Source organism: Macaca mulatta, chromosome 7 (assembly GCF_049350105.2).
Source record: "Macaca mulatta isolate MMU2019108-1 chromosome 7, T2T-MMU8v2.0, whole genome shotgun sequence".
Lineage (NCBI taxonomy): Eukaryota > Metazoa > Chordata > Mammalia > Primates > Cercopithecidae > Macaca > Macaca mulatta.
This window is the reverse complement of record NC_133412.1, coordinates 174,779,216-174,849,976: the sequence shown is the minus strand read 5'-3', so window position 1 is coordinate 174,849,976 and position 70,761 is coordinate 174,779,216. Positions and strand designations below refer to the sequence as shown.

At 48.2% G+C, this 70,761-nt stretch overlaps 1 protein-coding gene and 2 long non-coding RNA genes across 3 annotated transcripts; 1 reads left to right on the top strand and 2 right to left on the bottom strand.

Annotated features, from left to right (window-relative positions):
- Positions 1-16,798: 16,798 nt before the first annotated feature.
- LOC144330399 (uncharacterized) lies at positions 16,799-42,963 on the bottom strand. The gene is made up of 3 exons (XM_077941727.1): positions 42,598-42,963; positions 19,239-19,304; positions 16,799-18,184 (listed from the first exon to the last, which is right to left on the bottom strand). The coding sequence occupies exons 1-3, from the start codon at positions 42,849-42,851 to the stop codon at positions 18,085-18,087; spliced, it is 420 nt and encodes a 139-aa protein (XP_077797853.1). The 5' UTR covers positions 42,852-42,963; the 3' UTR covers positions 16,799-18,084.
- LOC106999573 (uncharacterized) lies at positions 19,404-39,869 on the top strand. Its single transcript, XR_013396554.1, has 12 exons — positions 19,404-19,583; positions 20,403-20,489; positions 20,636-20,770; positions 21,246-21,391; positions 21,738-21,849; positions 27,190-27,286; positions 29,054-29,142; positions 29,331-29,662; positions 31,430-31,576; positions 32,270-34,694; positions 35,630-35,942; positions 39,346-39,869. It is a non-coding gene; the product is annotated as an uncharacterized LOC106999573 (long non-coding RNA).
- A 12,611-nt stretch (positions 42,964-55,574) lies between the features above and the next one.
- LOC144329683 (uncharacterized) lies at positions 55,575-57,771 on the bottom strand. The gene is made up of 2 exons (XR_013395298.1): positions 57,590-57,771; positions 55,575-55,908 (listed from the first exon to the last, which is right to left on the bottom strand). It is a non-coding gene; the product is annotated as an uncharacterized LOC144329683 (long non-coding RNA).
- Between the last annotated feature and the right edge of the window lie 12,990 nt (positions 57,772-70,761).

Below are 70,761 nucleotides of genomic sequence, written 5' to 3'. Positions count from 1 at the left end.
AGACACTGTTGCCGTATTGGTTAGATCACAGGGCTGGCCGCCGTAACAGAGATCCAGGTGCCACACTGAGCATAACCAGGAAGGGGCTCTTCTTTCTTCCGACATGAGTCGTGTAGGGCTGAAGCGGCAGCTCCTTGGAGTTTGGGGCTCAGGATCCTTTTATCACAGCACTGCTGCCCTGGTACACCTCCCACCTTGTAGCTTGAGAAGGAAGAAGGCTCTGTCTGCCTTCAGACCCAGTGCAGCCAGCAGAAAAGGGAGAAGAGAGCTTGGGATGTGTGGCTCTTTCCTTAAGGGGCTGTGTGTGCCACATCCCATCCCATCCACAGTCACCTCGAACTTCAAGGGAGGCTGGGGACATCACCTTATGGATGGCTCTGGGCCTTCTTAAAATGTCATGGGTCCTGTTACTAAAGAAGGACGGGCCAGATGGATATGGGGGGAATGGCTAACAATCATGCCCACCCCGTTGGGCCCCCTGCCCCGATATACACACGGACCCTTCCTTTGGGCTCTGAAGACACTCAGCTCCTTCACATGGGGCTGGGCTTGCAGTCCCCTCCCTGTGTCCAGCTCTGAGTCCAGGATCTGTGGGGGACATGCAGTCCCCTCATCCTGGCTGGAGGCAGCGCCTTGGGAGCAGGGAGCGACAAACTCCAAATATAAAAGGCAGTGGTCTGCATTCCCTCCTCATAGATGACGCAGGGACAGGAGCAGCAGGACTGCTACAGAAACAGGCCGTGGAAGAGAGAGGAAGGGCCAAGGCCACAGTCATTGTCCATGGCCATGAGTGTACCCAGCTGGGCAGGGGTCAGCAGCTCAACCTCCATCACGCATTTCTGGCTTTTGCGGGCTTGGGGAGTCCAGGGATGTTTTAAGTGGGGGGAAGTCAAAAAAAAAAAACACAAAAAACCCCACGCTTTTGAAAGCCACACTTGTGGTTTATTTGGCAATAGAATGTCCTCTAAAATGTCATAGGCTCCTGGTCTATTTGCACCTGGTCAGTTCTGTGTTGCACATGGCCTCACCTAAAGATCTTGTCTAGAGATGGATTTTTATGCTTAAAAAGTCTGTTTTTTAAAATTTCTAAGCCTCTGTTCTTGGCCCATCTTCTTCTTGCTCATTTAATGGTAACTCCCGGGTAGCGAGCTGAACCAGTAGGCTTGGGTGGGAGGACAACAGCACCTTCTAGAGATGATGGCCCCTGGGCCGGCTGCCCTTGCCCGGCTAAAAGCTGTGCGTGGGAGGCGCTTAGACGATGAAGCCTGCCTCTTGTCTCCTGCAGAGCCATCTTTGTAGCTCTCCTGTATCGCTTCCGAAAAGAAGCAGTGGCAGCCAACACACACCTACATTCTGAGTTCTCAAAACCAGTTCCAGAGTTCCAGGGCTGTCAGGATGTGGTCTGACTTCCAAGCGCCACAGGGAACGTTTCTATGAAAGGATTTCCACAGTGCAACAAGGGTCAACAACCGTCCCTCACAAAATCTGCGTCCTGGACTACTGAGGCCCTGGTCTATGGAGTCCACATCATGGAGTTTTGGTTGGGTTGAAGCAAAACCTGTAATAGCCAAGAAAGGAGCTTGGCTGCGGAGCAAAGACTCCCCCAGCCAGGGGCTCACACATGATGGAAGTGTATTTCTTTCTCATGTAACAGTAGAAACACAAGGAGTTCAGGATGATGCGGCAACACCAAGACCATGGGAGCCTGGAAGCCATCTAGCCTGCTGCGCTGCTCTCCTCAGCAAGGAACTTTGAACTCATGGCGTAAGACGGCTACTGCATCTCCCTCCATCCCATGCATGTTCCAGCCAGGGCGACACTGAGAAAAGGAAGTGGAGGGAACGCCCCTGCCCCTTCCTTTTAGGTCTAGGGCCTGGAATGTGTACATGCTGGCCCACTTATACCCCATGGTGAGGAGGGATCTAGGGCTCAAAGAAGTCCGGCCTCTCGAGTGTGAGTGTATGTGTGTGCATGTGCATGGCCTTCAGGAGCGTGTGGGGCTATCTGCACACTAAATGTCCTGCTCCAGCCCAAGGCCACATGGCTTCAGAGGGGTGGAACTGGGCTCCAGCCCAGGTCTGCTGGCTCCTCTGTCCCCCTGCCCAGTTTTTTTCTTTTTTCACCAGGCAGCTCCTGGGAAAGAGGCAGGTCTGCGGAGGGAAGTGAGGGCTTCATTCTAACTGTGAAATGACCGCGTTCAGAATTGGGAACCCAGAGCTGGGAACGAGCTGCTGACCTGCTCCAGGCATTTGTGGCCATTAGCCTTGAGGGCCAGGACACCTGCATCAGAGCAGCTGGGCCTGACCCTGGGAGTCAAGCCTCCCTGGGTGAGACTGACAAGCCCCTCTGGCCATCCCTGTGGGGTCCCCGAGCCTTCGCTTTCCTGCCCTGTCTTGCTCTGATGTTCACAGCTGTGTGGGCCTCAGTGGTTTTACCCATAACGCAGAATGAAACATTTTGTCTCGGTAATGACAAGCTTGCTTTGGGAAATCAAGATGGGATCATGGAGGTGAACAGGTGTGAGTTGGAAGGTGCTCACCAGGCTTGTGTGCTGTGCTCGGCTGAACCAGGGCCCACGGATCTTGCATGGAAAGATGATCTTGGATCCTCTGATGGGCCCAGTGTTGCCACAAAGGTCCTCATAGGGAAAGAGAGAGGCAAGGGGGCCACAGAGAGCAGGAGACGTGCCTGTAGATGTGCAGAGGTGGCAGTGATGTGCTCTGAAGATGGAGGAAGAGGCCATGAGCCAAGGAGTGCAACACCTCTAGAGCTGGAGAAGGCAAGGAGATGGATTCTGCCCTAGCACCTCCAGAAACAACCAGTCCAGCTCACACTGATTTTCGCCCACTGAGGCAATCCCAGTCTCCTCACTTCCAGAACTAGGAGATCTTAAATATATGTTGTTTTAAGCAACCAAGTTTGTAGTGATTTGTTATGACAGCGGCAGGAGACTCCTGTGTGCGGGGTGGAGTGGGAGGTGAGCAGGCTGAGATGGAGATGGTATGAGGGCCGAGGTGGGAAGGAAACCCACGACGAGAGGCCCAGGAGGGCGCAGGCTCTTTGCTGGATGGTAAGTAGCCTCTCAGACCAGTGTGTGGACACACAGGGAGGGGCTGGAGGATGAGGCTGGCCAGCAAGGCTGGGGCATGCTGATGGGGCCTGGAACGCCCTGTTGAGGGCCTTGGACTTAATTTGGAAGGCCTGGGAGCCCCTGAGAGTTACTGAGCAAGACAGACCTAATAGGAGGGCGGTGTTCAGGCCCATGGGGGTGGCCTCGAGGCCTGAAAATGACAAGGCCTCTGAAAGCAACAGGGAAACACAGCTTTGCGCATCGTCAGTGCTTGCGGCCACAGCACTGTGCAAAGTTCTCCTTGGGTCACGGTGCCTGTCGAGATGTGCCGGTGTGTGCAAGGCTGTGGAATGAACCTTGGGTCAGCAAGCCCAGGGCGCCAAGCAGCAAGGGGGAAACCAAAGGCAAAGAAATGAAACTTTTATTAACAAAATGCTTTCCGAGACATGCCACAAGTCTTCGTCCAGTTCTCTCTGGTTTTTATTGGGTCAGAGGTGCAAGACTCTTTGAAAAACTGACTTGGGAACGGTTGCTGGGAATTTTTAAGCGTGGCTCAGCCAAGATGCACAATAAAAAGAAATGTGTGACCGTGAAAGAGACACATTCAAAATTGCATGTTTTTCGTCTTCAGTGTTCACGGAAACACGCCCATTAGCGGGGGTGGGAGGGTGGGGGTGGGGAGGCACGGGGGGGATACAGCAAAGGGCTCTTGGGAAGAGGATTTCTGAATGCTGCAAAGACGCCACCCTGGAAAGCCATGTGTAGACATGAGCTTCCAACTGCCCCACTGATAGTTTCAGATCCTGCAGGGAAGAGAGAGAGAGAAAAAAATCGGAATTTTGCCAGGATGGTATTTGAATAAACAGTGTGGACAGCTGCTCCTCCCTGCCGGAGCCAAAGAAATTCTGTTGTTGTCCATGAAGAAAATGTATTTGACGAGGCACCCGTTAAGTAGGAGCTGAGCCACCCTTGCTAGAGGACTCCAGGGGCCTTTGAACTTCACCTTGAGCACTCTCCTTTCAGCTGACGGCTCTCCCTCTGCAGTCTGAGGAGCCGGACGGCTTCGGCCTCCCACCCCCTGTATTTGGGGTTCTTTATTTCTCCTTCTCAGAGAAAGTGCTAATTGTTCATGGAAGTGACAAGCGGTTCCCCTTGGAGCCGCTGCCTGGCTGGTATCCTAGGTGAGGATGTGTGAGGTGGGAGGGTCTGATGGCCCCTGAATGTGGGGGTAGGGGGTGGCCGATGGGAAGATGCAAGACACACAGCCCCAGAGCCCTGGGGAGGGGCCACTTGGAAGACTGGGGTCTCTGGTCTGGGTCACAAAGGTCAGAGCTGCACAAAGGGTCCCTAAATGATGAACAATCAGATTACTTCCTTTGGAGTGATCCGAAGTGTGAGAGCCTAGTTTCTACGTCGGCACAGTGCCTGGGGATTAATTAGTTTAATTGGTCCCTGCGTTAGGCCAAATAGTCAGTGTCAAAAGAGAAAAGCAAAAGATACTTTCCCATTTGGGAAGACAAAAACTGCCCCTGCTAATGGCTGAGGGTGGTAATGACAACAAAAAGGCTTTCTGGAGTTGACTCGAATGGCCTGGGAAGGCGGCTGGACCCTGTCACGAACCCCCGCCGCATACCAAGCAGAAGCGTGGAGCCCGCTGGGAAGGACGGCTGGGCTCGAGGAAGCCCCTGCTGGGAGTGGGTCCTGGCCACGGCTCTGCAGAAGCATCTCGGGCCAGTAGACTTCTGTTATCAGGCGGTTATGCCCTTCCCTGTCATGAACACCCCCAACCTCATCTGCAGGAAGCAGCAAGCAGGCCCGGGGGGTCAGCCTGTCCTGGCTGGACAGGCCTGGGGCTCACCCTGAGCTCGTATTTGCTTCCGTTACTTGTTGTGGGGCTGGGGCCTGATGGGCTGTCGTTAAGATGCAGGGGGACAAGTCCAGCGCGATGGAGGAGGGGCCAGACTCCACAGGGGAAGGTCTGGCCTGCTGCAGGACCCTGGCTAGTCACATGGAGGCTCGGGGGTGCGCCCACCGTCTGATGTGTACATCGGTGCCGCTCACCCCTGCAGCCTCTGCGTGCTGTTGTTATGCTGATGCTCTTGGAAGCTCTTTGTCACAGGTCAAGGGCGGCATGCGTGGGGGACGGTGTGCAGTCCCAGCAGAGCTGTGACTAGTGACTGAATCGCAGGGAGGCCTGAGGAGTGGTCCCAGTGCATTTTCCGAATTAAGGAGGGTTGACAATGTAGGATTAGAGAAAGTGTTTGGAGAACAAAACACATAATTACTTTAAAAACCAAACTGGTGGAAAATATTTATCTTTGCTGCTTTACAAACAGTGGCCTCTGGCCAGATGAAGTGGGGCCAGGTACACAGTGACTTTGGCCCATGGAGCTCAGAGGGTAAAAGAGAAAGGCGGTTCCTTCTGCAAAACCACTTTGGAGGGTCATGGACCAGGACCTGTCTTTTGGTTTGTTTTTGTTGTTATCGGTTTGTTTGCCTTTTACCTTTTTCTTTAACACACACACACACACATACACACACACACAATTGTGGTAAAATATACATAACAGTTACTATTTTAATCTTTTTTATTTTTGAGACAGGGATTCACTCTGTTAACCAGGCTGGAGTGCAGTGGTGTGATCACGGCTCACTGCAGCCTCAGCCTCCTGAGCTCAATTGATCCTTCGACCTCAACTTCCCAAATAGCTGAGACTACAGGTGTGTACCACCATGCCCAGCTAAATTTTTAAATTTTTTGTAGAGATGGGGTTTCACTGTGTTGCCCAGGACAGTCTTGAACTGGGCTCAAGCAACTCTCCTGCCTTGGCCTCTCAAAGCGCTAGAATTACAAGCATGAGCCGCTGCGCCCAGCCCCATTGTAACATTTTAAGTGTGGCATTGAGTACCCTCACATTGTTGTACAATCATCATCACCACCACCTGATTCCAGAACTTTTTTCTTTTTTTTTTTAGAGACAGAGTCTCCCTCTGTTGACCAGGCTGGAGTGCAGTGGCGTGATCTCAGCTCACTCCAAGCTCCGCCTCCCGGGTTCACGCCATTCTCCTGCCTCAGCCTCCCAAGTAGCTGGGACTATAGGCTCCCGCCACCATGCCCGGCTAATTTTTGTGTTTTTTTAGTAGAGACAGGTTTTCACCATGTTCGCCAGGATGGTCTCGATCTCCTGACCTCGTGATATGCCTGCCTTGGCCTCTCAAAGTGCTGGGATTACAGGCGTGAGCCACCGCGCCCGAACTGACTCCAGAACTTTTTATCTTACCAAACGGAAGCTCCACCCATCAAACAACAATTCTTATTTCCTGTTCCCCACCTGGCTCCATGAATTTGACCCCTCCAGGTACCTCGTGTAAGTGGGATCTACAGGATTTGTCTATTTGTGTCTGGCTTATTTCACTCAGCACAAAGTCCTCAGGGTTCATCCATGTTGTAGCAAGTGTCAGAATTCCCTTGTTTTTAAAGGTTGAGTAGTATTCCGGGAGGCCTTCGGTTTTATTCTGTGGGGTGATTGCGGTGGAGAATTCCGAGAGCAAGGGGTTGGCTCTGACCCAGCGCCCCTCCCCGCAGCCTGCCCTGCTGGGAGCGTGATGGAGTGACTGCGATCAGCTCTGTGGGAGGAGTGAGGAGCACGTCTATTTCAGCAGCTGGAAACAGAATTCCTCAGGGCCAGAACGAGGGTGAAGAGAGTGAGGCACTTGCCTTGGGTCCAAAACTAAACCCAGTGATCTAGAAAAATCATAGGTTACTGCAATATCTAAGAACTGAAATCCAGAATGACCAAAATATCACAATTTTAAATAAAGACAGAATCAGCCTCAGTGGTTTCGCCCCCTTGGTCTCAGGCTCCAATATGGCTTGGCATGGCACTGATCTTGTCTTTATCTAAAATTTCAATTTTTTTCATCATGGGTGTTTTGCATTACTTTTGTATTAAAGTGGTAAGACGTACACAACATAAAATTCAGTTTTGACGATTTTTAGGTGTGCATTAAGAATGCTTGCAATGTGTGCAATCATCCCCACTATCCATTTCCAGAACTTTTTCCATCTTCCCAAACTGAAACTCGACCAACTGCCCACTACCACCTCCCCTACCAGCCCCTGGTAACCTCTGCTTTACTTTCTATCTCTATGAATTTCACTATTCTAGGTCCCTCATGTAAATGGAATCGTACAGCATTTGTCGTTTTTGGAGTGGCTTATTTCATGGAACATAATTTCCTCAAGTTTTATCCGTGTGGCAGTGCATGTCATTATTTCATTTCCTTTTAGGGCTGAATAATGCTCCACTGTGTGAAGAAACCACATTTTGTTGATTGGGTTTGTTTCCACGTTTTGAGTCTTATGAATAACGCTGCTGTGACGAACATGAGTGTGCAAGTATTCCTTTGAGTCACTGATGTTTTCTTTTGGGCATTGGGATTTGCTGTATTACAAGGTAATTCTAGGTTTGCTTTTTTTTTGGAGTCTCGTTCGGTTGCCCAGGCTGGAGTGCAGTGGTGTGAGCTTGGCTCATTGCAACCTCTACCTCCAAGGTTCAAGTAATTTTCCTGCCTCAGCCTCCCAAGTAGCTGGGATTACAGGCATGTGCCACCATGCCTGGCTAATTTTTGTATTTTTAGTAGAGACAGCGTTTCACCATGCAACTTTTTGATGAACCACCACACTGATATCCACAGTGCTTGCAGCATTTTGCTTTCTCATCTGTAATGGACAAGGGATCCCGTGTCTCCACATCCTGGCCAGCCCTCATTCTCTGTGTGGATTCACTAATTTATGGCAGCCATCAGGAATGAGTATGAGGTGGTATCTCGGTTTGGTTTTGATTTGCATTTCCCTAAAGACTAATGATATTGAAGATCTTTTCATGGGCTTATTGGCCATGTGTATAACATTTTTGGAGAAGTGTCTGTTCAGGTCCTTCACCCATTTTTGAATCAAGTTGCTAATTTTTTGTTGTTGAGTTACATTTGTGTCACTGAAATAAAATGTTTAAATTTGTGTTTGTTTTAGAGCAGTTTTAGGTTCATAGCAAAATTGAGAGGAAGGGACAGATTTCCCACAGACGCCCACCCCCACACCTGAACAGTCTCCCCCATACCAACACCCCAGCAGGAGTGATGCGTTTGTTGCGCTCAGTGAGCCGGCACTGACACAGCGTGATCACCTGGAGCCCAGGGTTCACCGCAGGGCCCACTCTTGCTGTTGTACCTTCCATGGGTTTGGACAAATGTGTCCTGGCAGGTATCCACCATTTTCACATGACTTTTGATTTTTAAAAATATTGGTTAAAATGTGACATCTTCATCACTGAGACTTTTTATCAGCACCATCTTAAATGTTGTGTTTCCCCGCCCTGCTCTTCCTGGGGAGGAACATGCTGGGGGAACCGCTCCAGACGGGAAGGTGAACCCCTCAGCATGGGGTCCTGGAGGGGCAGGGTGGGGGCTGGGAAGGTCAGGGCTGCGGGGTCCTCAGGGCTGCCCTTCCTGCAGTCTTCAGCGCAGACTATGCTGCAGCGTGGGCCTTCTGAGGGGCTTCTCAAGGAAAGGAAGGAAAGGATTTGAGTTCCACATTGGGGCCAAAGCCTGGGAGATGCAGAGGAACCACTGCGAATGGGGCACTGAGGCTGCTGAGGATGTCCAGGGGACCTTGGGAGCTTCTCAGGGAGGCTGGGGTGTGGGCCGAGATCCTCCGAGGAGGGAGGGGTGGCAGCGAGGGGGCCCCGCCCCTGCCTTCCAGCCCTGGGTGGCTGCAGCATCCTGGGCCAGTGGGTCTTCATGAGAGTCCTTAGCCCCAAGCTCCGACGGCTCCTCCTTCCCTTCCTGTTCAGGGCAGCAGGTGGCTCACCCACCGTGTGGCAATGTCTGGAGGAGGTGGGTGCTGTCCTACTCTCCATGGAGCTGGGAATCACAGGCCCCTGCAGGAATCCAGTGCCATTAACACAGAGCTCTCACCAGCCGCTGGCAAGGCCCAGTTTGCTCAGGCCCTCAGCATTTTAAGAGGTGGGGTTGTTGGGTCATTCATAATACATCAGTTGCCCTTACGCTCAAAGAAAGAAGTGCCTTTTCCCAGTGGCCCAGCTGCGACGCACACGGCTTCCTAAGGCACACGAGGGCGTGTGTTAACTGTTAAGCCCGTTTATTAGAGCTGCGGAAACAGGCATTTACATTGGTTGCCAGCTGTCCGTCCAACATCTGTGATGATGCTGCACCTCCAGGGAGAAAAGCAAGGCGAGATCGCACATGGTGTGCCTAAGTTGGGAGATTTCCCTCACTCCTCATCCTGTGACTAGATTGTGTCCGTGTCACCTAATGGGAGAAGCCTGCTGTAAGGCTTTTTCTCTCTCCTGGAAGGACCTCAGCTCCACCTCCACTGGAAGGCCCTAATCATTGCATGATTGGATTAAAGTGTTGATTGGTGCATTCTCCCCGAGCCGGTGGCAAAGCTCGCTCTCAAGTGTCTGTGTAGATCTGTCAGGGTGCTCAGCTGCAGGGGATAGGAGACTCCACGCAACTTCGGGCAAGCAACACTAACATTAGAGAACAATGTGTTGAGCCAGGCATGGTGGCTCATGCCTGTAATCCCAGCACTTTGGGAGGCTGAGGTGGGAGGATCGCTTGAACTCAGGGGTGCGGGACCAGCCTGGGCAACATAGCGAGACCTCACCTCTACAAAAAAAAAAAGAAGAAGAAAAAAAAAAAGAAAGGAAAAAAAAGAGCAATATGTTGACCACAAACACTGACCAACTGACCATCACATTTCAGACTTGATAGATCCACAACTCCCTGTGCCCTTCTGTAAGATTCTCACTCCTTTTTGCTGCTCAGATCTTCCTTCTGGAGTCACTTTCTTTCTTCCTGAAATGCATCCATTTCAAAAGTCCTTTTGTGAGAGTTGTTGGTGGGACAGTCTCTCCTTTTGTGTTTATCTAAAAAGATCTTTGTGTTTCTCCTTGAAATATAGTTTCACCAGGTATATGTCTAGATTGACTATTGTTTTCTTAGGCACCTTGAGGATGTCCTCCCACAGTTGTCCAGTGACTCACTGTGTAGTCTGTTCACTTTTCTCCCTGCAAATCCATCCCCGCCCCCAAACTAGTCTCCTTTCTTCTCCAAGCCCCACTCTCCCCAGTCTTCATGCTTAGCAGTAACCTTGCTTCTGGCTTCACTGACAGAATAGAATTATTCAGAAGGGATCTTCTGCAGATGCCACCTCCCTGAATCCTGCACCAGGTGCTGCAAGTGACAAACCCCTTTCCTAAGGTAGGCCCTCACCTTGTGGGCTGGATCCAGGCCCCTCCCACCTGCCCGGTGGCGTTCCGCAGCCCATCTTCCTCTGGTTCCCATACTTTCCCTCAATTTCCCTCATTCCCGTCAGCCTTCAGACCTGCTGTTGGGTTAAGTTTGGGTTCCCCAGAAACAGATTCTGAGACAGGATTCCAATGGAAGTGGTCTATTTGGGGGTGCAGGGAAGGGAAGTATCTTGGGTGGGGTTCAACTTGGAGTTGTGTGTACTTGCTGAGGAGAGACAGCAGCAGGACTGGGCAGTGGGAGGAGTTCAACAGCGGTGCAGCTGCAACCAGAACCTTAGTGGAGCCCACAGAGATCCCTGGACCTGGGGTGGCCGTGCCAAGGTGTCCTGAACTGAGGCCAGGGGGCAGGCGTTTGCATCCACCTGGATCAGTCATTGGATATTCCCACTTTCCATGCTAGCTACCATCCCAATTTTTCTCCTCTTTGTAGAGAACAACTTCATTAAGGAGTTGTCTGTAGTTTCTGTCTCCCATTCCTTTTCCCCCTTTTTCTTCACCCCAGAGTCAGGTTCTTGGGACCACCATACTGTCAGACCCAGCGGTTGTCTACCATGCCCTGTTCTTCTTGACCTACAATGCTGCTGCACTGTATCCTTCTTTCTCACACGCACTGTTCACTCTGCTTCAGGACTCAAAGCCCTCCTGGTCCTCGGCCCTTGACTGCTCCTTTTGTCTCCTTTGAGGAGCCCTCTTCCATGCCCCAGCCTCTCAGTATTAGATTTGGTTCTTTCTCTTTATCCTACACTCACCCCAAATTTGTGTCTCCAACCTACACTCACCCCAAATTTGTGTCTCCAACCTACACTCACCCCAAATTTGTGTCTCCAACCCTAAACTCTGCACAAACTCAGGACTCGTATATTTAAAGTCCCAGCTTGACATTTCCACGTGTGTGTGCCTCGTAGACATTTAAGCTCATGTCTCCAAACAATTTCCCAATAACCCCAGATGTGTTTCATCCACAGACTGCGGCATCTCAATGGATGGCAATGAGATTCTTCTAGTTGCTCAGACCCAAACTTTGTATCATATTGACTTTTTTCTTATTTTCTTTTCTTTTCTGTTTTTTTTTTTTTTTTTTTTTTTTTTTTGAGATGGAGTCTTGCTCTGTTGCCCAGGCTGGAGTGCAGTGGCGTGATCCCAGCTCAATGCAAGCTCCGCCTCCCGGGTTCACGTCATTCTCCTGCCTCAGCCTCCTGAGTAGCTGGGACTACAGGTGCCCGCCACCATGCCTGGCTAATTTTTTGTGTTTTTACTAGAGACGGGGTTTCACCATGTTAGCCAGGATGGTCTCAATCTCCTGACCTCGTGATTCACCTGCCTCAGCCTCCCAAAGTGTCCTGTTTCCTTACATCCAGTCTATCAGGGATTTCTGTAAGCTCTACATTCAAAATTTATCCAGGATTCAACCATTCATTTTCTGGATGGCTGCGATGCGATAAGCCCTTAGGAAGTCTCCGTGCTTCCGCCCTTGTACTCCCACTGTCTGTTCTCAGTTCAGAAGCCAGAGTGTTGCTTTTCAATTGTCAGTCAGATCATGTCACTCTGCTGCTCAAAACCCTGTGTCGGGACAGACGTCTGCTCCCAACCATGATGAATGAGCAACAGGGGCTGCATGACCTTCCTCTTTACATTGGGCAAGAGAGACAAGCAACTGCATTCCCAGGAGATGAGTGGGAAATAGGAGGCAGCCCTGTCTTTGCCTGGCTTTCTGTTTGGAGGTTTCCACACTGCTGTGTGGGGGTCAGGGTGGGGGTGGGAAGCTAAGCAGAGCACTGAGGCTTCTCCAGGGGGTCACCAAAAACCAGGGGTCATACTTACAAAAAGGAAAGATCTATGCAAAAAAGAGCTGCAGAGTAGGAGCAAAGGGGTCCTCTTGAATCTTTGCTGATACCATAATAATAATAATAACAAATAAATACATAAAAAATAAAGCCTGAGTCAGGTGAAACTCACCAGGTCACACAAAGAGTAATTCACTGGAGCTGGATTGAACTGTTCGTTCATAAAGTCCACCTGAAGACAGGATCGTTCAAGTTCTCAGTTGCAGTTGCAGTTCAGAATTCCTTCTTGCTCATCACCGGGCGTTCGGTAGACACCTTAGAAGAGCCACACTTTAGTAGTGGGCCTAAGCTATCTCTAGAGCACAGGATACTCTAGACCTGTCCTATAAAGCTAAAAACAAGCCTAGAAAGTGTGTAAGTGAACTGGAAGTAACTAAACTACCAAGCAGGACAAACCCCAAAGCTCCTTAAAAGAGGATGGCAAAATCCAGACATTCAACAATGAAACATTCATGACATTCAGCATCTGATCAAATCTACATGCCAAAAAGCCAGAAAATGTGAACCGTAGCCAGGGCATAAGACTGTCAATAGAAACAGACCAAAGGATGATAGAAATAATGGAAATGCCAGGCAACAATGTTAAACAATTATTATAACTATGTTCAAATACTTAAATGAAGAGATAACCATAGTGAGAAAAGAAATGGAAGGTATAAAAAGAAACTACATGGAAGTGGTAGAGCTACGTCTAAAATGCAAATTTCACTGGATTAGCTTGACAGGTGATTCAAAGACTAGTGAACTTGAAGACATAATTCTAGAAGTGATCTAAGACAAAGCACACGGAGAAAAAAGGCTGGAAAACAATAAACAGATTCTCAGCGACTGTGGTGCAATAGTAAGTCATCTAAGGTATGGAAAATTGAAGTCTTCCAAAGTGAGGAGAGGACACAAAATGTTTTAAGATATAATGGATGAAAAATTTCCAAATTTGAAGAAAACCATAAATCTATAAATCCAAGAAGTGCAATGAAGACCAAGCAGGATAAATACAAAGAAAACCACAGCAAGCCACATCATAATCAGTTTTCTGAAACCAGTGTTAAGGAGAAAATCCTAGAAGCAGCCAGAGAAAAATGAGACATGTAACATACACAGGAACATGGGGAAAATGATAGCAGTGTTTTTTTTGGAAACAATGTAAGCCAGAAGTCAATGGGGTAACATTTCAAAAGAAGCACAAGAAAGAAGCTATTAATCTAGAATTCTGTATCCTACAAAAATATCTTCTAAAAATGAAGGCAAAATAAACATTTTAAGGCATCATCAGACTTGTACCACAAGAAATGTTAAGGAAAGTTCTTTAAGCATAAAGAAAACAATACCAGGTAGAAACCTGGCTCTATGAAAAGGAATGAAGACTGTGAGAATGGCAATTATGTAGATAAACGTAAGAAAGATTTTTAAACAAGTAAAAGCCCACTTAAAGAATGGTTATTTGTAGGCAGTGTGGTGGCTCATACCTGTTATCCTAACGCTTTGGGAGGCTGAGCTGGGCAGATTGCTTGAGCCCGGGAGTTCCAGACCAGCCTGGGCAACATGGCAAAACCCCATCTCTACAAAAATACAAAAAATAAAATAAAATAAAATAAAAAATACCAGAGCATGGTGGTGTTCGTGCCTGTAGTTTCAGCCACTTAGGAGGTTGAGGTGGGAGTATTATCTGAGCCTGGGAAGGTCAAGGCTGCAATGAGCCGTGATCATGCCGCTGCACTCCAGCCTGGGCGACAGAGTGAGATCCTGTCTCCAAAAAAAAAAAAAAAAAAAAAACAAAAAAGAAAAAAAAGATTGGTCATTGGTATTAGTAATGATATTTGTGGTAGTGGCATTCTGGTGGTTCATAAACATTCTAAAAACTTGATTAAATATTTTAAAATTACAGATGTGATGCATGTTCATTTTATTCTGAACCCTTCCAACCTATTACCTGAAGGAAACAATGTTTTACATATATATACACATATATATGGAATATAAAATATATGGAATATAAATTGGTGTTTTACATTAACTATTTACATTATTCTGCTACATGCATTTAAAAACATCTATTAAAAGACTTTTTTCTCACTTTTTAATGTCTTTAAAAGACAATTGACTGTTTTAAACAAAATGTCAACTATGTACTTTGTTTTGGGCTTACAACATATTAAAAAGTAATATCTATGACAACAATAACATGAAGGATGGGAGGGGTAAGGTTGAAGTATACTGTAGCAGGAATCTGACATCATACATGAAGTGATAATATAATATCAATTGAAGGTAGATTGTGATAAATTAAATATGTATATTTTAAATAATGGGGCAAACACTGAACATTAGAACAAAGAGATAGTTTTCTATATACTAGTGAGGAAATAAAATCCTAAAATCATACTCAACCCTAAAGAAGCAAGGAAAAAAGAGAAAAAGTAACAGAGAGCAGATAGGATAAACAAAAAACAAATAGCTAGATGATAAACTTAAATCCAATGATACTGATTAATTGTATTAAGTGTAAAAGTCAAAACTCTCCAATAAAAGGCAGAGATTGTGACACTGGATAAAAAAACAAGGTTCACTTTTGTGTTGTCTATAAGAAACTCATTTTAAATACGCATAAATAAATTGTATGTCTATATGCTAGCAAAGAACAGTTGGTGATTGAAATAAAAAATAACACCATATGATAAACAAACCATATACTCAAAAACCAAAGAGATCATGGATACTGAAAGGACACAGGAACCAATTTGAAAGAGCTCCCAACGGGCAAAGCCACAACTTGAGCAACAAAATAAACAATAATAATATTGGATTATAACCAAAATAATAAAATATTTTCCTCAGGTTATTTTACATACACACACACACATATATACATAATAAATACATACTTTTAATATTTTATATTATATAAAATAATGTGCAATATATAATATTAAATTATAAGTATCAACATTAAATAAATAGTATATTACTTATAGCAGCTCACACTGATCTGAATAAATAATAGAAGAAGTAAATAAATGGGAGAAAAGGAACAAAACCTCGTTAAAGAAGAATTCTTACTAACAAATGTAGAAGAAATGAGGTAAATAGAAAAATCATCATTGAAATTCCACAGCAATAATTGCTGGAGGCAAGTTACACCAATGGATGCTAAAATTAGTGGGCAAAAGTTTAAGAAACAGGACATTTGCACAGTCTCAAAGTATCTTTCCCAAGAGTTACTAATTACAAAAAGAAAAGTAGTAACTGCACAGTGAAGGAATAGGACAGATACTATCTTTACCAAGTTACCAAGGCTCACATCACTAGTAATAAACAAAGTAACTGTCTAATCTGATGCACTTAGAAGGGCACAAAACTCCAGTAGTATTCTTGATAATGTGTGACCAGGAATAGTTGTGAGAAACGCCGTGGCTCAAGCCTGTAATCCCAGCACTTTGGGAGGCCGAGACTGGCGGATCACGAGGTCAGGAGATCGAGACCATCCTGGCTAACCCAGTGAAACCCCGTCTCTACTAAAAAATACAAAAAAAAAAACTAGCCGGGCGAGGTGGTGGGCGCCTGTAGTCCCAGCTACTTGGGAGGCTGAGGCAGGAGAATGGCGTGAACCCGGGAGGCGGAGCTTGCAGTGAGCTGAGATCCAGCCACTGCACTCCAGCCTGGGCGACAGAGCGAGACTCCGTCTCAAAAAAAAAAAAAAAAAAAAAAGAAAATATCAAATCAAACCCAATTGAGAAACGCTCTACAAAATATCTGACAGAGCATCAAGCCATGAAAACATCTTCAAGTCATGAAAGAGAGGAATACTGAAGAACTGTCACAGATGTAGAAGACGACGGAGACACGCCAACTAAATACAATGTAGGATCCTGGATGGGATCCTGGAAGTGAAAAATAACATGAGTGGAAAACTGGTAGAATCCAGATAAAGTCTGTAGTTGAGTTAATAGTATTGTACCAATGTTAATTTCTTAGTTTTTGTGATTAGATTGTGATTATGTAGAATGTTAGCATGAAGGCAAGCTGGGTGAAGAATACACAGGGAGTCTCTGTACTATTGATGTGAGTCTTCCGGTATTTTAACATTACCTCCAAATAGAAAGATCTTTAAAAACGATACTCCTTACAATAGCATAAAAGGTATGAAATGTCTAGAGATAAATCTCACAAATATGTGCAAGACATGTACACTAAAAACTACAAAATATTGCTGAGGGAAACGAAAGAAAGTATAAATAAGTGAAGAGATATACCAAGTTCATGAATCTGAAGTCTCAATATTGTTAAATGTCTAGTCAGCCCTCAGTGATCTAAGATTCAACTTAATCTCAACTAAAGTTACATCTGTCTTTTTTGTAGAAATGGACAAGTTGATCGTAAAACTTATATAGAAATATAGTGAGCATAGAACAGTCAAAGCAATTAAAAAAAAGTGAGGGGGACTTACAGTATTCAATTTCAAAACCCATTATAAAACTATAATAATTAAGGTAGTGTGGTAGTGTAAGAACAGCTCAATGGAACAGAATAAAGAGTCTGGAAAAATACATATAGTATAATAAGTCTTTATATGATGTATGTATTTTCAATTTTCTTTTGAAAGAAGGGCCAAGCTAAATTATTGGGAAAAGGGAAGACTTTAAAACAAATGGTGCTGGAATAATTAGCTATTCATCCATAAAGATATAAACTTCAACCCTACCTTAGACAATACAGAAAAATTAACTTAAGATGGACCACAGGCCTAAACAAAGTCAAAACTGTAAAACTTCTAGACACTTTGTTACCTTGAGGAAGACAAAGGTTTCTTAACAGAGAACAACAATCCTACCAGCATAAAAGTTAAAACAGACAAAAATGGACATGATCAAAATAAACAATGTCTGCATTTGAAAAGACCTGTTGAGAAAATGAAAAGACAAGTCACAGACAGGGAGAAAATATTTGCAATACATACATCTGATAAAGAGTTATATCCAGAATATATTTAAAATTCTTACAACCCAATAATATAACACATGCAACAATTAAAGAGTTGGACAAAAGGTTTGGACAGACACTTCGTAAATGAAGGTACACAAATGGCCGGGATGCCCTGGCTGCTTCTCTTCCTGAGAGACACTCTCCCATGTCTTGGTCTCATCAACTCCTTCCTCTCCTTCAATTCCCCTCGCAAATTTTACCTTCTCAATGAAGCCTCTCTTGAAATTGCTTTCAGGTGTAATATTAAAAGTTGATATGTAGTAGCTGTGCATACTTTGGGAGTACCTGTGATATTTGGATACCTGTATACAATGTGTAATGATCAAATCAGAGTAATTGGAACATCCTTCATGTCAAATATTTATCTTTTCTTTGTGTTGGGAACATTCCAGTTCTTCTTATCTAGCTATCTTGAAATGTACAATAACTTGTTAGCTATAGTCTCCACACTAGACTATTGAATACTAGAACTTACTCCTTCCATCTAACTGTATTTTGTAGCCATTGGCCAACTTCTCTCCCTCCCTCCTGCTCTTCCCAGCTCTAGTAACTACCATTCCACTCTCCATGAAATCCACTTTTTTTAGCTCTCACATGTGAGTGAGAACATGTGATGTCATACAGCCTAAGTTCCGTTGCAGTAACGAAGGCGCCCTCTTACTGGCTAAACCCAACATAGGCTTTATTTCTTGCTTTTACGGCTCCTGCAAAGTTTGCTGGGGACCTGAGTAACTCTCCAGGGGAATGCCTCCACTGGAGCAGCGTGGGTCCAGGTTACCATTTTCAGGCTCGGCCTCCACACGTGCCACAGGAGAGAGATGGCACTGCCGAGTCTGGTGGTGTCAATGGCTGTAGTCTAGGAGCGAGTCACATCTCTTCCTCTCAGAGCCCTTTGGCCAGAGCTGGTCCCAAGCCCAGGCTGATTGCTGGGGTCAGAGACTGTGTTCCTCTGTCGCCTGGAGGAAGAAGAGCATTTAATATGGGTAAGTGGTAGAAGTCTCCACTCGCAGCAGGTGGATTTTCTCAAGTTGCCCCTTCCCTGGCGTTAGAACCTCTGAGGTTCTGGTTTGGTGCAAGGATGGCAATTCTGCCGTCCCACCTTCTTTCTGCCCCTGGATGGCCACTGAACGCTACTGGGACTGCTTGACGCCTGAGGTGGCTTCATGCCAGCAATGACTTAATACTCTCACTCTTGGCTTTCCCCTGCCTTTGGCCTCTGGGGAACTCCTTTCCTTTCTTGTAAGCTCAGTTGCATGTGGCAAGTGATGTTTAGTGTGTTTTATACAGCACCCTGGGCACTTAGTTTTGGGAGGTATTCGTATTCACACTTTATAGAGGAGGAAAGAAAGCAGAAAGCTTCAGTGCCTTGCCCGAGCCACACATCAGGGATGTCCTGGAGCCGTGCTTCTCAGCCAAGCTCTCCTCTTGGGAGGCATGGTAGTCTCCTTCCTACAGAGAGGGGAAGGATGGGGTCTGGCATGGAACTTTGGGGCAGGCTTCCCAGAGGAGGTAGCCTTTGACCTGGGCCAGAAGGACAGACAGTGGGTCAATGGGAGGACATGGCGGAGGATGGAGCCTGGGCAAGGGCCTGGGGGTGTGAAAAGGCGGAGACACATGTTAGATGCTCAATCAATGTTTGCTGAATAAACGAATAAATACATAGCCAGGGAGAGGAACGGGAGGATGAATAACGCTGTTGGTAAAGCATGAGTCAGTTTCTTGCAATGGCTTGTGTTTGACCTGCCGTTTTTCTACCTGCTCTTGCCTAATTTCCTCAGCTAAACAAACTGGGAAGAATTTGTGGGAATGCCAGAGAATGAGTCTCTCTTCCAGTCTTAGCAATTGCAGTTACCTAAAATTACAAGCCTGTCTGATCTCATTAGCAAAATAAGACTCAGCAAGGACCCAAGGTGGAAGTTCAGTCCTGACAAGGAGACGCTGAGGTCTTTTCAGGGCTCCAGCTCCCCGCTCCCCACTCCCGGAGCCCCCCGCCCCTGCGCCCTGACTAACATCTCAAATCTCTGGCAGCTGGAGGCCTGTCGAGTTAGCTCCCGCAGGTCTGGTCCATCAGCACGCCTGGGGAGGAAGAGAAAGCAAACAGGGAAATTCCGAGTTCAGCCTGGACTTCAGTCAAACCCCCTTTCCTTCATAAACACCCTCCCTTGTGCTTATTACAATGAGGGAACTGGAGCCAGTGGCCCGGAGCAGAGATTAGATGATCCAGAAAGGGCCACCGAGGCATCTGTCGATGGGAAAGCCAGCGGAGTGTGTCTCAGCCAGTAAGTGATGGCTCTACACAGCACTTAGAGGAACGTTTAGGGGCCTCAGACACTATTTAAGGACTTTGAGTTTCAGGTAATGAGAGAACCACAGACATTTAAGCTCGCAGAATAAAATCAAGAGGTCGTATTTGTAGAGTAAAGCGGAGGCTCTCTTGGGATCGTTTTAGAAGACAGAAACATGTTGCCTGCTCTGATGGCTAGGGTGTTTCGCAAGAGTAGTGCTGCTTTATTGATCGCCTCCTGGGGGCCAGGCTGGAATTAATGCTTTTACACCCATTAGCTTAAGCAATCCTCATAAAAGCCCTGCAGAGCAGGTATCATTATCCCTGTTTTGCAGATGAGGGATTGAAGATGAGGTGGTTAAGTAACTTGCCCCAGGTCACTTAACTGGTAAGTGTGGCCTGGACCAGCCTGTCCATTAAGCTCTGGGGGCCCAGGGCAAGGATGTCTGTCTCGACCTGATACCTTTAGGGGTCCAAGAACATCTCTCTAACTTTGCTTAAACCAGAAGAAAAATGTGGAAGCATTTGAAGGTTTATTAAATTGTTTTTATTTTTAAATTTTATTTATTTATTTTTTCATACTTAGGGACATTCACTACCATTTCTCCCCTAGCTTTGATTTTAGGTTCAAAGGTACATGTGCAGGTTTGTTACATGGGTAAATTGCATGTTGCTGGGGTTTGGTGTACAGATAATTTTGTCACCCAAGTCATCCGAATAATACCTGAGAGGTAGTTTTTCATCCTCAGCTTCTCCCCTCCTCCACCCTCAAGTAGGTCCCAGGGTCCCCTGTTCCCTCCTTTGTGTCCATGTGTGCTCAATGTTTAGGTCACACTTATAAGTGAGAACATGCAGTATTTGATTTTCTGTTCCTGCATTAATTCGCATAGGATAACGGCCTCCAGCTCCATCCGTGTTGCTGCCAAGGACGTGACGTCGTTCTGTTTCATGGCTGCGTCGTATTGCATGGTGTATAGGTACCACATTTTCTTTATCCAGTCCACCACTGATGCGCATCAATGTTGATTCCATGTCTTTGCTATTGTTGCATAGTGCTGCAAGGACATGTGCCTGTCTTTATGGTAGAAGGATTTGTATTCCTTAAATATGTTTTTAAATACAGGTATTTTTATGGTGGGAGAGGCCCATGAAAATCGCAGTGCCCTCTGGGGAAATCTCATAGAGCCACTGGTTACTTCCCAAGCTCAGGCGCTCGGAAAGGCCCAGGAAAGCTCCTCAAAGGCATGGCGACGACGAGGTAAATAACCACAGGGGTGCGGGTGCTTCTGGCTCCTCTGACGTCCTGCACAGTCATCACAAGCACCATCAGATGAGGTGCCCTGGACAGTGTTTCCTTTTCACAGCCCTGGGGGATGGAAGTCATGCCTGTGTCTGTACCCAGACCTGGGGGATGGAAGTTATGCCTGTGCTGTACTCAGCCCGCCCCACGTCAGCACTGCTGCCCAGTACAAGCCCCCGTCAGGGTTTGCAGACCAGGTTCAGTGTGTTCCTTCATTCCAGCCTGTCTGAGGGAGGCTGTGGCCTGTGGCCAGGACAGGAGGGACCGAGGTGTCCCTGTGAAGAGCAGGTTGTCCAGAGGTCCAGTTAGTGGCCTTGGAGAACACTGACAGCAGCACAGCCTCAGCCTCACTCCCTGGTATGCAACGTGGTGGCTTCTCTAAGGAGGATGGGGGAGTTTTCTTAGGCCAAACATCCAGGGTGCCGTCCTGCAGGTGCCCACTTTGACACCTCACCTTCACTTTGTGGCTCAAGACAAATGGCCTGGGGAAAGATGGTGTTGAAGTGGAGGCAGCAACCACAGGCAGCTGGTCCATGGGACTCGTCTGTACAGGGAACCGAGACGGGGCTGCAACTGGAGGTGAGCAGTGGGGTGTGGGGCCAGGCGGGTTTCTGAAGACCGGGAATACTCACTCCAGCAATGGGGACACTCTGCCTTCTCTTTTGCCCACTCAGTCCCATTTGTTATTTTGTTTTGTTTTTACAAACTTTTTATTTTGGAACAATTTTAGATTTATAGAAAAGTTACAAAGATAGTACAGAGAGTTCCCGTTCGCCCCCCACCCGGTCTTCCCTTTGTGAACTGCGCACATTACTGTGGTACATTTGCCAGCACTCAGAAGCTGACATTGGGCCATTGTTAACTCAACTCCAGACTTTATTTGGATTTCGCTAGTTTTCCCATTAATGTCCTCTCTCTGTTCCAGGACCCATGCCAGGGGACCTCATTGCATTTAGTTGTCACGTCTCCCCCGGCTCCTCTGGTCTGTGTCACGTTGTTTTTGATACCTGCTCGGGGCCAAGACTAGGACCAGAGAGGTGAGTGAAGAGAGCTCTGGTGGCTCCGGGCCAGGGGTTGGGCAGACAGGGCGCCCTTCCGTGGTGCTGGAGAGCTGGCAGGACAAATGGCCTGGGCTCGCAGGGATGGCCGGCAAAGGCAGGCGCAGGGGGCTTTGGAATTGCTTTAAAAGGGGGAGGGGGTTCTGATTGAAAAGCCAGCCTGAATAATAACATCCAGCACTGTATTTTGATGGGATAATTGTTTTATATTTATAAAGATTCTTAATTATCTCCAGCAAATGCATTTAGCTCACTTGGTAATTGAATTAAGGAAAATGTCTTTTCAAGCATTGTAAGTCATTGCTGTAATAAAAAAAGAAGGAAGAATGACTTTAAAGTACCTCCCTACATGACCTAGACAAACTTGTTATTACTGAAAGCTGAGTAATCCCATTAAGGCCTCAGTTCGTTCTAACAGAACAGGCGCTCTGGAGACGCCACACGAAAATTGCAAGAGATGGGGGAAGCTTCCTTTCTTTGGGAAGCCTCTGCCGACCCCACTTCGAGCGGATCCTGCCCTCCTGGTGCCCTGGACATACTTTTATTTTTGTGCTTATCACACTGACCTGTGACAGCCTCCTGGTCAGCTTCAACTCCCCTTTATCCCCCACATGTCCTGAGAGCTCAGATGGACGGCATTTGCCCACTTCAGTATCTCCCAGCACAGTCAATAAAGGAGCACGTGAAATGCTTCCCAACCTGCGTGATTACCCCTCCTGCCACAGCAGGGAACAGTCCTTCATAAATTCTGTGTCTTTGGAGGAACGTTTTCTGGTACACTGCAGCAGCTGTGGCTTGCAATGTCTAAGTTACCAGGACGTCGGTGAGGAGGGCCCTGACCAGGGCGGAGTAGGGGGGACCTGCGGCATTCGGGAGCATGACGCCTTGGTGCTGGAGTCTCCAGGCTTGCCAGGCAGCTCTGGGGCTGGGGGTGGGGCTGGGAGGAGCCCAGACAGATAGGCCCTGAGCTTTGAAGAAAAATCAATATTCACCAGGGAGTTGATGGTATCGTAAAAGTCTCGAGTTGCACTGCCATTTCCTGGCCCCTGAGTGGCCCAAGGTGAGCGCTGCTGAGGAGGGAGCTGCCCTGCCTGCCCCTCCCCTGCACTGCCTGTCTGAGGTCCCAGAAGGAGCAGGAGAAACCCAGCAGGCATCTTAGGTGGTAGAGCCACTGGAGTGAGCCACAGCAGCGAGGCGAGGACGGTGGCTCCCTCTTTCTTTCGGAGGTGCATACATTCAAAAAAATAACTACTCAATGCCTGCTATACCCAGGCCTGGGGCCATGCTCTGGTGATGCGGCCAGGAGCCCAGCAGACAGCATGCTGCCTCCATGGAGTCTACAGTCCTGCGTAGAGATCAATGTTGAACGGGGAAATGAGACAGGAAACTGGCTAAGTAGAGGCTGATAAGTGTCATCCAGCAAAGCAATGAACAGGCAGGTGGAGGCTCAGGAGGGCTGGTAGGGCTGCTGTTGGGTGGGGCTGTGGGCACTCAGTGGAGCAGGAGCCTGGGCAGTGGGGGGGCCGGCTCCTGACACAGCCACTCCCCGACCACTCTTGGCTTCTCTGCTTCCTTCCTTCTCTCTCTGCCTCCTTCCCACACCCATGCCCAGGTGCTCCTGTAGCTGTGGCATGCATAGGGACACTGAGGTGCCCTATTGCCAAGTGGCCCATCGCCTTCATTTCATAGTCCAGATGCTCTGACAGTGACCCCAGGTGACCACCCATGTATCGCCTGTCCTGGTGGGGGCCGCCCTGTGCCATGCAGCATGCACAACACGGCACAGCATGGCTCATGGCTGCCCAGCACCAGGGGCCGAGGGGGTGATGAGCATAGCAGTGAGCATTCCATGTGGCCATCACGCCTGGGATTGAGTCCTGCTCGCCTCTATCAGGGGATGTCTTTAGGCAAGTCTCTTAACATGCGTGTGCCTCAGTTTTGTCACCTGTAGCCCAATGCCTCAGGGTGCCAAGGGGATCACACGCATGAAGCCCTGGCAGGGTGTGCCAGGCACGTGTGCACATGCCCCCTGGAGGGGATGCATCAGCGAGGGCGGAACTCTGCCGTTCCAGCCTCCTGAGGGTCCTGTGGGTCCTGAGGGTCCTGACGCCTCACAGGCCGGGAGGCAAAGGGGTTTGTAACTTACATAACCGCAGAGAGAGGCAAGGTTGCTGCCCACAATGGTGCTTTCACGGGGCAGCTCTGGGACAGCATCCTCACCCGACTATATGGAATTCCACATCCTTTCCGAATCTTGGTGTTACACAATAGTCACTGAGATATCATGTACCCCATTAATGTTGAGACTTTTATGTATTTACAATTCAGCTTAAATTTTTACCCAGAGAAGTTTTCAAAATGTAACATGTGTTAGTCACTGCGTGAATTGCGAAACCAAGGAAATATCTCCAAAGTGCTGGCCTTGACAATGTAATCTGGCAAGGCTTGGGGAGGAATAAAAATAACACTTCTCAGCATCGCCGTCTCCGAGGGCAGGAGTGATCTGGAGCCCTCCTCAAGCCCACAGGTGGTTGGGCAGCACGTGCGAGGCTGGGTGGCCACCCTGGGGTCTTCTCCCCCCTTCTCTGGCCCCTCCCCGAGGCCAGGACAAGTCCTGCCTGCCCTCAAGTGGGGCGGTTGAGCCCAGGTTGGGGTGGTGGTGAGACAGGGAGACTGGGGAACTGGGCACCCTGATGGGGGTTCTGGGTCTGACGCTCACCAGCCTGGAGGTCCGGGGCATTTCCCTAACCTCAATGTCCACGGAAAGGTTCAGGGGCCATGCCCCGGGTGGCCACAGCAACGGGAAGCTTCCTGGCTGCCTCAAAGGGCTGTTCTGTGGGGGAACCTGGTCCAGGATGATGGAGGGGAGGCAGCAACTGGACTTTTCCCCTTGCAGCTGTAAGGATAGCTTGATTTTTCTAAACACAACAACCCTGTGTCTCCCCACTGAGTTACAAGCCTGCAGGTGGCTTGATGAACATGTGGTTTCTGGATGTGACATGAAAGTTAGCATTTGCACGCTCTTTGTCTGGTTTCCCTGGGTTTGTTTTTCTTGCTCTTACAGTCCTGAACTATTCCCAATCATGTTTATGTTGAGGCAGAAGACATGGCTGTGGAGTGTCGGTGCACCAGGGTCTGCCGGGCCCCCGCCTCCCCATCCTTCCAAGAGGCACCAGCTGCAAGGCACGTGCACGTGCCCTCCCGACACCCCAGTCCCCGAAGAGCCTGCTCCTATCACTCCAGGCAGGCACTTTTGCTGGGATTCCAAGGCAGCTGAGCGTAGAGCCCACTGTAGAGGCATCGGCCCCCCCCAGGCCTCTAGGAAACCTGCTCTTCTCCTCCCTCCACAGGCATCTGCTCACAGCGCCAGCGGTGCCTCATGCTCCACCTGGAGCGCTACTGTCTGTCGGGGACATGGGCTCCCAGGAGGCTGCATGTGAATGATTTCCGACCTTCAGAACAACCAGGAAGTAGGGACTGGGATTGTTCCCATTCTGCAGATGAAAAGACTGAGGCTTGGGATAACATTGCTTGCCCAAGGTCACATGGGCAGTACAAGACAAAGCTAGGGTTGCAAATGGTCACGCTTCCTACGCTTCCTATTTTAATGTTCCTTTTCTGCCAGCTCCTCCTCTGAGTGCTGGCTTTCCCTGCTTACCAAGCCCCCAGCTCCTCACTGCAGTGCCAGAGCACCCAAGAGCCTCCTCTGGCAATGCCCATGGCCCACAGCACACTCCCTTTGGCTCTATCAGGCCTCCCTTTTGGCGTAAGTGCCACCCACTCGCTCCTCTCCTGCTTTCTGGCATCGTTATTTAATTGTCCAACCCTGGTCTGCCCAGTTAGATTGTAAACTCCGAGAGGACGAGGAGTCCGCACCGGCTGCCCCCGGGCCTGGCCTGGGGCTGCCACGTGGCTGAATCTCAGCCACACTTGCTGTAGAATGATTTGTTGTTATTCTCTGAGGCTGGGTTTCCACGTGTCTGGGCACAGGAGGACAGAGTCCCCCTCCCCGTCCAGGTCCTTGGCTGGCCAGCATTTCAAATGATATTGTTTCATATTAAATTATTTTAAATTCCATGGACCCTGGTTTCACAATCAAATAATTCGATCTTGTTTACAAATGGAATTTTTACTTTTTGACGGTTTCTTGCTTTGCTGGGCTGGACGGTCAGTGAATGCGTGTCCTCCCATGCCCTCCAGTCCATCTCTGTTGCCTTCCCTGGGATGCCGTGGAGGCCGGGAACCATCCCCAGGAGCAGGGACGTGGTCGGGGGGGTGGGGTCAAGCAGCTCCGTGCAGGCAGGCAGCTCACTGTGCTCAGGGCCTGGAGGCCGGGGTGTTCTCTGCTTCCCCTCTTCCAGCTCTGGCCGTGAGAAAACCCACAAATAACAGAATTGGAAGGGACCTTTGACACCCGTGATTCCAACATCCCTTTTTACAGGTTAGGAAACTGAGGCACAAGGTCCTGGTTCCTGGGGTCGGGCCTCGGACCCAGCACTGGGTCTTTGCACAGCCTCCTCAGGGCTGATCCACACTTTGTTCTCTTCTCCCCCAACCCCACCACATCCAGTCAGGTGCCACTCACTGCTTTCACTTACTGAGACAGAGAGAGGGAAAAGTGTGACCTCTGACCTCTAGGAGCTAGGAACTCGGGTTGGGAGGGGCTGCGGATGAGGAGACAGAGGAGGCACAATGAGGTGAATCCTACGGGATTGGGAGGAGCTTGGAAGGCAGTTCAGAAAGGCCACGCAGGAGGCAGGGCGGGACGGCGGGATGGCAGGCCAGGCGCATCCAGCAGCATTTGCAAAGCTGCAGACGTGGCCAAGTTCAGTAGCTGTGGCCGGACCCCATTTGTGGCGGTTGATGAGAATCTTGTGACTATTTTAACCAATGTGTTAAACTTCACTCTCTCCCTGTGCGTCTCCTTGTCACCTTGGAGAGTGTTATTAGTCAAGGTTCTCCAGAGAAACAGAACCACAGAATGTACACACACACATGCACGTGCGTGCACACACACATATGCACACACATCACACACACACAAAGAGGGATTTATTGTAAAGAACTGGCTTGTGGAATAACTGAATTGATAAGTCCCAAGATTTTCAGTCAGCAAGCTGGAGACCTGGAAGAGGCTGCTGGGGACTAGATATGTCCCCCCAAAATTCATATGGTAAACCCCAGCTTCCAATGTGCTGGTCTTAGGAGGTGGGGTGTTTTGAAGGTAATTAGGTCAGGAGGGTGGAGCTCTGATTAATGAAATTAGTGCCCTTATAAGAAGAGACAGGACAGCTCTCTCTCTGATCTCTGACACCTTAGGACATAGAGACAGGAAGGCCAGCAGGAAGTAGGCCCTCACCAAAACCAAACTGGCAGCACCGTGATGCTGGACTTCCAGCCTCCTGAACGATGGGCAGTAAGTATTTGATGCTTAAGCCACACCAATAAATATTTGATAGCAGCCCGAGCTTAGACAGAGCTGACGTTTCAGTTCAAATCCAAAGGCAGGAAAAAGCTAGATATTCAGCTCAAAGGCTGGCAGGCAAGAGGAATTCTGTCTTACTCAGTGTACAGGATCCCCTTTGTCCTACACAGGCTGTCCACTGATTGGATGAGGTCCACCCATATTAGGGAGGGGAAGCTGCTTTACCTGGCCCACTGATTCCAATGTGAGTCTCGTCCCCAAACCCCTCACAGAAACACCCGGAGTGATGTCTGGTCAAATATCTGGGTGCTGTGGCCCCGCCAAGTTGATGCTGAAATTAACCCTTGCAGAGGCCACTTCTTTATCATGGGACATATGCTTGGAGCCACTCTTCTGGAACTTTCTCTAAGCGAGTGATGGTATGGGGCAGATGAGTGTCATTGCTCTGTGGTCACTTGATGGGTGACCTGGGTTGGTCCCATCAACCTCCTCACTGGGCTTGGCTCAGAATGGCATCAGGCTGTTTTCACAAGTCGACCGGCTCTCCAGGGTCAGGACCAAACCTGCTGAGGAGATCGCAGATGGCCCTGACTCCATGCGCCGCCCCCAAAGGACCCTAGGGCAGGCATCTGAGCCAGTCCCAGGCTGTAGAGGTTGACTCAGGAAAGCACCAGGAAAAGTTGGTTGTTAACATCCCAGTCCAATTTTTTTGATTGGGCCTAAAGGCAGGGACTTCCTTCTATAAAATCTGGGAGCTGAGTGCAGGGCAGGCCTGACAAGGTGCGAGGAGCTGGCTGTGGACTTCAGCTCTCCCTGGGTGTCCAGGAGCTGCCCTGGGCCCTGGTGGCTCCTCCTCATCCCCACCTCTCTGCTGCACCACTATGGCCTCAAGGCCTGCACTGCCTCACAAAGCTGTCCCCAGGCCAGGCTCCTACGAGCACGCCGGGCATCAGAACTCTGGCTGGTGGACCCACAGAGGCCCGGGGTAATAGCAATGAGAAGAACAGGCCACCACCACCCAGCCTGCGGGATGGCCAGGGACACTCATCCAGGGCCATGGGAGTGTGAATCAGTCGAGTACAATATGCATAAGCAGTGTGGCCAGAACCAGAGCTTCGAGGTATCTGACTCCCGGTGTCCTGCTACCATCCCAGCACTGTTGGTTAATGGCGAAAGATGGGGCACTGGGGGTGGGAGGTCTGTGTCTACGCTTGGTGGCACCTAAGAAAGAGCAGCGTTTGTCTGTAAGGATTGAGATGGACAGGTCTCTAAAATAAACACGGCAAAGAACGCAAGAGGCTGAACCCAAAGTATGATCCATTTGGGGGTTAAAAAAATAGATGGTATAGGCTGCGTGGTAGCTCACGCCTGTAATCTCAGCACTTTGGGAGGCTGAGTTTTGTCAGATCACCTGAGGTTGGGAGTTCCAGACCAGCCTGACCAATATGATGAAACCCTGTCTTTACTAAAAATACAAAAATTAGCCGGGCATGGTGGCGCGTGCCTGTAATCCCAGCGACTCAGGAGGCCGAGGCGGGAGAATCGCTTGAACCCAGGAGGCGGAGGTTCATGCCATGATCTGCAGTGAGCCGAGATCATGCCACTGCACTCCAGCCTGGGTGACAGAGGGAGACCCTGTCTAAAAAAAAATAATAATAATAATAGATGGTGTAGATGCTTTTGGAAGAATATGCAGTCACTGCTCACCACAGCATGGAACATGTAGACGGGGGTTACCGCCTGGTGAGTCTCTTCCAGGTCCCTGAATGCAGCTAACTAAGCGAGTCCTGAGTTCCCCAGGAGGCAGGCATTCCCATCCTACTCGCTTGGCAGATGAAGACACTGAGGTACTGGGAGAACTTGCCCAGGCGATACAGGTGGTATGTGGTGGTTGGGGGATGTGAACTTGAGCTGCTGACCAACTCTGCTGCATGTGCTGATGACTCGGGCTCCTCTGGGAGAGGGGCAGGGGCCGAGGTGGGGTGATTTAGTTTTTGTTTTTGGCCTTTCTGAGTCCTCTGTGCTTTCTTCACAGGTGCATGGATGACTTACTTTGAGAAAATGTCGACAGGGTGCTCTGCAGAGAGGCATGGGCTTTTGTGCCTTTATCATGCTTTTCTGAATTAAAAGAAAAACACAGTCATGTGATTTTAGAAACGGAACCCATGGAAGAGAAAATACTGGGTCTGTGGAAAGTCAGCTGAGGAAACAGCCAGAATGCTGGCAAAGAGGGAAAGATGCCCGGGCTTGGTGGTGGCACCTTGGAGCCTGCTTACGGAGCCAGCTCTAGCTCCAGTGATGCTGAAAGCGGAATGCTGGGCATGCAAGAACCGTGAGCCGTGTCCAGTCCACTTCCTCGTTACACAGGTGGGGAGACTGAGGCTGGGGGAGGGGCTCTCCCCTGCACAAGTGTCACCCAGGGTCCCGCCTGCACCCGAGCCATACCTCTGTGCCCTCCACCCAGGCCCCACTCAGCTGCCCCCAACTGTAATCTGGAAAAGATGAGAGTGGACCAATTATTTCTGTACCATGGTTGCATGATTATCAAGATCAAAAACGCCCGAGGAACTATATTTAGTACAGGACAGAATTCAAAGACTACCTGGTAACAGGAACGTCTGCCTGCAAGGCCAGGCACCCACACGACCCCTCGCTTTGTCTCTTTCTGTCTTGGAACCCAGGCCGTACTTGAGCTCCCATCTGCTACCCCACACCCCACTGGCTGTTGCAAGAGTGATGTTGCCATTGGTGACCGCAGGTCTCCCAGCAGCCTGGTGCCGAGAGGCCACTTCAGGCTCTAACGGGGGCCCGGGTTTCCACGGGAGACGGCAGAGCCACGGTGTGGCAGGCGTCCAGCTCTCCCCCTGATCAATTCTGTGACTTGTCAGAAGACCCCCTACCCGTGGGCCTCGGTTTCCTCATCTGTGAAACAATGGGAGTGACTTGGAGGGTCTCCGCCAGTCTCAGTCTAAGCCCTTAAGACAGAGGCAGACACTGTCGGCCTGTGAGCCCCTGGCTTTGCTCTTGCTTCAGGTCAGACAAAGAAAGGACTGGTGGTCTCTGGGCATCCTGAGCCTGTCTCCATGGAAACCAGCTCGCCCACCCCCTCTCTGGCAAGTGTCCTAATGGGTGCCATGGGAAACTGTGGGCTCCAGCCCCAGGCCGCCAACTGGTTGGCGGCCTTGCATTTGAGATCCCTGGCCCAGAGTAATGGAGGGGACCTCATCTTATAGAATATACAGCGAGGGTGTGGAGAGGCTGTGGGGGAAGCACAGCCTGGTCAGCAGGCACTGGGTATCCTGGCTTGAGCTCAGGGCACCTTTGTCCCAGGGCAGGACCCTCACGTCTCGGGCTGCTCCATCCCCATTGGGGTCTCCCTTCATTCTTGATGAATGTCCACTCACAGAGGGGGCCCCATGCCTCTCCAAAGACCCCCACCCTCCAGTCCTTGTGTCCCTGAGGTTGGCCTCCTGGTGGCCACCTCATGGGGAAGGCCCTGGACACAGGGGCCCCGGCCTAATGCAGCATGGCTTCATCTTAACTAGTTATGTCTGCAAAGACCCTGTCTCCAAACAAGGTCATATTTTGGGCTTCTGAGTAGAAGGTGATTTGGGGGACACTCATCAACCCAGCGCAACGCTCCCTCTCACCATGCTCTTTCAAGAGAAGGCTCTTGGACACCTGGAGGCCACCAGTCCTTTCTCCCTCTGACCTGAAACAAGAGCTAGCAGGGGCTAGCAGGCCGACTGCATCTGCTGCCTTTTTAGATACTGGCCCCAGCCGCAATGCCCAGGACTGAGTCATGGAGATTCCCTCAGAAATGGTGCAGCCCAGTCTGTCCACAGAGCGAGGGGGGGACAAGCCTGGTGGCCCCGGCTTCAGTGCAGGCCATCCTTTCCACCTGTTGTCTCCTCTTGGTCTCACAGGGGACCCAGTTCCTATCCTCTGCCCTGAAGCATGGCTACGACCCTCATGGGCCACAAGCTTGACACCCTCAGGCGGCCAGACTGTACCCCAGATCTGGGGCTGGTAGCAGCATGGGTGTGGTCAACTGGCACGCAGTTGTTACCCGGACACCCTCCCATCAGCACTTTTTTGGGGGGTGAGTGACAGAAACTCAACTTGGGCTTACAGGTGAATTTACTGGTTCCTGTGATCACAGAGTTCAAGGTTTAGCTGGACCCGGTGCCTCCAAGGACGTCACCAAGTCTGTCTGTCCGTCTGAGTTCAGCGTCCTCCAGGTCTTCGCTCTCCAGCAGGCCTTCTCCTCAAAGTGGCCAGGTGACAGCTCTGTGGTTCATTCTACCAGTTTTATCAATCTCCACTCCTCATTTTGCTCAAATTCAGCTGTGAGTAAACTCCCAAGCAGATCGCAGTGTCCAAAGGGAGGGCCCTGGTCTCATGTGCAGCCGGCAACTCTATGGGTTCAACTCCACCCAAACTATGTAGACCACAGCAGGGAAGGAAAGCCAGGGATGCCAGGATGGCCAACACCACTGCAGAAGCCTATGGATCCTGTGCAAAAGATCTCCAGTAAAAGGAGGGCTTTGGGGCCCAGTGTGTTGGCACACACCTGTAATCCTAGCACTTTGGGAGGCCAAGGCGGGTGGATCACCTGAGGTCAAAAGTTCTCGACCAGCCTGACCAACATGGGGAAACCCCGTCTCTATTAAAAACAAAAAAATTAGCCAGGAGTGGTGGCGCATGCCTGTTATCTGAGCTACTTGGGAGGCTGAGACAGGAGGACCGCTTGTACCCAGGAGGCAGAGGTTGCAGTGAGCTGAGATTACACCATTGCACTCCAGCCTGGGCAATAAGAGCAAAACTCTGTCTCAAAAAAAAAAAAAAAAAAAAAAGGGAGCTTTGGTCTACAGAAAGTCAGACACCATCACAGCATCACAGGGACAGGCACACAGGCTGCAGGTTCCCGTTACATCCAGGACTCCATCCTTCTTCTCTCCATCGTCCCCACAGGCTTTTCCCACAGGCCTTTGGTTTCCTCTGGATGTCGGCGTGCCCCTGTACCAGCACTGCCCTGGATGTCGGCGTGCCCCTATACCAGCACTACCCTAGATGTCGGCGTGCCCCTGTACCAGCACTGCCCTGGATGTCGGCGTGCCCCTGTACCAGCACTGCCCTGGATGTCGGCGTGCCCCTGTACCAGCACTGCCCTGGATGTCGGCGTGCCCCTGTACCAGCACTGCCCTGGATGTCGGCGTGCCCCTGTACCAGCACTGCCCTGGATGTCGGCGTGCCCCTGTACCAGCACCGCCCCGACTTGTCACTCCAGGGACAGTGTGTCCACCCCTGGCCTAGCTCGTCAGAAACCTTTGTCTTCATGTCATCGTGTCCACTCATGATGTCCAAGGTCCTTCTGTCTTTAGAGAGCATGGGGAGGAGGGGCATTGTGCCAGGCTGATGCGTGTCCCCCAAATCCACTTCACTCAGAAGCTCAAAATATGACCTTATTTGGAGACAGGGTCTTTGCAGATGTAATTAGTTAAGGTGAAGTCATACTGCATTAAGGTGGGCCCAGGGACTGGCAATCTTATAAAAAGAGGAGCAGACACAGAGACAGATGCAGAGGGAGGGCGGCCATGGAAAGACAAAAGCAGAGAGCAGATGATGCAGCCACAAGCCATCGGATGTCCAGGGCCACTGGGAGCTGAGGAGGTGAGGAAGGACGCCCCCAGGAGCCTACAGAGGGAGCACGACCGTGTCTGACAACTTCAGACTTCTGGCCTCCAGATCATCACGGCAGTACATTTCTGCTGTTTTAAGCCACTCATTTTGTGGGCCTCTGCTGCAGGAGCTCAAGTAAACTCATTCAGGTATTCAGGATGGTTGCGCTGGGTCAGGAGACGGGCCACACACGGTCTCTGGGCTGAAGGAGTGGGCACCAGAAACGCGTCCTCAGTTGACCACATCTTGGCACTCAGCTTTGGTGACTCCCCCTGGTGTTGCTGATGTCCCACCCTGGCCTCTAGGGTATTCAGAGTCCTGCACCCCAACCCTGCTCCCTTCCTGCCCTGACCTCATCTCACCTCTGCAGTAGCAAGACTTTTCTGTGGCCTGAACCTAGATCCTCTGCCACCTCTTCATTCTTCTCCTTCAGTGTGGGCTCACCAAGAGCCATGAGAGTCCCCAGGGCTGCAAGGGCACACAGAAAACCCACAGCTTCATACACTGAGCTATCACTCCTCATCGACAGGACCTCAAGCCTCCAGTCCCAGCTCAGTCTAATTCAATCTCTGTATCTTTGCTCAAACTCTTGCAAGGAAATCTGACCGCCTTGGCCTGGCTGGGGCATCCAGCGCTATATCTGGGGTGTGGCCTGAGACCCTTCCTTCCTTGGTAGGACTCAGCCAGGGTTAAGGAAAGGGCAGATTCCTTGGAGAAGCATGAGGAGGTAGTGCTTCTGAGGACACTCATGTATGTGAATGCCCAGTGCAGACGTATGGAAATGATGTCATCTACATTTAGCCCCATCCCTCTAGGGTGGGTGTCATCAGATTCCCATCCCAGTTTGCAGCTGGAGCCTCGAGGCTTGGATTAAGTGCTCACCAATGCTGGTAGAGAAGACTGTCGCTTCCCACCACTCTCAGCACTTGTCAACTTGCGAGGTCTCATGGCAAGTAAGTCCTGGCCACCCTGGTCGCCTCATAGAGGAAGTGGCTTGGGCCAGATGCCCTCCTCTGAGGTGAATCTTGAGCTGGAGCTTCGGTGTGCACCTGGAGCACGTGGCTGGGGTGTTCAGCAAACCCTGGGCAGGGAGGACAGGCCGGCCAGGCCTCAGGCCCCGGCATCTGCCTCTGTAGCGCATTCATCCACTTTGGGGGTCTTTGTGTCCCTAAAAGAGTCTGAATATGAATCCACACTCAAGCAAAATCACGAAGGAGATCAAAGCAGCTGCAATGACACCGGAGGAGGCTCATTCTCATGGGAAACCTCAGAGTAAGAGACATCGGGGAGGCGCTGGCTACAGGGTCATGACAGAGGTGAGAGGTTGAGGGTAATGGACAGAAAGCAGCATGCACCCAAGTCCAGGTGGCAGGGAAAACAGAGAGCAAGGAGGAAGCAAGACTGTGAGCAAAACAGGCCAAGAGAGGCCAGTCAGTCACAGATGCCAGGCTCCAGCCCAACCTGCCCAGACCCTGCGTCTCAGAGGGCACCTGCCCTCCTCCATGCACCCAACCTGCCCTGTCCCATCTGTGTAGGGCCCCGTCTGTCTCCCCTGCAAAGTCAGGTGGTCCTCACTGGAAGGTAGGAACTGGGCTTCACCATCTGGACTGTGCAAGACCTGCCTGGCCATGAGAGGAGAACAAAGAGTTTTCTAGAAGGCTGGCTTGCTCACACAAGTAAAGAACTGCCCAGCAGAAGTAATGCTTAGGCAAAGCAGGTGGGTACTGGTGGTGGTCACAGATGCTGGGGTGAGCCACAGGCCTGAGCCATCCATTGTGGGGGTCTGGAAGCCAGTGTGGCTCCCACACACAGAGGTAGACAGTTCCTGGAGAACACCAGAGTCTAGGCCCCAGGGGCTGGGCGAACCTCAGAGGGCGTCCCACGCCAGCTTAAAGGCAGCTTGGAATGTGGCAATTGATCAGTGGGTGCTGGGCAGCTCGCACCCCTGTGCAGACAGCCTTCTCCATGGGCCAACAAGTGTGTCACATGCATGCAGATGCGTGTGCATAGGGCCATGGGGGCCCAGGAGCCTTCCTACTGGAGTTCAAAGATGTGGGCTGAAGGACGTTTGGAGAGCATCCCCTGCCTGTGCTTCTGTTTTACCTCCGGGCCCCAAGCCTCCGCTGGGTGGTGGGTGGGCGCTGCTCCCAGCCTCCCATGCAAGGGGCCCCAGAGGGAGGAAAATGGCAGGCTGGGACAGAGGCACCACGTGAGAGCAGCTTTGTGATAAAGCTGCCAGATACACAAAGCAACAAATAAAAAGGAAAAAGGGAACGGGACTCAGCACAATTCACAAGTCACAAGGGGATTGGCTCCAAGGAGCAGGTCCGTGGCTCAGCGGGTCCACTGGGGCTCTCTGGGCAGAGGGGCCTGGTGTTTCAGGTCCCTTCCAGAACCTTCACCCTGAGTGGCAATGACATTCCGTAGCCTTGAGGGGCAGGGACTCAGAGCTTGGTACCCTGGGGCTCTGGGGTGGAGGATGAGGATGATCCAGAATGGGAAGGCAGAAATAGCCCCCCATTCCTTTCTACTAGTTCTCATGCCTCCAGCCCCTTGCTGCAGCCACACTGGCCTCAGTTACACTGGTTCGTTCCTGCTCCTCACCTGTACAGGGCCAGTTCCTGAACTGTGGGGGGGCCTTTGTATATACAGGCACCAGAACATTCCTCCAGAGCTTCACTGGAGCCCTCCTCTTCAGCATGACGGTTCCCGGCCACCTGATCCAGAGCTGGCGGCTCCCAGGCATAGCCCATCCCTGCTGCGGCCCTGCACTACCCCAGTCCTCACCTGCACGCAGGGGACTGTTCACATGCTGACCGTCTGTCCATCTCCTGTAAGGACGTCGGCTCCTTCCATGTCTGCTGGGCTGAGGATCCCTCACAGCCTCCCTGACCTCAGAGCCATGAAAGACTTGCAAGGCTTGAAGCAAACTCTGAACGGACCCTTCACAGATAAATTCTACCAGGTGCATGTTTCAAAAAATTTTATTATCTAACCCAAGAGTAAGTTAGCAATCGATTTCCTAATCTTTATTGACTGGCGGTGTGCAGGCTAGTGTGATTAAAGGTGTGAGAAAGACTTGCCAAATAAAATGCATGAACAGCTTTCATGAGCTTAGCTCCAATGTGCAGAGTGATAGGGTCAGGGAAGTGTGCGTATGTGTGCATGAGTGTGTGAGATCAGGGTAGTGTGTGTGTGTGTGTGTGTGTGTGAGACATCAGGGCAGTGTGTGTGTGTGAGATCAGGGCAGTGTGTGTGTGTCTGTGTGTGTGTGACATCAGGGCAGTGTGTGTGTGAGAGATCAGGGCAGTGTGTGTGTGCGCATGAGTGTGTGAGATCAGGGTAGTGTGTGTATGTGTGTGTGTGACATCAGGGCAGTGTTTGTGTGTTTGTGTGACATCAGGGCAGTGTTTGTGTGAGATTAGGGCAGTGTTTGTGTGTTTGTGTGAGATCAGGGCTGTGTGTGTGTGTGCGCATGACTGTGTGAGAGCAGGGTAGTGTGTGTATGTATATGTGTGTGTGTGTGACATCAGGGCAGTGTGTGTTTGTGTGAGATCAGGACAGTGTGTGTGTGCATGAGTGTGTGAGATCAGGGAAGTGTGTGTGTCAGGTCACCACAGTGTACGTGGGGGTGTGCGCGTGCACAGGGAGCACAGGGGCAGCCATTCCAAGTACACCCTCTACTTGGGTAAATCTGGGAGTAATGATCGCTCCAGCAGTGAGAGCTGGCGAGGGTGGTGCAGGAAGACTGGGGCCTGCCCCGCGAGGGAAGCATTAAAAAAACAGTCAAAGGAAAATGAACTCAGCTCTCCCGGGGTGGAGGAGGTGGAGGTGGAGGTGGGCGGCCAGGGAACAAATCTGGTTGCTGCGAGGCTGTCAGAAAGGGCCCTAGTGCCCTGCCAGGAGGAAAGACTCTGGGCCATGAGCATGATGGTCTTTGAAGGCCAGGAGAGCCAGTCTGCCCCTGCTGTGCCACTAACTGTGCGACTCGCGGTCACATGATGATACCTCCTGGGCCCCATATACTTTATCTGCAAATGGGGAGAAGCACAGCCTCCATGTCCACAGTGCTGTTGAGGTTGGATTGGGGCTGACTGGCAATCAGGCACGTGTCTATAAACGCCGGCGAGCCAGGCAGAGCCCAGGCCTAAGAGTCCACCAGGGCGGCTGGTCTTAATCCGTACTGCATGGATCTGTGAGTCCCCAAATCTGCAGTGGGGATTGAGGAGGAGCTGGCCCAAGGAGAAGACTGGAGTGGAATTGGAAGGGGGAGGAGGATTTTACTGGAGGGCTATTGGGGGGGTGGGGGGGCAGACATCCTGGGCCCCAGGGAGGCACAGGAGCAAAAGTGACAGGTGATTGTCAGGTGCTAGCCTGGGCAGACACATTGAGTCAAGACCTGATCTGGTACATGATCTCACTGAATCCTCTGTAAGACCCTAGCAGGGAGCTGTCCTCCTCGTTCTAAGAGGAAGAAGCAGAGGCTCCGGCTCAGGAGGGGAGGTGGCCTCTCAATGTCACAGTAGGAAATGGTGGCCAGAATTCCAGCAGGAGGTTCTGACTCCAGGGCTGGAAGTAGGGGCAGGAGATGCAGCAGGAAGGAACTGTGGGTCTCCCTCCACCCGGGCTTACCCCACACAAGCTCAGCTCTACAGAGTGGTCTGCAAACTCCACGCTGCAGGCAGCCCTTTAGGATCATGGGATCGTTTCGGGGGTGGCAGCCATTATTTGGAAAAAAGAAATAGGATGAACAGATATCAGCATTCATGATGTCTAGTAAGATAACCGTTCTTTCGCAAAAATTGTGTTTCGGTTATCTAGGTATAGTTAATTACTTATTTTATACATAGTTGTCCCGCTTGCTGTGGGCTGAGATGCACCATGTATTTCTTACCCCAGCCACGGTCAGCAAGCTTTGAAAGCCACTGCTTTCAGCCTTTCTTGGTTCTGCAGGGGCCTCCGGGCCTTTGTTCTCTGAACAAGAACGCCAGTGCTGGGCACAGGACAGGAGCCAGGACCTGCTGGAGGATTTCCGCAACATGTCCCTTCCCACACATCAACGCAGCTGGCTAGGCAAGGCACCATCTCATGGGGTCCTAGAACTTGGGGTGTCAATGTTTGGCTGCAGCATGGGGGGTGCTAAACAGGGAGTTCCAAGGCCCTAATGCTGGGCTCACACGGGCCAAGCTTTCCTTTCCTTATACATTGCATAGGGTTCCTCATCTGCAAGCTGGGGTACTCCTGAGGCCTCCAGAGCCAGGCCCCAAAGCAGCTCCACCAGGCTGGCCTGCTCTGACAAGCCCTGAACGCAGTGTGTTCATGGGCAATGGGCAGAGAGGGAGCCTCTCCCACCGCTGGGCCAGTGTCGCCGACAGGGGCGAGTGTCTTGGGGAGTAAGGGATATCAGGGTGGCAGGAGGGCACGGGCCAGGAAATTCTAGAGGTAGGGCTGGGAGGCCACTGGGGAAGGAGGCCGAGCTGCCTCCTGCATGCAGCAGGTGGATGCAGGAAGGCTTTCAGTGATCAGGTTTGTGTTTCAATCAGGTAACTCTGGAGGGGGTGTGGCCAGGTTTCTGTTTGTCTGGCATTCTTCAAAGAGAGCTGCTCCGACCAGAGATTCTGGTGTGGGTGAGAACCGCAGCAGGTGCATTTCCAGGTGTGGCCTTCTTACCTGCCCCAGGTGATCTGCTTCTCCTTCTCCCCTGGGCATTTGTTTCTAGTGTTTATCTCGTATCACAAATTCATCCTTCCTGGGAATGGGCTTTTACTCTGGGCAACACTAGACAACACAAAACCTTCAGTTGTAATAAACAAGCACAAAGCAAACTGGCATTCCAATGTGAAGCCATGTCTCCTCCTGACCTGGCTGGCTTTCCTGTTCGCCGTACTGGCCAGCCCAGGTACCCCCAAAGGGACCTTTGTTTTCCCAGAAAAACAACAGAACAGAAACAGCAACAACCCACCCCCCCCAACACACACACAAACCCAACGCCCACCCGTAATCAGGACTGAGGTTGAACGTCCTATTGCCGGGCTCTGTAAGAGGTCAGCAAATCTATCTTCTCCAGGTGGTGACTCGATGTGACAGGTAAGCTCAGGGACATCTCAGATCCCAAGTTTTGGTCCACACTGTGGTCTTTTGTTTTGTTTTTATGAAAAATGACTGGTGGGCCCCCAACAATGCTGCTGAGTAGGCCACTGGGGAGATTTTAAAGGAGAGAAAACAGAAAATGTACCTTTCATGTCATCAAGCTGGGACTACAACATGGACACAGAGGGTATCAGGATGGGAACTGCCCAGGCTCTGGCATGCCCCAGCGTCTCCTGTGCTCCCACTGCACAATTGACCCACCTGCCTTCCTCTTACAGCATGATTATACACATCGAAACCCTCAGGGGTCAGCGCTAAGTGTCTGCATAGACGTACCCAAACACCCGGGGCCTGGCATTCCAATAAACTCTCTGGAAAGAGCAGCATCTCCTCTTCACACAGTGAAACTAACTGCACCTCTTCTCCTCCTGGATGTGCAAGCGTCCACAAACAGGTATTTTCCCCATTTCCTGTTCGGTTCAAAGGTTATTCCTAAAAAGCAGTCATTGACCTGTTTTTGATTTTTTGACTGAGAAATGTATTGACTATGAACGCACAAAATATTTGCTGCACTGTATGCTCCTCTCTTACTGACACAAGATCACTGGAAAAGCCATCTCAGAAAAAAAAGGAAGATTTCAGGAGGAGCTGGAGTGAAACAAACCCAAGGTCGTTCAGCTCATTACATGTTAGTTAAATGTTACAGTTTCATATATTAAAAAAAAAAACCCAGATATTCCCTTAAAAAATTAGTCTTTTCCTGTGTGTATTTTATCTCAAATAAAAAAGGATTCTAATTTTATCTGTGTTCATAAGCTGATAAAAAAATGGTTAGGCTGGGGTTGTTTACTTTTTCGTAAGATTCTCTGAGCAGCAGAAGGAAAGAAAACCAACCCAAGTCCAGCATTTTCTGAGCACACTGAAACAGCCAGGTCCCTTCAACCCATCTGGAAAGAAATTAATTAGTTCTCTGTGTTAGTTTAATATGAAATTATTTTATTTTCACTGTTTTTTTCTTTCTTTCTTTCTTTCTTTTTCTTTTTCTTTCTGGCTATGAGGAAGGGGAAAAAAAAAACGGTGTGAAGGACCGGCTATGGTTCCTTACCGCCCATTTTCTCTCCAGGCTTTTCTTGGTTCCCAGCTTTTGCTTTTTAAATTTTTCCCTGTCTTTTTGGTTGAAAATGTACAAAATGTGTATTTTAAATATCAAAAAATTATACATTTTGAACATGACAAAATCTTAGATCCACAATACGTTTTTACAAAAATATTATTTTAAAAATACCGTCTGCTTTCCCTCTACTTGAATTAAAATGTCATGTTCATTTCTTATCTTCTGATCTGCTCAATCTGACATTTGTTAGATGTGAAAAAGTTCTGCAGACTGTTTCAGAGAATATTTGAAAAATGTGAACAACCGACATGTAAAATGTCCGCGGGAGCACGCTTGCGGAGTTCACATTCATTTTTCAGACGCTGGGGTGCTGGGAGCGGCGAGCGTCCTTCCTGGGCACCGCGGGGCGGCCGTCCCGGACCGGGTCCCCTTCCTCCTCGGGGCGCCGACGGCCTCTCCTGGCCCGGCTGAGGCCGGCTCGGCCCCGCGCGGCCTTCCGGTTTGCTAGCATTTTCCTTCTGGGACGCGCACGGAGGCTGTGGAGAGACCCGGCCCGGGCCCGAGGGCGTGGGCGGCCCTAGCGCGGGTCGGGCCGCGGGTCCCACCTGCCACCGCCGGCCCCGCGTGCCCCGGAGACGCTGCCGCCGCCCGAGCGCGCGGCCCGGGCCACCTGATGGAACGTGCAGAGCTCACTCCTCCACCTGGCGCCCATTTGGCTTTTTATTATCTGCCTCCCCCATCCTAACTGGTTCCAGATTTGCAACCTCAGAGGCGCAGACACCCGGCTGGGCCACGCTATCGATCCCCCAGAGACCCCGAAGCAATTACAGCCACTGCATCGCAGCAGCCCGGCGCCCTTGGGGGCTGCTTCAGACGGCGGGCCCCCGCGGAGCTCATTCCAGGGGCTCAGGCCCTCCCGGGTGAGAGCACCGTCGCAGGCGGGGAGTCGGGCGCCGGCGCTGGCCCTTCAGAGCTGGGACCCGCTGCCCGTGCACCCGGCCCGGCCTTCGCCGAGCGGAGCGGACAGCCTCCACCAGGTCAGGCCGGCTTGGAGAAGGTCCCCGGGGCCCTAGGGCGCAGGGCACGAGCCCGCGGGCGACCTCGGAAGCTGGCGCGGCGAGCAGCGCAGCGCAGACACTCGCTCTCAGGCCCCGCGCCCCGGGCGGCCAAGACTCAGAGCCCTCCCGGGCGGGCGGGACCACCCACGCCGTCGCAGACGTGGGAACCGGGCAGTCGCTGAGGTCGCGGGGGGCGCCGCGGGTCGCAGGCTCTGCGTAGCCGCAACACAGCACCAGGGTCCAACAGTCCTGAGTCACTGTCTGTGGAAGTGAGACCCCAAACGCGACCTGCTTCGGGCCCTCCAGACCCCCAACGCCTGGCACCCCCGGCTTGCCCCCGTGGCTGGGCCCCGCCAGCGCCGGGCACCGGAGGGGGAGGGCCCCGAGGGCCCAGGGCGCAGTTCCAAAGGCCAGAAAATGGAAACTGTGCGAAAAGAATCCCCAAATCCGGCCGGGCCCAAAGCCCACCGGCTTACATAAAGCCCCGGGAGCCCGCCGGCCCGCCCGCCTGGGGGTGAACAATCGGCGGGCACCTGGCCAGGCCGTCCGGGGCTGGCACCGTCGCAGACCCCCGACCACAAGCCTGGCGTGACCCTGGGGAGGGGGCAGGGGTCTCGGCCTCTTCCCACTCCCTGCTCGGAGAAACGTTTAACTGGCCTTTAATCACATTAGCAGCCGGCCCCAATTAGGGCCGCGGGAGGGGGAGGCCGGAGAAAAGCGCCGGCCTGGCAGTGTCACTGGAGGATAAAGATCCTTTCATGCCCTCGGCCTGGTCATGAGCAATGCGGTGGGCCGCCACCCCCGGCCTTTGATGGCCTCGCCGACGCCGCCCTGGCTTTGCCCTCTCCACCCCTCGGCGGGCATCGCGGGGCCACCTCCCAGCCCGCCCGCGGGACAGAGGCCTGGAGGCCTGGCCCAGACATGCGCGTGTGCACCTGGGGCTCCCGCAGAGCTCGAGGGGCGGCTGGGGGCTCGCGGAGGGCAACGCCTAGCCTCCGGCTCGGACCTGGTAAGGCCACTGCCCACGGACGGAGTGGCTCAGAGGGAGGGTGACCCGCCGCCAAGGTGCCCGCGCAGGTACCCTGGGCCCTCCTGAGCCCCCCCGAGCGGGGAGAGACGGCCCTGAGCTGGGCTCCATCCTCCTGAGCCCGGGGTGAGGCCCAACCTGTGCCCGGGCCAGGCCCGTGCTTCCCTCCCGGGCTCTGGGCCCGTCGGGGACACCGGGCCAGGGCATCGGGGCCGGACTCGGGCCTCCCCGTCGGTCGTCGGTCCGCGCGGCGGAGAACCGGCCCGTGCGCCCTGTCGAAGGGTCGCCTGGCGCCCAGGCTCCCGGTCACAGCTCCCCGCGCCACGCTTACCTTGCTGGCCCGCGGGGGCTGCGCTCGCCTCGCCCCGAGGGTTGGTGCCGGGGCGCGCTCTGGACGGGCTGGGGTCGCGCGAGGACAGCGGCCGCCGGCGCCGCCGGAATGCTGATGCCGCAGGCGGCCGCGACGCCCGGTGGCCGCCCGGGACCCCCCGCCCCACGGCGGCAGCTGCAGCCCGGAGCCGCGTGACCCCGGGCCCGACCTCCCCGCGCTCGGCTGTTTGTGCGCACACAAAAGAGAACACTCATATTTTTCTTTTCCCGGCACAGACTTCACACCCGCCCGGTCTCCCCTCCCCCGTAACTCCCCGCCTCACACACGCTCCGCTGAGAACCTCTTTTTCTCTGCGCACCCACTGTGCCTCGCCTTTCTCTCCTCTTTAATTCCATAGTTGTATTCGAGGATGTCAGCATAGCTTAGAAAGTTTCATAGAAAGTCAGAAAGCAATTAGAGAGGCTCTTTTATTGGAGTCTCGTTGGTGCCATGGAATCTTTTAAAGGAGAGCCTGAAGGACCGAACACAATCCCATTAAGCCGCCAAAACTCCCACAGTCTTCAATAGGGGTGCTCAATACTTCGACAGACTTTCGCTGGCTCATTGGGAACCACGGGGTTTCAGTTCCTAGTTCCGCAGCGGACTCACAACGGCGCGGCCTTGAACCCCTCGTTTCTTCCTTTCTCATCGGAATTTCCATTGGTGAAATGGCTTCCAGGGCCGGAGCGAACATTAATTAATGTCTGCAGAGCGTTCCGAGTCTCTGTTTGACCAGCGCTATGAAAACTTGAAGCGCTTTAATACAGTAACACCACGTCCTGACTGTTTATTTGAAATTTAAAAAAAAAAATTTCCAGTCAGTTTCTAGAAATGCGAGCTCGATTTTTAAACAAACTTTTACCTCTCTGTGCTTTAAAATCGATCGACTAACATTTGGAAAATGGGTCAAAGAAATTATGCTTTGCTGGGAAAAAGATCACGTATGACCAACGTTTCAGCTTAATTGAGTTTTAGTGCCAAATTATAACTCACTGAATAACTGGACTTGGGCGAAGGGGGGTGGCGAAGGCAGAGAGGGCAGGACAGCCAATTCTAATGGAAATACAGCTATCCTGGGCTGGGGTGGTGTGGCTACCATCAGAACAAGGGCTGCAGCCGCCACCAACAGCCTAATTCCAAAGAGGTGAGGTTATCAGACTATCGGCTCTTTGTGGGAAAATTGGGGATTGGCCCCTGTTGGATTTGTGGATTTTGATTCATATTCTGGTTTATTATTTAATGTAGCAAGTAACTTTTCTATAGAGCATAGTTCTTCCTTTGCTATTTTAGAGAATAACTTCTGTTCCTGCCAATAAAATTTAATCTCTTCCTTTAAAAGTCAGTATGTAAAGAAAGCAGGTGTTTAAAAGAAATAAAGTATTAAAAAAAAATAGGTATTTGGTTGTCAAAGCAAAGTGCCAGGTTTAGAACGATTAGGATTTTGCTCCTGGTGTGTGATCACAGATGTTCATTTTATTAAATGTAAGTTTGTGTTTGACAGTTTCTGGATTAATTTTTGGAAAGGACAGTAGGTGATAGTCTTATAATTAAGGAATTATAATTTAGATGCTAATGAAACGACTACCGGTTATGGGGAAAATAGATTGTTTTCTAACTGTAAGGAGATCATTAAAGATGGGTGTGCAAAAATTGAATATTGGAGTTTAGACTGCTTTCTCTTAGTCATCAATTATTTTGAAATTTTTCTCAAATTTCATCGTCCCTCCTGGTCCTGCTGTCGCAGGGATCCGCTCCTTGGCCTCTGGTGTCTGGTTTTGTGTCCATGCTGCCGCCCTAGCCTGCTTGTTGACCCTGCGTCTTCTCAACTGGGATACATCAAGGCCTGGGTGGGAAAGGTCAAGACTCCCAACTCCACATCCACCCTCAGGCACTTCTCAGCCCTGCCTCCTCCTCCTCCGCCACACTGGGTTCTTCCCTGACTGCCTAACCAGCCTTTCTCCCACCGCCTCTGGACTCCCCTTCCTTCCTTTTCCCTACTTGAAATGCCTTCCACCCTTCTCTCCATCTGTCCATATGGCACCTCTCAGACCCAGCTCCCCCATCACCACTCAGACCTACTTTGAGCTCCCCCCGAAGCTGTGGACTCCCCTGGGATTGTCTCCACCTCTTGTTCCTCACAGAGGACCTCGCAGTATTGTCTGTGTTTCATTGCACCATGCTTATTTCTCACTGTGTAGCGTGACTCTGGGAATGTTTCTGGTTGAGCAGAAAACAATGGGAACCCCTGGTGAGCAAGTATCATTTTACGCACTTCTGGGGGCTCTGTCAGCACCTAGCACACAGAAACCAGGTCATCCGTCAGTCAGTGGGATGCTGAGTTATAAATCAGACTCATATTTCAGCAAGTCGGAAGGAGAAACACAGTTAAGAATGCGCCCGTTCAGCACTTTGGGAGGCAGAGATGGGCGGATCACCTGAGGTCAGGAGTTCGAGACCTGCCTGGCCAAGATGGTGAAACCCCGTCCCTACTAAAAATAAAAAAATTAGCTGGGTGGTGGTGCATGCCTGTAATCCCAGCTACTCAGGAAGCTGAGGCTGGAGCTGGAGAATCACTTGAACCCGGGAGGCGGAGGTTGCAGTGAGCCGAGACAGTGCCACTGCACTCCAGCCTGGGTGCCAGAGCAAGACTTTGCCTTAAAAAAAAAAAAATAGAATGTACCTGCACCGGTTCACCGAAGTCACAGGCCATCAGTGGACATGCTTCTTCACTGAACTCACTGGACCCGCCACTGGACTTTCTCAAACAACATAACACTATTTTAATAACATGGAATCTTAAGTTGTTTAAAAAATGAATGTGACTCAGTTGGACTGCAATAGAAAGTAGAGAAAACACAAACAAAAGCAAATCCAGAAATCCAAACAGTTCTGTCTGCTTTGGATATTCTTGACTTGCCTAAGAAAAGGAACAGACTCTGGAGAAACAAACAAGACATTCCAACAGTGGTGCCATGTCATGGCGAAGGCTCCTGGAAAGGATGCCTCTTCAGGTTATCTGTTCCTGGTCACACAAGACCCTCTCCTTTGAAGTTGCCTTGCACCAAGGCAGGTCCTGGGAATTTTGGGAAAAGTTCCTCTCCAGTGACGTCCTTGTGTTCCTGGGTGGGTTGGGTTAGTGCCCCTTCCTCAGGGGAGCATGACTTATGCTGAATCATGCTGAAAAACTGGCGACAGGGCTTGCTTGGAAGAGGATGACAAATTCCGCTCTTGTCAATACGCACGTGATTAAAGTAACAAGATAAAAATGACACGAACACAGCTACTTTTAAAGCTCTTCAGGGAACAAAGAGATGAGCAATGGCTGTGGTACAGGAAGAAATGAAAGTGATGAAAATAACTCAAGAATTTGAAGGAGGAAAATTTGGCATTTAGATTTTACTGCAAATGTGCGAACCATCCATCTACAAGCAAGGTATCATTTCATACCACTTAATCAAATTAACTAAATGAGAAGTATTAGCATATAAAGACGGATTGCTGTTCTCCCCTGAACTTCACAATTCCTGAAGGAGGCCACACCTGAGTCTTCATCTCCAGCTGAGAAATTGAACTTCCTTCTGGAGTATCAAATTATCGGCTCATCCTTGCAAGAAACAGTGAGATAATCACAAGAAAAAACAGGTATGTAAAATAGAGAGCTGGGTTTGGAGTAAGGCTGGGTAAAAATGCATACGTGGTATGATTTCCCAGCTGTTTTAAAAACTTAAACGCTTTCTCTCTTTTTTCTCGAGGTCAGGGTTTCAAAAATGGATGGGTGGTTTAAGCCCTTTCCATCCATGCGATGATCTGACCATCTTGTGTCTTTTCAACCTGGGGCCTAAACCGAATGAAATCCCAATTTCATTCCTGCCATTTTTGGAGAATATTTTGATGTTTTGATTTTGTTCCAATTCAGTAGTTTAAGAAAAATATGTAGGTTCAGGTGTCATTTGAAATTGGTTCACTAGGTGTCCTGATGGGGGAAAAAGGAGAAACAAAACAACAAAAATATCCGCTTTAGATCAATGGTTTAACACAGAATTGATGTTGGAGCTTCGGCTGATGATCGGTGAACAGGTGTGGTATGTTTGCGTGTCTGTTAACACACAGCTTTGGGTCAGAGCCAGGCTCTGAGTTTTAACCCTATGAGTCACCGTCCTTCTTCACTGTAGCTTGGGTACGTTCTCACTTAATGGCATGCCAGGCCCCTGTTTATGTCAGATTCTAACTGTACCTGTGTGGTTGGATGTTTTTCAGAATTGAGATTTTTTTTTTCTTTCAATAGAAAGGGAATACAGTGTCAAGACTGTAATGGGATATTCTAGAATTCTCCAGCCTGGGGTTCCTTTCTTCCCAAGTGCGTGGGCATGTGGATAGTGAACATAGGAATGGTCACTCTAAGTGGAGTGACAGGAAGACCCTAGATATCCACATGTCAGGGTGGGCTGCAAATTTTAAGTAACAACTTTTGGTTTTTAGAGCTTTTTGGAGTTTTGTACTTTCATGTAAGAGATTCTAGACTTGGATTTCAAAGCCTCTCCTCTTTCCCTCAAAAACAAACAAGCAAATAAACCCAAAAACAACAAAAAAGAAAAGGCACTTGTTCCAGGGGCCTTCCAGACCTTTCCATTGGTCAGTGTTAATTGTCACTCTGGTATTTAAGTGTTATTTGTTTAAAGAATGCTTGTATATGTTCAGGTAATTCATAAAACCTTATGGACTAAATGCCATGCTCTGGTATATTGAACATGCACTGTGCTAACATACAACATTTCGCAGGCTAATTTCCATATGTCCTACTACTAGGTAAGGGAGTGAATGCAGGGGGCCTGTGGCCAGCAGGACATAGTGCCAGGGATGGTGGATGACCTCTGATGACCATGTCTTGCCGCTCCCCCTGCCAGGAATATCTTCCAAGCTTAAAAAGGCTGCAAATGCCTTTATTAATATTTGCCTCTGACTTTTAGAACCAAAATAAACTGCACATGACAAGTAGAACGTAGGTACCAGAGGTCCTTCAGATGATGAAAGTGAACCAGCAGCGTGTGGACGGGATTCCTGCAGGAGAGAGACGATTCCGTAGTCCTAGCCAATTTTGACTCAGTGCATCTTGCATGACCCATGTTCACTTCTAGTAAGCATCAGCTCTTTCAAGAAATAGAAGCATTTTGGGTAAAAATAGTAAGCATTCTGATTTAAATGGGAGTATGCTGTATATTTTAAATATTAGAGAGATTTTTATTTTATTATAAAAGACGGTGCGTTTGAATTTGGTTGAGTTTTTTATAGGATACATACGGGCAAATGAAATGCACACGGGTTGTGTGCACTCCCGGGCAATGTCGGAATTCCTCATGAGATTTCATATTGTGTTGGATGCAAGTTCTCAGCCTCCACGAATGCACTTCTGAAATTAAAATGGAAGCCATGGGGAAGATGATTCACTATGCCAGGATTCAGTTTTGCACCTGACTGTTCCGGAATTCATCTGGTGCTCAGAGTAAAACAGTCCTGTTTTAGCAATGCAATTTTTAGGGGGTCCTGGAAATAACCTGGGGTTCTATAAGTGTGCAGCCAACAGCATTGGCCTCCCAGGGACAGCACCTTACACTTATAAAAGGGGAAGAGGGTCGGAAGCCCAGCAGTCCCTAGGTTTGAAGGGTTGGAATGGGTAGGAGCAGAGGCAGCAGGCAACTCGTAGGAGGGCCGCGAGGGAGAAAACCCTCCAATAAGTGCCATTCTGATGCCAATCGTGGAGCTGCCAAAAGTGGCAGGAAAGGTGGCTGAGGCTGTGGCCATCTCACCTCCTCTGTCTCCCCCAGGCCTGGCGTGGGGACTCGATGCCTGACCATGGGCAGGTTTAAATCCAGCAGGCAAGTTTCAGCCTCTGTTGGAGACAGCGCCCACACCAGCCTCAAAGCAGTATTTTAATCTTAAGTTGCTCTTCCTGTTTTTTATGCTTGCACTGTTTCCCCTGAAGACCTCAAGGTGTTGTACGCAGCTGTTCGCCTATGAAGCATCTATTTAATTTTGCATAATTAAAATCTGGGGAAGTGGCAAAGGCCCAGGCAGGGGGAAAGGGAGCAGGATGCAAGAGACGGTGGGAGGCAGGAGCGACAGCAAATCCTGGCACTGCTCGAGGTCCTCACTCAGTAGCGGCGGAGATATTCAAAAAGGAAGTGATCAGGTCTGGTGTGGTGGCTCACACCTGTAATCTCAGCACTTTGGGAGGCTGAGGTGGGAGGATCCCCAGAGGTCAGGAGTTCAAGACCAGCCTGGCCAATTTAGAGGAACGCCGTCTCTACTACAAATAAAAAAATAGCCAGGTGTGGTGGCAGCACGCCTAGAGTCCCAGATACTTGGGAGGCTGAGGCAGGAGAATCACTTGAACCTGGGAGGTGGAGGTTGCAGTGAGCTGAGATTGTACCACTGCACACCAGCCTGGGTGACAGAGTGAGACTCTGTCTGAAAAAAAAAAAAAGGAAGACAGTATGTCTGTCCAGTGAGGGTAACAGCATGGTATGCATTCACACCAGGTCAGGCCACAGGGGTCAGGGAACGTGTCCTTGGAGAGGTGGTACCTGAGATGGGTCTGAAAGGGTGATTTAGCGTTGGCCAAGCAGAAGGCAAAGGCAGGGGTGACAGATGGGAGGTAGTCATCCAGGAAAAAGGAACAAATGGGCTGAGAAGGGAGGCGTGAGAGCCCTGGGGTCCCACTCTCCATGTCGAGGCCTCGGATCCTCAGCCCTGCTTTGCATGGCAAGTAATCTCTTTCCACATGGCCTGTGTCCCTGGTACTGTGCTGTACTGCACTAGGTCAGTTCAGGTTCTGCGGAGCACCTTTTAGAGGAAGTCAAAAAGAGAGACCCTGATGGACAGCTTTCCCAAGGTCCTGTGCACACGGATGCTGGATGGCCTTCATTTTCAGACCGTTTTGGCTTTCTCTCAGGATGTCTGTATCGGTATTGTCTTTAATTCATTTATTCAACAAACATTTATTGGCATCTAATAGGCCCAGAGTACTGGCCCAGGTATTAGGGCACAAAAGGAGGGCACAGTTTCTGCCATAACCTCATGGGGCTTACAATCTGCAGAGAAGGACATTTCACAGCAACAATTTGGCCCAGGTGACTATTTAATGCCTGTTGTTTTAGCAGCTCAGAAGGGAAAAAAAGACCTTCAGCAAGCATCCCTGGGAGCCCTGCTCTGTACCAGGAACTGTGTGAGGTGCTGGGGAGTGTGCAAGGTGGTCCTCCATGAGTTTGGAGCCAAACTGGGTGAGACAGGCAAGGCCATTTTAGTGTTACCAGTGGTAGATGTCTTGGGGGCACACAAGATGGGGGGATCAATGCTTGATGCATGGGGTAGACCAGGTGGAGAGAGGAGCACCAAAAGGCTGAGTATCTCTAGGAAACCGTCAACCCCAACGGGGGCTGGGGTGTGGGGCAGGTCGGGGCAGCAGCAAGGGTAGAGGGAACAGCAGGTGCCAGGTGGCTAGATTACGCCGGCTGCAGATGTCTGGCCGAAGATGTTTTCTACTGAATTAAGTTCACATGAAGAGAATATTCTATGATGTTAGGTGCAACTTGGCATCTCTTTAAAAACATGTGATTTCTCAAGCATAACCTGGATAGCTGCTTCAGTGTCAGGCTAGCCTCCTGTTGAATAGAGACTGGGAATGTGGAATACATAGAAGTGGTAGGGACTCCATGCCCCAGACAATCACGACCCTAGCTTTGGGTTAGAAATGCAATGTGAAATTCACCAAGGATAAGTAAATGACATGAGTCACGTTGATGCACGTATTTCCTGGGCCATGGCAGGGGGGGCCTCACGCCCTGCGTGCGTGATCACATGGGTGGCTCTATCTGGCTTGCCTGAGCGGCCTCTTGGGATTCCATTTCTGGGATTGTGAGGGAGGAGCGAGGGGTGCGGACGGCAGGAAGCGTGCGAGCTGCTTCCACCTGTACAGGAGACAGCTGGTCTGCTCTGCTGCAGGGAATCAGGTGACAGCAATTTCTGAGCTTTGTTTTCTGCAAGTGTTATTCCCCGCTCTGGGTGTGGCTAAACCTCCACTTTGAAGATGTGGATACCAGCAGTGGCTGAAGCAGGTGGCTGCAGACCTCCTGGAAGCCTTCTGTTTCTCAGACCCAGAAAGTTGCCTGTCTAAATAATGAAATCGATTTTGAGGCTCTGTCAAATATCTTTTTTTTTTTTTCCAAGAGAGCAACCAGTTAGTAATTAGTTGTTCAATTCAACTGTTTTTTCTGCTTTCTACAAAAAAAAATTTTTTTTTGAACGTGGTAGACTTTTTTTTTTTCCTGGGCAAATTCTTAGGATTTAATTGCACTTAAAAATTGTGGAGCCTGTCAGAATAAATTGCACATAGAATAGTCTTACCCAATAAAACTAGTCCTGTGATTGTCACCGTTGTCAGGCTTCTCAGATAAAGTTGTGGGAAGGACAATTTAAGTCTACGTGGTGAACCACACTTCAAATCAGTATTCAGCATGAAGCTCGTCGCACTGAAAAACAAATACCCAAGTTTAGCAGTCGTGATGTGTGAGGCATCAGACTGATTTTAAAATAATTCCAAAATTTGCCCCTGAAAAGAGAAGGAAAAATGTCTACCCCATTGGTTTAAAGTTAAGGCAGTGGCATTAAATCTGTAAAAAAAAATATTTTTTTTTTGAAAAGACAAATAGTTTTTATAGCATATTAAAAATAGTAAAGCATAAACAGTATTACTAGCTTCATGCAAAATTGCATCTGCTATTTGGCTCAGTCAAATTGTTGTTTATTCCTGGTAGCAAAGGAGGATGGCTATATGTCAGGAGCAGACATGGCTAATTCTTTGGTTGTTAGAAAAAGGACTACGTTTAGGGTCTGAAAACCCCCAGTGCTCTTATTTTTTGCCCTAAGAAACACTTTCATTATTTGACCCTCTATGTTCGATACGCGATTAATCAACTTATTTTCATGGAAAGCAAGTGTTATACCACACACATATCTGTGTGATCAGTGTGAGTTCTTGGGGAGCAGAGGGGGCCCACTACTTTTTATTCTCCCTCCCAGAACTCAACCCTGGTGTTGGCCAATGATAAACCTCAGCTAAATGAGTATTGAATCTATGAAGGATGGAAAGAAGTTACTCTATTGTTTGACGCCATTTTTAACTATCAATTACCGACATACAACTTACATATATATTTTCATATAGTTCCCTAAATACCCTCATGGATAGGGAAAACACTTCACTTATAAGAAAGCATTGCCAGGTGTGGTGGCTCACGCCTGTAATCCCAGCACTTTGGGAGGCTGAGGAGGGCAGATCATGAGGTCAAGAGATTGAGGCCATCCTGGCCAACATGGTGAAACCCTTTCTCTACTAAAAATACAAAAATTAGCTAGGTGTGGTGGTGCGTGCCTGTAGCCCCAGATACTCGGGAGGCTGAGGTAGGAGAATCGCTTGAACCCAGGAAGCAGAAGTTGCAGTGAGCCGAGATCGTGCCACTGCACTCCAGCCTGAGAAACAGAATGAGACTCTGTCTCAAAAAAAAAAAAAAAAGAAAAGAAAAGAAAAGAAAGAGTCACTTCTACTTTTTGGCATTGCGGAGAAGGTGAGTTGGATTATAGACTGCTGAGTTGCTGAAACTTTTAAGAAGCGAGATGCTTAATGAGAATTCAAGCAGAGCTTAGCAGTTGGGAATTTGGCTTCCAGAATGGGACTTCCTCAGGTCCAGTGTTGGCTCCTCAGCTTTGTGCTGTGTTGTGCAAATTATCTGGTTTTTCTATCCCTCAGCTTCCTCATCTGCAGAAGATGTGGACATATGTGTGTTCATCATGTAGCTATTGGAAGGATTACACAGATAATCCAAGTAACGTACTTAGCACAGTGCATGCTGCTTAGCAATCAATTGTTAATAAGAAAACAGGATTTAACAAAAACAAAATTAGAAAAATTAAGCTGGTTGAATATATTTTTTCAAAGGGCATATTAAGAGTATGAGTATGTTTATGTATGCATAATAAGTAATGTGTTAATGGATTATATACATTCTCCTTATCTAAATCCTAAAGAAATTTGAAAATTTATTGCCCATGGAAGTTATTAGTTTATTAGTATGATGTGTAGATACATACACACATGTATTCAGATATGTGTGTGTATGCACACGCATGCAAGCACACACCTGCATCTGGCCAGTTTGTACATTTTGCAAGCTGTCAAATAACAGCAGAGGGCTGGTATCAGCCCTACACCGGCTCTGGAGCTGCAAGGATCCCTGTAGCCAACTTTAGCTTGGACTCTTTCACTTAGAAAAGAGGACCATAGACACTGCTGTTGAAATAGAAAATCCTGGTGTGTTAGTCTGAGTCAGAAGCACAGGGTGCAGTGGAGGACAGGCTCACAGGTCGTTCCCTTCTGGCACCACAGACTCTGCTGGCCTCAGAGGCCACTGGGGATGTGGGCCTCTTCCTCTTGGTGGGAGTGGACCGCCCTAGCCCCAGGCCAGCCAAATCCTCAAGTTCCCCTGGCAGGTGCTGTTTTGGTGCCAGGTTGGTTGCTGCAGAGGGAGGCATGAGCAAGGTGGACGGGTAGGAACGTGGATCACAGATGGCTTCCAGGCAGACCTGGCTCTGTCTTTGGCCTTGGAACCTTCCAGAGCCTCCCAATCCTGTTGTGTGAAGATGAGTTTGTGTTGCCAGGATTAGCTGCAGGAACAGGCTATCCCTGTTTACAAGCAGGCGAGGCGATAGATGTGGTAACACCTGTCCCAGCCGACAAGAAGGCAGTTGCACTCGGCAGCAGTTTACTTTGATAAATGCTCGAAGCAGATAAAATGATAGAATGTCTGATATAAGTCAACGGTAATGTGAATCAACATATTTTGTACAGTTCTGCCTTGTACAGATCTGTTTTGCTGAAGATGTCATTTTTCACAAAGTGACATTTTTCCACCTCTTAGTTATCTTCGTGTGAGAAAGGAGAGGAAGCCAACTCAAACTATGAGTTGTTTGTGTGCGTAAAGGTCCGCCCAAACTCTCCTAGCAAATCAGGGCCTGAGAATTGTTTTAAAAATCCAGAAGATTCTCAGTTTATTCTGGATAACTGAGCTAGATAATATTGAAAATGTTGACAGATGTTACTTATCAACACTTGAATTGGCCAAGTGTTAAAATATCCTACATATTTAATATTTTAAAAAGTGAGTAAAATATACTATTTTTAAGCTACAAAATTAGGTTCAGATACGTCTACTAAAAACCCATCTGATGACATATTTAAGGTTACTTGGTAAAAAAATGTTTAGGATTGGGTCCACAAACAAAAGCAGTTACACGTAAAACATTGTTAATTATCGGTTGTTTGACTTAATCTGGGTAACATTTAAAACTGGCTTGTGTGTGTAGACAGAGTCAAAATGTGAATCTTGTTTATTAAAAGACAACATTTTTGATTAAAGTTATGAGTAAGGATTATGTAATATGTCATTATAAAATGGATTAAAACTGCTTAAATGTTTTCCCCAAAGAAAACCGCATGATAAACTCTTCTGCAATTCTGTAAGTGTCTCCGATTACTTTGTCTTGAAGCTAAAGGAATTTAATAAGAAGAGCTAGCATTAATTACATGCTGACTGTGTCCAGTGCTGGAGGGCTTGGCCTGTGCTTCCTCATTTATTCCAGGTACCAATTCAGCAAGATAGGTGCTGGTGTTATACCCATTTTACAGATGAGGAAACCGCCGCTCAGTCAGACTTCCTCATCCCGGGTCAAGGGAGAATTCAAAGCAGATGTCAAACTCGAAGAGCCTGTGTGCTTCACGACTGTGCAGTACCACTCCTGAGTATTCCAGAGGCTTGTGGGGATGATGGCAGCATCTTATTACATCCCAAACTATACAATAATAAATACAAATGGATGTAAATTAGTACCACTGGGCAGATGTCACAGTAGCAAGTGTTTTGAATTTCCGCCTGACGTCTCCTTCTGTAATGGGCAGACAGCCTGTTACAGCTGTGGGATTTAAAAATGTTCCTGCAGTTTGAACAGAACCACTGCATGACAATTAGAGGATGTTTCCAAATGGAATTTGTCCTGTGGAATTTTAGGGCAGAACTAAGGTTATATTATAAATACAGACTCGACATACAATGCAAACTGCTATCTAACAGCTAATAGGGGAGAGCTAAAAACAACTTCAATGTTAAAAAAAATCATTCAGTGTCTATTGAGCCTCTCCTGTGCGCCAGGCGGCGGGATACCCAGGGTCCTCTTCCTGGAGCGCCAGGGTTCTCCGGCGGGAGACAGAAGCACACCCAGAGAAAATGAAAATATTTCTAGATGGAGGTGAAGAGAGTTCTACGTGTGAAAGTGATATATAATGAAGGTTTAAAAAGGAAACATTGGCCAGGCGTGGTGGCTCACGCCTGTAATCCCAGCACTTTGGGAGGCTGAGATGGGCAGATCACCTGAGGTCAGAAGTTCGAGACCAGCCTGGCCAATATGGTGAAACCCCATCTGTACTAAAAATACAAAAATTAGCTGGGCATGGTGGCAGGTGCCTATAATCCCAGCCACTCGGGAGGCTGAGGCAGAAGAATCACTTGAACCTGGGAGGTGGAGGTTGCAATGAGCCGAGATCGTACCACTGCACCCCAGCCTGGGCAACAAGAGTAAAACTCCGTCTCGAAAAAAAAAAAAAAAAAAAAAGGAAACATTTTCAAATAACAGTCTTCTGGCTCATAAGAATACCAGTCGTTTCAAAAGGAGCAAGTTAAACTTGGGGAAATACTAGGAATGAATAGTAACACTTAATGAAATATTGATTGGGGGTTACATGCTATTGAACTGAAATAAGTCCCTAGGGCTTCATTCCCCAATCACAACCAGGACAGACCAACAGACTTTTGAGTGAGTAACAGCATACCACATTTCTGACACGTGTGTATTTCAACACATTGGATTTATTGGTTAAGTGAAGTCACCGATGATCAAATATCCTTGATGGGAATCCCCAGCCCTCCCCACTGCCATCTGCATTTAGAGAATCCCAGGAATCTATGTGGGTAGAAGGGGGCGGGCAAAGAATTAGAGACTTTTAGATCCAAGTTGGTCCATTAGGGAATTAGATGTGTTTGTGCTCATTTTAAGCAGAAGAAATACACAGCTAGAGGAAGAAGAGAATCCCAGCTCAAATCCTGCCCACTGGAGTCCATGGCACAACTTCCAGATGGTGATATTCAGATTCTTTTGATATTTCTCCAGCTAGGGATATGAAATACATAGAAGAAAAAAAAATCTTATGCCCTGGAAGAAAAATAAGCATATCCTAACTATTGACATTCTTGTGTGTGTGTATTTAATGAAATGATCGCCTCCTATTTGAATGTCATGAGGTCAGTCATCGGGGCCACTAGAGTCTAAACTTCATACAGCAACATGAGGATCTGTGGGCCCTTCTGTCCCGTTCACCCAGCATTTCCGGTGCTTCAGACAGGGTCTGGGATGTCACAGGTGCTCAGAACGATGTCATGGTCAAGTGACGTGATGATTGACAGAGATGAATGTAGAATGGGGCTATTCGAATGAGAAGTACCTTTTGGGCAGCAAGTTAAAACAATGGGTAGACCCTTGAGGAGTTCATGGTGTCATTTGATGATGCAGACTTCCTGACCCGTTCCCTAGGTGTTTTTTTTGGAGAGGGAGTCTTGCTCTTGTTGCCCAGACTGGAATGCAATGGCGCAATCGCGGCTCACTGCAACCTCCACCTCCCAGGTTTAAGCAATTCTCCTGCCTCAGCCTCCCAAGTAGCTGGGATTACAGGCGCCTGCCACCACACCCGGCTAATTTTGTATTTTAGTTTCTCCATGTTGGTCAGGCTGGTCTCAAACGCCCGACCTCAGGCGATCCGCCCGCCTCGGTCTCCCAAAGTGCTGGGATTACAGGCGTGGGCCGTCACGCCCGGCCTTGGAAAGAATAACGAAGACCCAGGAAGGGATTCCAAAGAACACATGGCTAATTCACAGATAAGGGAGAAATACAGTGTTTAAGAAATTCAGTAGCACCCAAGAGCCGACTGAAAACAAGTTGGGAAGTGGACTCTCTCACGGAGCTCAAACACTCAAGCAGCATTTGCATCTCAGAAGTAATTTTTGAGAATTCATTTGAAGAAGGAAGGATTTTCCTTTCCTTTCCTTTCCTTTTACAGGATGGTTCCCCCTAATGAACTGTTTTAAGCGGACGAAAGAATTCATTTGGCACGCTCTTGCTTAAAACCCACAGGAAAAAAAGCAAAGTTCTCTTAAGGATGTCAGCTCCAGACTAGAGCAGTCCGTTTGAAAAATCTTGGTTTTGAGAAAGTGGCAGAATTACATAATTATTCACAACTCATAAGAAATTAAAATACTTCTTCCAAATATGAATTTGTGAGATAACAAAAACCACAAATTCTAGACTTGCGGAGGGTGTGTGCATCTTTTACTCTCCCACACACAAACCCACATCAAAGAGTCTGGGTGGCGCTGGGCCGGAACTCGTGGCCGCGCTCGCCTTGGTGCGCCTGGGCCACAGGAGGAGGCTGCTGGGGCCGCTCTTCCGCCGCACCTCCCTGAAGGAGCTCGGGGGCAGCGGGGATGCTGAGGACGCAGCGCCGGAGAGGCAGGTGGCGGCCCCTGCGAAGAGGTGGTCCCCGCAAAGCACACGGAGACCACGAAGTTCCTTCTCGCCCACTCACAGCAATGCTGCACGAGGTGAGGAACGACCTGGAAAAGTCCCAAAGTAAAGGCATCGGGTGATGAGAGGAATCTGGGGGTGGAGAAGTGGTCAGACGAAGCCCAGGGCTCTGTCATTCTGGAAGGGAGCCCCTGCCCCGGCGTCCTGTGTGGGCATAACTTTGAAAATCAGCGTACTTCATTTAACAAGACTCATTTTTAAAAGCTCATGTTGCCTGTTGAAAACCCAAGGGAGAGTGACCTTTGGCGGATGGATTAAGCGCCACTAAATCAGTCCCATTTTACGGAAGCACTTGCCTCAGCCCCGTATGAGGCTGTGGGGATTCCAAAGTCAAGTCAAGCAGATGGGGTTCCTGCCTGCAAGGAGCTTCCCACCTAGCAGGGCCGTCCGGTGGGCAAACCGTGGGCACTGGATGAGCAAATAGCGCATGGTGTTGATGACAGGAGATGCGGGGGGGGGGGGGTGCCCAGGAACCCGAGAGGAGGGCTGTGGTGGAGGGCAGGAGAGGAGGGGTCGGGTGGAGGACAGGAGACAAGGGGTGGGGTGGAGGGTGGGAGAAGAGGCTGAGCCCTGGAGCGTGGAGTGGGCATGGGCCAGGGGTACTGAGAGAGCAGCCTGCGCAGAGACGAGGGGGCAGCAGAAAGGCCTGTGTGTCTGAGGAGGGGAGCCTCAAACAGAGAAGGCTGAGGAGTGGGTGCAGGCAGGAAACTGCCGGGACTGGCCGTGGGGAACCGCGGATGAGCGTCAGCTGGGGAAGACAGTCTAGCAGTACTGGACAGGCAGGACTGTGGAGTCAGATGGGGGTGGAACTGGTCAGCTAGGAGACCCCCAGAGGCTCAGCAAGAGGTGCCAGGGCTTGAGCTGTTGAGACGGAGAGAAATGCCAAGGATGTGGCCTGGGCAGGGCCCAGAAGGACCCGGGTCTCCCTGCATAGGTGCCTGGCAGTGCCCTCTCTGTGGTGGTACCAACTCCTGGGCAGAGGCGAGGAGATGGCTGGTGAATACAGCCTGCTGGCAGGCAGCATATTTAGGATTAGGACCTGGGAGAAAAGTCCTGGGCTTGTAGGTGGGAGCTGAGGCCACCACAGAGTTGGGGTTCCTGGACAGTGGGTGTTTAGAGGGCAGGGGAGAGCCCGGGAGGAGCCGGAGATGACCTAGCCTCTAGAGGTAGGCCCGGGAGGTGGGGGAGGAGCAGCCGAGAGGGTGGGAGAAGCCTCCATGGGGAGCAGCACCACCACAAGGCTGAGGCAGTGGTGGGAAGGCCACTGAGACCTTCCAGAAAAAAGGGCTGAAAAGTCTGTGGAATCCTCTGGGTCAGAAGGTCCTGGGAACCATTGCCCAAGCAATTCCTGGAGACAGAAAGAAACCTCCTGCACTGGGCTAAAATGAATGGAGCTGGAGGAGGGAGGATCGTGGAGCACTGAGGCTGTCACTGACTCATTTCAGGGTCCACTGTAGTGCTTGGCACACAGTGACTGCCCAATCCATACCTCCTAATTGGAAATATTTCCCTCTATTTCCGCAGACCTCCATTAGCAATGCCCTTTCAGCAGTGTTATCTTATTTAACGTTTATAAAGGCATGTACCCTCGAAACAGGAAACAGGCTCATGAACTTGACCGAGGAAGAGTAAGTGATCAACGGGCAGACCCATCCATTTGGTGTTTTTCCATTTTTCCCGTTGGTCTTCATAGAGTCTCCGCTGTCGAAGGCGTCTTATCTTTGCTTGCATGTTAACTGCCTAAGGCGCAGAGTTCAAAAAGCAATTGCCATCTTGTGCTTTGAATACCTGCCTCGTGCCAGAACCATGAGGGACATGGGGCTGCTACACTTTGGGATCTCACAGTCTCGTGTCTTTGCTTAGCATGGTGGAAATTGGATAAAATCAAATTCTCTGAAAAAATGATACCCTAAGAGGAGGTATGGCCCAAGGAGCATCAACAGCACCCCGTTTGTATGTGGAACCCCTTGAAGGGGCCAGCTAATCAAGAGAACTGTGTGACAAGAAAACAATGGCTGCAAGAATAGGGGCACTGTCCTTCATAAAGCTCACCTCTGGAGAATTAACTAACCTTATGCCAGAATAGCTGTGACAGTGAAGGGGTTAAAATAACAAATAAATGACTTTATTTAGATTTCAGCATTTCTGGCATTTTTTTCTAGCTTTTTTTTTTTTTTTTGCCGGAGTATTTGATGTGACAGGTTTTGTTTGCTCACACTTGTCTCTCTTTTAAAATTCTCATATCAGCAGTAAAAGCTATTTCTTTTTCCTGTAACATCTTGAGCTTGGTATCCAATGATGGGAGAAATTGCTCTTGCATTCCTTGAAATTATAATATTATGCCTAATTTTGGGGGAGAAAAATTAGGGTAATTTAGATCTGGATCCACTGAAGCCTGCAGGCAGGTCAGTTGCAACATTATTGCTGATCAGTTATCTTAAAAAGTGTTTTTGCCCCAGGGCATGCTCTGCCATTTCTGGCATTCTATAGAAAGGCTGATTTCAAGGCCTGTCTGGCCGAGGAAAGGATGGTCGTCACCCATTTTCGAGGTGGCAGTCTGGGCTCAGTGGGCTGTGGTTAGGGAGTGGAGAGCCTCAGACCATCCCCCGATTCACTGTTAGGGAGCAAGTGAACAAGTGGGAGCAGAGCAGGGATGCTCTCCTGGCTGTCTTTGTTAAGCTGCCTATCACTATCGAAAGCATCACTGTCACCCTTGGTACCACTGGAACTCTGAACGCACAAGTGCTCTTGCAAAGGATGCCTCTTTGAAGCAGGTGGTTGGCTTCCGGCTCCGAAGATCTGGAAATCACTGGTGCAAGCGGAAAGGTTACGGAGGGAAGTCTGTCTTTTCTTGACTCTGCGAGATCATGTATAGACTAGAAACAAACCAGAATGTGTTGCTCATCAGTTTAAAAGCAAGTCTGAAGTTTACTCATAGGAGTGACACTCTGCTGTCTTTTCCAGTTTCCTTCACTTTCCGCAGGCCTCTTTGGGTCACTTCTGGTCCCCGCAAGGGTGCTACCTCTTTGGCCACTGATTTCCAGGTGAGCGTACACATCCTCTGTGTGCGTGGCTGATGGGAACTCTTAGCTCCTTACATCTTTTGGTGGGGCTAGGTGAAATGCATTCTGCAGTTTTCAGAGTGGAGGGCCAACTAGTCTCAACTGGCTGGTATTTCCTCAACTTCTCTGTGTATATCGCTGAGAGCACTGCAATACCACTCTAAAGAGGAAACTGGAGAGCCAAATGCCAGTGGAATTCTGTAATGTGGGCTGCAGTGTAAACTGTGGTAGGGTTGAACTAAGGACTGTTCTAGAAAAACCTGTAAGTAATTAAGTTCTCCCTCCAGCAAGGTAAAAGCTGAGTCTGAAGTATATTAGTACAAAAAAAGAGTGAAACCTTTGTTGGTGGTTGTATTATTTTTTTCTCGTTTTTAATGTAAATAAATAAAGAATTCTGGCAAGACAAAAAATCTCATATCTCCTTACTGACCTAAGGAGAGAAAAACAAAAGATGCAGCCATTGTTGGCTGCATGTTTTAAATGGCTGAGGTCAGGATGAAACTTACATTACCCTGTTTCAGCAATTCCCAAACCATGGTTCTGGGGAATATAAGAAAGTTCTTGGGGGTGGGGGAGGGGAGAGGAAGATTTTTGTAGCCAACTGTATTTCAGAAACCTTGTGTATTGTATTTTCTCCTTTGGAGATTCTCAGTGCACTTTAGTGTATTAAAAAAAAATGCAGTGTACCTTTGATTAACCTAGCATTTTCTCATCCACTGTGACCACAGAATCCTTTTGCACAGGGCGCCTGCTCACATCTTATGGGAATGACTACTTACTTCGTCCACAATGGAAACACCATCACCAGCCATTGTTCTGCTTGCCAGCCTCTCTGTCTTTCTCTGAGCTGGCTTCATAACACTTTATTTGGATCTGTGTTGTTATGCAGTCCACTGTGATGTGTGTATCAAACTTCCCAGATAGACTGCCTTTGTGTATCTTTTTCTTGCATTGTTTCACTTGTTATAATAAGATCAAATTATTTTTTGAATTGGAGAATACAAATAAGTAAATATTTTAAAAAATTAAAATATAAAGTGGTTGAAATAAGAAGAAATATTTTTTTGGAAATTGCTTGGCCTGTGGAGGCGTTCATCAAAGATTCCTTTTCGTGTTGCGACCCATTTCATGGCCCCCGTTTTGTGGCCTGGTGAAGCCTACAGACCCTTTCTCAGACTAATGCTTTTAAATGAATAAAGTACCAAGAGTCACAAAGGAAACTTGTTCTATTGAAATAAGGTTATAATACATCAAATGCCACATTTGTGATGTATACTCATATGTGCTTCTTTACTAGTATCTTAAATAAGATCTAGTGGTGTAAATCTAACAACTACTATGATTTTGACGTAGTGATGAGTGTGAGTAATAGTTCGAGATACTTGCAACAACGTTAATGTGTTAAAACATTTGTGATTTCTATTGACAGCAAAGTCACAGGAACTGCAAATACCACTGAAGTTTCTTGCCTAACGTTTATAATTGAAGCAAGTGTTCTAAATGTCTGTTAGAGAGTATTGAAAATAAAGGTAGAATTTTTTTCCCATTCAAGTTTACAAACCACCTTGAGGCATATGGTAACTACCAACAGGTCAAAGTTAAGTTTGCTTCATTTGGGGAATGTGAGTTGATAATTTATAAAATCAAATCTTGGTGTGTAAGGGGACAGGGCAGGGCAGCTTGGGGACTACTCAGGAGTTAGGCTGGCCAGCGGGGTAAGCCTAACTTGAGGTGGCCAGCCAAAGTCAGCAGGATACAAGGTAGCTGGTACCTTGTGCCAACCCCACTGGAGCCCACCGAAACCCACCAGATCCCACTTGAGCCCACCAGATCCCTACAGCAGTGCATTCAGTGGTAACGAATGCACACTGCCCCACGCTGTTTTTTACAGATTCTAAGTTTTAAACATTTTTCTGCTTTCATGCATGTATTCTCATTTTTGGGGGAATACATTTGTAGCCTGTCTTGGTAGTCGTTTTCTGGAGGGATTACTTTGAGCTAATCTTTGGTCATTCCTGGCTGCCCTGAAGTTGTCAATTCACAGGATTTTTTCAGGAGCCCAAGGATTCGGGTAAACACCCTCACAACAGCACCTTTGTATCCATTCCTCTTTCTCCCACGGCCCTTTTGAGGGATTCGACATTTGTGAAGGAGGATTGGGTCATTTGCCACAAAGTCTAACCAATTGGAAAGTTCAAAGACCCAGAGCTAAAGATCCAGGCCCTTCCAGCTGTTTCTTGGATATTCTCATAACCAGCTCATCACTCAATTATTCATCGAATCACCTTGCTGGAAGCTGTAGGGCAGTGGCTCTCAAACTGCGCGTCAAAACACATTAGTAGGTTAATCGAAGTAATTTAGTGAGTTGGGACCAAAATTTAAACAATGAAATAGAAAACAATAAAAATAATTACTAGTAAAGGTAAATATTCTTTCTTTTTTTTTTTTTAGATGGAGTCTCACTCTTGTCAGGCTGGAGTGCAGTGGCCACTGTTAACTCTGCCTCCCAGGTTCATTCGATTCTCCTGCCTCAGCCTCCCAAGTAGCTGGGATTACAGGCATGCACCACCACGCCCAGCTAATTTTTGCATTTTTAGTAGGGATGGGGTTTCACCATGTTGGCCAGGATGGTCTCGATCTCCTGACCTCGTGATCTGCCCACCTCGGCCTCCGAAAGTGCTGGGATGACAGGCGTGAGCCTGTAAATAGTAGCTTTAGGCCTGACCCAAAGGTAAATATTCTATCATGAAATGTATGTCTCAGATGTGCTGGCACACACACAGAAGCATGTGTGTACTAGATTACGATGCTTCGTATATTCAGTTCTTATTCTGGGTCATTATCAAAAAACTGGAAAATTCCTGCCGCAGGGACTATTCAGCAAACATTAAATTTTAGAGTCTGCTATGGTTAAAGTTGGGGTTGAGTGGAGTAGCTGACACATTAACTGAATATGTATGAGAAGCTAATAGCACAGGGGCAGCTGTGTGGCTGTTTGACACCTGGTGGAGCACCTGTCGCAGGTGAGATGCCATGCCACACGGTGCAGAGGGTAAAGCCAGGCTCACAATTCTGTGGGAATATTCATGTCTGGAGGTCAGAGCTGGGTTTTGTTGTATTCCCTGCTTGCAGGACAGAACGAAGTTTAGCATGGACACCTTTTAGAGGCTGGAATGTGATGGGGTCAATCTTTGAATTTCACAGGCCATGTGAAGGGGCCTCATGTTATCTTCAGCACAGGGGAGGCCACCCACAGGCACTAAACAGGGAAGTGACATGATGAAGTGTGTGCTTTCGGAAAATGTCCCCCGGATGCTCTGCGAAGCATGAACTGAAGAGCAGCCAGACTAGGGGCAGGAGTGCCCTGGGAGAAGTTTTGCAGAAATCCAGGTGGCAGTTGATCCGGGTGGGCTGGGTGCCAGGAGTGAAGCTGGAGACAGGTAAATATGGGTCTAGAAGAGACTTAGAAAGTGGAAACTAGAGTACAGGTGGCAAACTTTTTCTGTAAGGGGCCAGATGGTAAACAGTTTGGACTTTGTGGGCTACACTGTCTCTGTTGTATACACTCAGCTCTGCCACTGTGGTGTGGAAGGGACCACAGACAAAACAGAAATGAACGGACATGGTCGTGTTCTAATAAAACTTTATTTGCAAAAGCAAGCAGTGAGCCGGATTTCCACGGTTGTAGTTTTCAGACCCTGGATCTCAACCAGTGGTGATTCTGCTCCCCGCAGGACATTTGGCAATGTCTGGAGATGTTTTTGGTTGTCACCACTCAAGGAGCGGTTGCTACTTGCGTGTAGTGGGTAGAAGCCGGGAATGCTGATAAACACCTTGCAGGGCACAGGACAGCTCCTGATGCCAACAGTGGCACAGAATCATCTATGGATGTGGTGAGTGAGTGTTAGTCAATCCTGAAATGAGGTTCAGGGTTTTGCTGGCACTGATGTTACCTTTCCTTTGCAGATAGAATATATATGGTATAAAAATAATAAAATTTAAACTTACTTTAATAACTAACAACATAAGCAGGATTGGCTCACCTTAGTAACTTTAAAAACATTTCTTTTTAGTACCTCTAGATAGATACATGTTTATAGGCAGTTACTTAGGTTTTTTCCAGCTGTGGATGTTTTGTTAAGAGCATATGTGCCCCACACATTCGGAAAACATAAAATGCAATTGTGCCATTCCGAGAGTGCTTCTGTGGTTTCCTTAAGCCTTCTCCAGAGACCCCAGATTTCCAGCCACACAGGACTGTTGCAGTGGCCAGGCTCTTCAGGGTGAAGAGACCAGGGCTCCCCCAAATGCTGGAGTCTCTGTAGTCTTATTCCAACTCTGGTCTGGTCAGTTTCATGCTAGCGCTGGCGATCTCTGCTGGAATGGTGGTATGTGATTGCCTGAGTTGACTAGTTCTCTGGGGCTGTTTATTCAGCATCATCCTGGCTCCCCACTGTCTCTGAGGAAGGCTTAAGAAAGGGATCATCAGGCCGGGCTCATGCCTATAATCCCAGCACTTTGGGAGGCCGAGGCGGGAGGATCACGAGGTCAAGAGATCGAGACCATCCTGGTCAACATGGTAAAACTCCGTCTCTACTAAAAACACAAAAATTAGATGGGCGTGGTGGCAGGCGCCTGTAGTCCCAGCTACTCCGGAGGGTGAAGCAGGATAATCACTTGAACCCGGGAGGCAGAGGTTGCAGTGAGCTGAGATAGCGCCACTGCACTCCAGCCTGGAGTCAGAGCGAGACTCCGTCTCAAAAAAAAAAAAAAAAAAAAAAAAGGAATCATCAGATGAATTGGATGAGCACTTCACCAGTACTCCATGCAGGTAGGGGCCCAGGCAGGTAGCAACACTAGAATTCTTATCCCTCCTCCAGTTTTCAAACACACGTTTGGGGAGCTGTAAGAATCACTTATATGTCCATCTCTCCCTGTCTAAATGGCCATGGGGAGCTAGGGTGGAGTGTGCAATCTCTTTTCTCAGGCCTTTTCTCAGGCCCTCTCTACCACTAGACTCAAATGACTTTTCTTTCATTTCCTAAATGTTTTTGGAATGAAAATGTCTGTTCCTTTTGCAATATTGTCAAGTTATTTGAACGTTTCACCATAAGATTCAATATATAAGTCTTTACATTATAATATTGACTTTTAAAAAGAATTGTTACATAACACAATTAAATTGACTACTTAAATGAATTGATACCTAATGTCAATAATTTTAGAAGTATATATGCCTCTTTCTAATTCTCAAATTTTTATTTTTCCCCTTATATTTCTTTTCAACATATCCCACAGATCTTTTAAAAATGAAACTTGCCACCGGGTGTGGTGGCTCACACCTGTAATCCCAGCACTTTGGGAGGCCAAGGAGGGTGGAACACGAGGTCAGGAATTCGAGACCAGTCCGGCCAACATGGTGAAACCCTGTCTTTACTAAAAATTAAAAAAAAATATTAGCTGGGCGTGGTGGTGGATGCCTGTAATCCCAGCTACTTGGGAGGCTGAGGCAGGAGAATCACTTGAACCTGGGAGGCAGAGGTTGCAGTGAGCCAAGATCAAGATCGCACCACTGCATTCCAGCCTGGGTGACAGAGCAAGACTCCACTTAAAAAAAAAAAAAAAAAAAAAAAAAGAATGAATGAAAGAAACTTGCATTTTAGAATAGTTTTAGATTTACAGAAAATTTTCAAAGATAACACAGAGTTCCCATCTACCCGCTACCCAGTTTCACCTAAGATTAACATCTTACAATAGTATGGCACACTCATCACAATTAATGCACCAATTTGAGCACATTATTTAAACTAAAGTCCACACTTTATTCCTATGGTTTTAGTTTTCTCTCTTTAGGATCCAGGACACCATGTTATGTTTAGTCATCATGTCTCTGTCAGCTTCTCTTGGCTTTGATGGTTTCTCTGACTTGCCTTATTTTTGAGGATCCTGACAGTTTTGAGGAGTCCTGGGCAAGGTAGTTTGTGGAATGACCCACAGCTTGATTTTGTCTGATGTTTTTCTCGTGATTATACAGGCTTATGGGTTTTGGAAGGAAGACTACAAAGTCCATTCTCATCACATCCCACCCAAGGGTGCCCACCATCAACATGGCTTGTCACCGTTAATGTTGACCTTCGTCACCAGGTGGACGTAGTGTTTGTCAGCCTTCTTCTCCGGACAGTCACTCATTCCCCCTTACCCATACCACCATCTTTGGATGGAATTCTGTGAGCCCAGCTCCCACGTGAGCAGGGAGCTAGGCTCTATCTCCTAGCTGGCAGAGAATCTACGTAAAGTATTTGGAGTTGTTCTGTGTGGGAGATTCAGCTCTTCTGTCCTCCTTTAGTTATTTACTCAGTCATCTATTTCTATTAGGATAGACTCATGGATATGTATCTTATGCTTTGGGCTATAAGCCAATACTGTGTTATTTGTTTTGTTGCTCGAATTGTTCTAGCTCTGACCATTGGGAACATGTTCAGTTGAATGGAGACACTACATATCAGAATTTGTAGGATGCTGCTAGAGGAACACTTAGGGGAATTTTGTTGCAAGAAATGCCTATATTAAGAAAAAAGAAAGATCTCAGTTTCCACATTAAGAAATATAAAAGTGAAGGGCAAAATAAACTCAAAGTAAGTAGAAGAAAGGAAATAAAAAAAGACCAGAGTGGCAGTCAATGAAAAAATAAAAACAGTTAGACAATAGAGAAAACAAATGAACCCAAAAGCTGGTTCTTTAAATAAAACTCTCTACAGACTGATCAGGAAAAAAGAGAGAAGAAACAAATTACAGTATCAAAAATGAGAACGGGCTGGCAGCAGTGGCTCAAGCCTATATCCCAGCACTTTCGGAGGCTTTGGTGGGAGGATCACTTGAGCCCAGGAGTCCAAGACCAGCCTGGGAAACATAGTCTCTACAAAATTTGGTCTCTACAAAAAAATTAAAAATAAAGAATTAGCCAGGCATGGTGGCCTGTGCCTATAGTCTCAGCTACTCAGGGGGCTAAAGCAGGAGGACTGCTTGAGACACTGGGAGGTTGAGCCTGCAGTGAGCTGTGATTGCACTCCAGCACTCCAGCTTGGGTGACAGGGTGAGACCCTGTTTCCAAAAAAAAAAAAAAAAAAAAAAAGGTGAGAAAGGTGGTATCACTATAGATTGTACAGTTATTTATAACACAATAAGGGAATAATATGAAAAATTTTAGGCCAATAAATTTACAACTTAGAGGAAATGGACAAATACCTTGAAAGATACAAATTATCAATGCTTACCAATTAAAAGTTAAATAACCTGAATAACACTATATCTACTGTAGAAATGGAATTTGTTGTTAAAGACTTTCCCACAGTGAAATGTCAAGCCGGATAGCTATACAGGTGAATTCTACCAAACATCTAAAGAAGAAATAATACTCGCTCTCTAGAAACGTTTTTTTAAAATTGAAGAGGAAGGGACCCTTCCCGGCTCACTCTATGAGGCTAGTACTATCCTAATACCAAAATAAGACAAAGACATGATAAGAAAAGGGAAACATAGAGACAAAAATGCTAAGTGAAACTTTAGCAAATTGAATGAAACAATATGCAAAAATGAAAGCACATTATGACCACGTGTGGTTTGTTAGGAATGCGATGTCGACTTCACGTCAGAAAATCAGTCTACGTTATGTAGTGTATTACCTTATACACTATATGAACAAGCTGAGAAAGAAAAACCAAGCAGTCATTTCAATAGACACCCTCCTTCTCTTTACCCAAAAACACATTTAGTAAAATCCAATATCCATTTCTAAAAAAAACTCTCAGCAAACTAGGAATCGCAGGGTTTTCCTCAGTGTGATATTGGGCATCTACAGAAATTCTTTAGCTTATGTCAAAGACTGAATATTTTTACTGTAAGATCAAGAGCAAGACATAGATATGTTCTCTCCCTATTTCTATTCATTATCGTACCGGAGACCCTAGCCAAGACAATCAGGCAAGAAAAAGAAACAAAAGACAACTTGATAGGAAAAGAAGAAGTAAAACTGACCTTACGAACAAATGATGTGATTGTCTTGAAAAATTCTATGAATCTGCAATAAAAACTTAAATAGCTTAGCAAGGTTGCATTACACAAAGTCAAAACACAGCTATCAATTGCATTTCTATATATTAAGAATAAAAAAATCATAAATTGAAATTCAGGAATATCATTTATAACAGCATCCAAAATATAAAATATGTAAGGATAAATTTGGCAGAAGATGTGCAAGTTGTATGCACTGAAACATACAAAACATTGAGGAGATAAATCAAAGAAGACGTCAAGTGGAGAAGACATACAGTATGTCTATGGATCTGAAGGGTTCTTACTATTCACATGTCAATTCTCCCAAAGCTGCTATATGGATTTAACACAATCCTCATCAAAATCCAAGTAAGTTTTTTTTTTTTGTAGCACTTGACAGACTGATTCTAAAATTCCTTTGGAACTATAAAGGACCTAAAATAGCCAAAACAACTTTGAAAATGATTAGCATTACTTGATTTCAACACCTATCATAGACTGATGGTAAGCAAGCCTGTGCAATATTGGATTAAAATATACAAATATATCAGTGGAACAGAATAAAGTTCAGAAACAAACCCACACTTATATGGACAACTCCCCAAGGCAATGGAGGAAGAATATTCTTTTCAACAGTTTGTGCTGGGACTTTTGATCTAAGCATATAAAAAAAATTAACTCAAAATGGACCCTAGTCCAAAATATAAAATCTAAAGCTGTAGAATTTATAGAAGAAAAATAGAATAAAACCTTTATGATGCTGGGTTACACAAAGATTTCTTAGTTACAACAACAATAATATGATCCATAAAATAACAAATTGATAAATTGAACTTTATCAAAATTAAAAACTTCTGCTCTTCAAAAGATATTCTTAGGAAAATGACAAGGCTGCAGAAAATATTTATAAATTGTTTATCTGATAAAGACTTGTATCTAGAATGTGTAAAGAACTCTAAATCTCAATGATAAAAAAATTAATTAAAAATTAGGCAAATCATATGCAGAAAACTGAAACTGGACCCCTTCCTTACATCTTATACAGAAATTAACTCAAGATAGATTAAAGACTTAAATGTAAAACCCCAAACCATAAAAACCCTAGAGGAAAACCTAGGCAATACCATTCGGGACATAGGCGTGGGTAAAGACTTCGTGACGAAAATGCCAAAAGCAATTGCAAAAAGTGTGAAAATTGGCAAATGGGATCTAATTAACCTAAAGAGCTTCTGCACAGCAAAAGAAACTAGCATCAGAGTGAACAGGCCACCTACAGAATGGAAGAAAATTTTTGCAATCTACCCATCTGATGAAGGTCTAATGTCTAGAATCTACAAGGGACTTAAACAAATTTACAAGAAAAAACAACCCCATCAAAAAGTGGGCAAAGGTTATAAACAAACACTTCTCAAAAGAAGACATTTATGCAGCTAACAAACATATGAAAGAAAGCTCAACATCACTGATCATTAGGGAAATGCAAATCAAAACCACAGTGAGATTCATCTCACTCCAGTCAGAATGGTTATTATTAAAAAGCCAAGAAACCACATATGCTGGTGAGGCTATGGAGAAATAGGAATGCTTTTACACTGTTGGTGGGAATGTAAATTAGTTCAACCATCGTGGAAGACAGTGTGGCTATTCCTCAAGGATCTAGAACAAGAAATACCATTTGACCTAGCAATTCCATTGCTGGGTATAAACCCAAAGGAGTATAAATCATTCTAATATAAAGACACATGCACATTTATGTTTATTGCAGCACTATTTACAATAGCAAAGACATGGAACCAACCCAGATGCCCAATGATAGACTAGATAAAGAAAATGTGGTACATATACACCATGGAATACTACGCAGCCATAAAAAGGAATGAGATCATGTCCTCTGCAGGGACATGGATGAAGTTGGAAGCCATCATCCTCAGTAAACTAACGCAGGAACAGAAAACCAAACAGCATATTCTCACTCATAAGAGGGAGTTGAACAGTGCGAACACATGGACACAGGGAGGGAGAGGAACATTACACACCAGGGTCTGTTGAGGGGTGGAGAGTGAGGGGAGGGAACCTAGATGGTGGGTCAATAGGTGCAGCAAATCACATGACATACGTATATCTATGTAACAAACCTGCATGTTCTGCACATGTATCCTGGAACTTAAAGTAAAAAAAAAAAAAAAAAAAAAAAAAATTAGGCAAACAATTTGAATAGACACTTCACCAGAGAAGATATATGACTGACAAATAAGGGTAGGAAAAGATGCTC

Bases quoted from the DNA above. Each gene is read 5' to 3' on its own strand.
- LOC144330399 (XM_077941727.1), bottom strand. From the start codon at position 42,851: ATGAGTGTTCTCTTTTGTGTGCGCACAAACAGCCGAGCGCGGGGAGGT. The intron at 19,305-42,597 runs GTAAGCGTGGCG...CTTCCTCCCCAG, and splicing joins AGCCCCCGCGGGCCAGCAAG to GCGTGCTGATGGACCAGACC. The intron at 18,185-19,238 runs GTTAGTCAGGGC...TTCTTCCTCCAG, and splicing joins AGCTGCCAGAGATTTGAGAT to GCGACAGAGGAACACAGTCT.